Genomic DNA, 72,089 nt, shown 5'->3' on the forward strand with positions numbered 1-72,089 from the left:
TCTAGAATTTAAGCTATGAGTCTTCCTTCTTCTCTGTCTTGTCATGGCACATCTGTTCCATAACATAACTGCTAGCCTATGGACTCCTCATGGACAGGGATTTGGGTTCACTGTGTTTCACTAGTTTCACCATTCAGTTGGGCCTGGCACATGGGGTGAAACCTACTTACCATCCTCATGCCTGAACATTTCCCAAGGGCATCTTCTGGGCATCCTCAGGGCTTTGTCCAAAAAGCAGATGGTAAGTAAGGCACAGGGTTTAACAGATACCAGCATCCCAGAGAGTCACATAGTAATGCTCTCAGGGGTCCTTGGCAGGTTGCCCCAAGGAAAGGGTTAAAAATCAAAAATGATCCCTCTGGATGCCACTGAAAGTCACATGGCAGCTGCGCTCAAGAAAATACTTAACCAGGTGTTTGAGGTCCTATATTCAATTTTTCTGAAGTCTTAGGGAGGAAAGCAGCAAATCAGCTAGGGAGGGATTTTTTTTTTTTTTTTTTTTAACCAAAGCTGATTAACATTTTTTCAACCCACCAACCAATTGCCTGGTCCTTATACATTAGCCTTCTGTGAGTGTAAGCATGCGAGTGAGTGTGTGTGTTGGGGGTGGGGGGCAGTACGTGCCCACATTGTCTCAACAGTTGTATTTCCCTAGCATACTGATGAACATGCTCATCCACTTTACTGTCGCTCCCCTCAAAGATCCTGGGACCACTCAGTTCATCTCAGGTTAACAAACATCATTTGTTTGTCTTCCTTTGGCCAAGAACCCTCTTGGGAACTGAGAAATCCAAGAAAATAATATGTGCTGTCTGCTGTATAGGATGTTTCCACCTAGAGGATGAGCAGCTCATTTTAATAATGGTGTGCAAACTGGTGCGAGACAAACGCACACAGAGCCTGGGAGAAAGCGGCCTATAGGACATGAGGTCTCTTCTGAAGAACAGGTGAGAGTGAGTCATTCAAAGAAGAGGGACAGAGAATTCCAGAAAGAGGGAACAGCCAAGCACAGTCATTAAAGATCAAAAATGGTGCAGACAAACAAGAGTTTCATATCAACAAGATGCAAGCGAGGCAATGGTGAGACATGAGCCTGGAGAAGTAGGCGGGAGCAGGGAGAGATGGGCTTTGTCAGCCTGAGGAGATGAGCATCTATTTCATCTCGGAGATGAAGGCCAGCCATTGGAACACATTTAAACAAGAGAGGGCAAGGTCATATTTGCATTTTCAATAGACCACTCAGACAGCCAGGAGACCATTAGGAGGCTATTATAGCAATCCCAGAGACAGATAATAAGCAGAAATTGAAGTTGGACAAACAATAGAATCAAGAAATATTTAGGAGGACCTCAGAGGATCTAGCAACTGATTGGAGGAGCAAGATGAAATAAACAGACCACTTGAAAGAGGGGTGACAATTTGGAGAGTAGAGTAGGCTTGGCTGAGAGCAGGGGAGCCCATGAACATATTAATTTATGGGATATGCCAGCAAAAAATCCAGTCAGCAGATTTCTATATATGGCTGCAGCTCAGGACAGGAGAAATAATTTTAAAATAACTGGCACAGGGGATCCGTGGGCAGCTCAGCGGTTTAGCAGCTGCCTTCGACCCAGGGCACGATCCTGGAGTCCCGGGATTGAGTCCCACATTGGGCTCCCTGCATGGAGCCTGCTTCTCCCTCTACCTGTGTCTCTTCCTCTCTCTCTCTCTCTCTCTCTGTGTCTCTCATGAATAAATAAATAAATTCTTTAAAAATAAATAAATTATAAAATAAAATAATAAAATAAAATAAAATAATCGGCACATAGACCAGAGGTTGCAAACTGGCAGACATGGGCCAAGTCCGACCTCAAGACATGTTTTGTTTGTCCTCTTGAGCATTGTCATGAGATGTTCAAAACTTTTTATTCTATTTTAATACTGCCATTATGTAAAGTATATGTAAAATATCACAAATCCAAATTTAGGACACCTCTTGAAAAATTGGGACATTTGGCCACACTAAGCCCACATTCCCTTGTGGCACCAATTACAGACCTGAGTAGCCCCCTTCCACCTCAGCTGGGTCCTGACTGCTGTCTGCCCTCAGCTAAGATCAGAATCCCCGGTTACTTATGTGCTTGTACTATTGTTTAACTTAGAGCTGAACTAAGAGAAAAGTAAAATATTCATTGCATTGCCATTACTATAAAACATTAGAATATATTCACATTATATTCATGGCTTCTGGAGTATATGTATTTGCAATTCCTGTTTTAGACTTTTTTCTTAAGAAAATAGATTTTCAGAGACACCTGGATGGCTCAGTCAGTTAAGCATCCAACTCTTGGTTCCAGCTTCGGTCATGATCTCAGGGTGGTGAGATCGAGCCCTGCATCTGCTTGGGTCTCGGCACAAAGTCTGCTTGGGATTCTCTTTCTCTCTCTCTCCCTCTACCCCTCCATCTGCTCTCTCTCTCTCTAAAATAAATGAATGAATCTTAAAAAAAAAAAAAACACAGATGTTTAGAAATGTATTCCATTTTTTAAATGAACTAACACTTCCGGTCTGTTACCTCTGAATGTCAATATCTATAAATTACTAGATGCTGTTCTCACAGTTAGTGAATGCTTAGGGATGGACAGGCAAAAGAAATTTCTTGGAAGTACACATAGGCAGAATTTAATAAAACCTATCACAAACATATATATTCATATATATTTACTACCTGCTTCAAACTACCTGGGGGCTAATATAAATATACAGATCAGATATTTTGGTCAAATAATACAAATTCAAATAATAAAACTTCATCTTATAGAATATTATAATAGGTGAAGAAAAAGACAACATGAGCTAGTGATCGATAACAATTGCAAAATATTTAGATTTTGGAATATCTGATGTATCCAGTGCTTCCTTTCTGTTTCACTTTGGAAAAATGGAAGCATGAATGTAACTTGATGAGATTCAATTTTATATTTAGCTGAGGGAATAATCTTATAGCTTGAGCCCAACCAACTGTGCACTACTAGAACTTCATTACTAATTGAGGCAAAAAAAAAAAAAAATCTGGATACAGTAAAATCTATGTTGTTTAAAACTGTTTTTCATTCAAACAGACTGACTGGGTGACGGGCACTGAGGGGGGCACTTGACAGGATGAGCACTGGGTGTTATGCTATATGTTGGCAAATCGAACTCCAATAAAAAAATATACAAAAAAAAAAACAGACCTATATACACTTTCACTTTCATTACTTTTCTCTTTACTTCATTACCAGAGAAAAGTAAGTAATATGTGAAGGGATCCAGAAACAATCCATAAGGAATGGAAGAGAAGAGGCCTCAGCTGGGGGTGAGTTGGTGAGGGGCAGTTAGACGTTCTGCTATTCCATGCCCTGGCTGTCTAAAATTCCAGTTTCCAAATATGATAGTGGAGAAATGGTTCAAATAGCTCTTAAGGAACAAGCAGGTGGTTCCTAGTCTATCCAAATTTTAATCAAACTCTTTTCTTCAATGGAGTCATCCTGGCATGTTTTGACCTCACTTTATCTCTTCATATTAATACAGTGTAGCAGTTTATAAACTGTCCCATAGTTATCAGCACAGAAAAGAATATATTTGCAAAGCCATTCTAAGGTAAGTCCCTGGTATTTAAGTTACACATTTAATTTTTTCCCAAAAAGAAAGAAAATCAAATGATAACCTTGTTACTTGCTATGTTTGGGACAGAAGTTGCTGAAAGAAAATAGATTTTAATTTAGAAATAAAGTAAACATGTACACACATAATCCATATAAGAAGTTTCATTTCCTGAATCTCCTCCAAGAAACTCCTAGAATATTGCCAGGTGATCGTATCTAGCATTCCTAATCATGTTAGAGATGCTGGAAAAGGTCTCTTGTACATTGAGTTGTCCAATCAATAGAAAATATGATACAGCACCTGCACCCTACAGTAAGAGGACAGATCATATAGAGAGGTCCAAAAATATGAAAGAATTTGACCAGAAAATTCATTCAAGTCACTTGCAAATGCTCATACTTTTATTCCTCTTTTCAAGTAAGGCTCACAGGGTACAACTGTCCTTTCCTGCTCTCTGCTTCCCAAAACTTTTTTTTTTTAAAGATTTATTTACTGATTTTAGAAAGACAGCAGAGAGGAGGAGAGGAAGAGAGAGAATCCTAAGCAACTTTCTACCAACCATGGAACCCAATGTGGGGCTTAATCCTGTGACCCTGAGATCATGACCTGAGCAGAAACCAAGAATCGGCCGCTCAACTGACTCAGCCAACCAGGCTCCCCCGCTCCTCAAAACTTCTGATTGCTTTGAGTTGATTCATTTCTGCTTTCTCAGAAAACACTGCCCCATCCCCATAGCTGTTAATATTGACACGTGAGTCTCCTCTCCTCCTGAGACAAATGACTCACCAATGAATAGGCAAGGTCCTGGTTCATATGGTTAAGGGGAAAGGATCCTAACCTCTGTATAGTCAGTAGACTTCTTTGATCTCTGCCTACAGAATTTTTTACAGTCTTGTCCAAAGTCACTTTCTGTCCTCCCTTGAACGGCCTCTGTGATCCTCTGCCTTCAAACTTTTATCTATATAATACATCCCTCTTTCATAATTTATTGCATATAGATATGGTAGGAGATCATTTCAGGTGATGACAGACATCTTTGTTAATAAACCGAGATGCCAAAACATCTTTGACAACCCAGGGACCTCCTTTACTATCAACTTAAACTAAAAAAGTAAATTCAAATCCTCTCAAATAATGCTGAAATCAAAGACAGCTTGAATGCCCCTGCTGAGGTCTCAGAACATTGACTTCAACAGACATTATTAACTTCAGTTAGACAAACCCATGACTTTCTTTAAAAAAAAAAAAAAAAAAAATCACTAATCCCAAATCTCTATTAGCTCCATCAGCTTCATTCCTGCTTCAGTTTCTTGTGGGGAAAAAAAAGCCAAATAACAACAACAAAAAACACTTTTAATGGTACGCATGGCACTGCAGATGGCCTAATGACAACGAGAAGAAGCAGCCATGCATTATGACTCAATCAGCTTGTCCAAGGAATGAAGAGTCCTATCACAATAACAGAAGTGGATGCTGTGATTCATCTGGAATTCTTCTCAAGAAAATAGCTTCCTATTCACATGCGACTCTCTACTTATCTGTGAGAATGAATAATAAAATAGAAATCATATTATACTCATTCTAATAAAGCTAAAAGGCATCGACTACATTTTAGGACACTTTGGAGCACTTATTCTGTTGTGCCTTTTCTTCTAAAATATATTGGCAATTGTGATGCTAGCAATCTTGTCTCTCAAATCCATAATTATAAGGAAGAAAATAACTTAAAACATAAATTGTCACTGCATTAGCTGTCACATTTACATATCTGTTCAATTCAGCAATTTTTGTAAAAACAATCTTATTTTTAAAAGCCAAAATGTAAAATAATTAAATTGTTGTTAACTCTTTTGAATGAGCAGCTTTATTTTATTGCAAATTAAAAAAAAAAAAAAAACAGTCTGCACCATTCAGTTTTGAATGACAGCCTGTTAACAAGGCAGGGAAGAAACAGGTGAGTGTTTAGTTTCAAGACTTCTGTAACTGAAATGAGCATCTTGCCAACCATATTGGCAACCACGAGGAATAGCATCTGAGAAAACAATCCAAAGCTGCCTGGGTATGATACAACTGCCCTGGCTTCTTTTGGTAAGGAAAAACTCCTGCTTTACTTTTTTCCTTGACTGAAAAATAAGTTCCTTCTTTTGAAGAAACTTAATTTATAAATTAGGACAGACTGGTTTAACTGCAATAATAACTACTATAACTCACCACAAATTCAAAGTAAGCCTACTTTGTTCATCTTAAATTCCATGAATTTTATAACTTCCCTCTGGCTGTCTCTGAAATAAGGGAAGAAGAAACATAATAAAATTCATTCTCTTCTAAATTCTAAAATTGACCTCCTGACTTGAGACCAAACCCTAACTTGCAGAATTATGCACTGGCCCAGTCAGCACATGGAGATGCCATGTGGACAGACAAGCCCCTCTCTTCCTCACACTTACCTGGCTCTTCCCTAAGGAGTTACACAGAAAGGACAAGCCTATGTTCTCCCGAAATCCCTTCACCAGCATTTCCTTCCACCACTGAGTCCATATTCAATACATATTAGAGGACCGCATAAGCAAGTTGAGACTTATATTGATGCCAAAAAGAACAAAGTACCAAAGGACTATCACACCAAGAGAATAAGACAAGCCATAGACTGAGAGAAAACATGCAAATGACACATCTGATAAAGGACTGCCATTCAAAATACACAAAGAATTCTTAAAAAACCAACAATAAGGAAACAACCCAATTTAAAAATGGACTGAAGAACCTTAATAGACATCAGAGAAGATATTCAGATGGCAAATAATCATATGAAAATATCTCCACATCAAATGTCGAAAGGAAAAAAATTTTTAAAAATTAATAATACCATACACACCTATTGGAGTGGCCAAAATCCAGAACACTAACAACACCAAATGCTAATGAGGCTGTGTGTCGCAACAGGAACCCCAATTCATTGCTGGTGGGAATGCAAAATGGTACAGGCACCTTGGAAGACAGTTTGGCAGATTTTTACAATACTAAACATACTCTTGCCATATGATCCAGCGATCACACTCCGTGGTATTTATCCAAATGAGATGAAAACGTACATTCACACAAAAACCTGCACATGGGTGTTTATAGCAGATTTATTCATAATTGCCAAAACTTGGAAGGAACTCAAAATATCCTTCAGTAGGTGAGTGGATAAATAAACTATGGTACATCTAAACAATGAAATAGTATTCTGTGCTAAAAAGAAAGAAGTCATCAAGCCATGAAAAGACATGGAGGAAACTTAAATTCATATCACTAAGCAAAAGAAGCCAATCGGAAAAGGCCATATCTGTATCATTCAAACTACATGACATTCTGGAGAAGGCAAAACTATGACAGTCAAAATATCGCTGGTTGCCAGGGGTTTCAAGGGGTGAGAAAGGGATGAAAAGGAGGAACACAGGGATCCCTGGGTGGCGCAGCGGTTTGGCGCCTGCCTTTGGCCCAGGGCGCGATCCTGGAGACCCGGGATCGAATCCCACGTCAGGCTCCCGGTGCATGGAGCCTGCTTCTCCCTCTGCCTGTGTCTCTGCCTCTCTCTCTCTCTCTCTCTCTCTCTCTCTGTGACTATCCTAAATAAATAAATAAAATATTTAAAAAAAAAAAAGAAAAGAAAAGAAAAGGAGGAACACAGATGATTTTCAGGGCAGTGAAAATACTCTGTATGATACTGTAAGAATGGATACACGTCATTATACATTTGTCCAAATCCATAGAATGTACAACACCAAAGTGAATCCTAATGTAAAACTATGAACTTTGATTATGATGTATCAATGTTGGTTTATCCATTATATAAATGTACCACCCCACTGAGGGATGCTGATAGTAGGGGAGGCGATACATAGGTGGGGGTAGGGATATATGGAAAATCTCTGTACCTTCCTCTCAATTTTTTCTATGCATCTAAAACTGCTCCAAAAATAAAAAATAAAATAAAGTCTTTTTTAAAAGCACACAAAAGTAAAGAAAATCTGCTACTCTATTTTTGAGGCTATTATTGCTATGAATAATTATAGCATTGGAAATATCTATCTAGCACTCTGTCTTGATCATTTTCCTCCCTGCATTAAATTATTTAAATGAACACTGTCTCTGGCATAATTTTTTAAACTTTGACTCAAAGCGCAATGCATTTGACAGCTCTTAACCTTCATATGCCATCAATGCACAATCGAGACCTTAGGTGGCCAAGATACCTCCTGTTTACTCATTTTCTTTACTGCGATCATACTGCTGCTCTGTCGGAAAATGTCACCTTCCATTGTATTAGCACAGCAATAACCTTTCCTTGCATTCCATGTGAAGGTAAGTCACGATAAATAATGTCAACCTTAATTTTCTGGTATTTTACACTAAATCACAGAGAAACCAAGTGTGAAATGCTTTGCCTAACTTCCTTCCACTCTCGTTAATAGGCACAGAAATTCTGAAAGCTAGTGCAAGTTTTACATCTAGAGTAGGTCCTTCCATTTTACAAAAATAGAAACTGAGGCACAAAGGGAATAAATGATTTGTCATAGGTTGCTCATATCTTTAGTGACAAAAGCAAGCACAGATTCTAATTCCAAGCTGCTAAGGTAGTGCCTTCTACTTCCCACCACCCTTATTTACTTGGCTTATGATTTAATGGGATAAAAGTGATGGTGGAAGAAAGCCCAGAGTATAACTAGAACTTTAGATTCTTGGAACCTGCAGTGTTGAAAAAGATACTGCAAAAAATTCCATGTGAGAGGAAGATGAGGTGTAGTTCAGCTTAAGGACTGATCCCAAACAGACCTGTATTCCAGAGCAAGAAGGCTCCAGTTATGTGCCAACTCTTTGCTCCAGGACATTTCGCTTACTCTAAGGAACCTTGGTGGCAAGTGTCAGAAAATCCATTCCAGCTGGTTTAACAAACAAAAGAGGAATTTATTAACTTTTGTAACTGAAAAGCCCAATGTTATCTTCAGGCATAGCTAAATCCAGGAACTAAAACAATGTCATCTGGCACTTCTCTTTATTCCTCCCACTGTAGTACAGCTAAAACCTCTGGTCATTGTATATGAAACAGAAATAAGAAGATTCTGAAAGGAGAAAACAGATTGCTAGGGACCTTAGGACCCAAGGAATGACACCATGGTGAGTTCCGTGATGTTCTGGTTTGGTTTGGCTTGGTTTGGTCTGGGTTTTTTTTTTGCCTCGTATATCCCAGACATAGAGCTGGAGAAGCTAGAAGCTCATAAACACTGATGGTGCAGACAAAAAATGCCCCCCCCCCACACACAAAAAAAAAAAAAAAGACAAAAAACAAACCTTAGCCAAAGATCAGGAAAGGGAAGACTACCAAGACAATTTAGACAACAGCCTACTCTACTAACAGACAACTCCTACTCTAGCCAAAGAGCATGGAAAAAACAGCAACCCCACCCATACCCCTGTCAGTAAGACTAAATAAGGAGCCTTGCCTTTCACCCTCACCAAACCAAACATCTCCAGCTGGGTGATGTCCAAGAAAGCTGAGTAGGGGGCAGCCCATGTGGCTCAGTGGTTTAGTGCCGCCTTCAGCCCGGGGCCTGATCCTGGAGACCTGGGATAGAGTCCCACGTCGGGCTCCCTGCATGGAGCCTGCTTCTCCCTCTGCCTGGGTCTCTGCCTCTCTCTTTCTCTCTCTCTCTCTCTGTCTCTCCTGAATAAATAAATACAATCTTAAAAAAAAAAAAAGAAAGAAAGAAAGAAGAAAGAAAGGTCTCTCTCTCTGTCTCTCCTGAATAAATAAATACAATCTTAAAAAAAAAAAAAGAAAGAAGAAAGAAAGGAAGAAAGAAAAAGAAAGAAAGAAAGAAGGAAAGAAAGAAAGAAAGAAAGAAAGAAAGAAAGAAAGAAAGAAAGAAAGAAAGAAAGAAAGAAAGAAAGAAAGCTGAGTAGGGATCTAGGACTTTCACTCCCATTGGGCAGGAACAGAGTCTCTCCTCCATGGTGTCACAGGAGGCCACATGAGTACTTGGACTTTATTCTCACCTGATGGTAAGGAGGTGACTTTCCAGCAGTATTGAGGCCCCACCTCATAATGTCAAGTGTAGAAAGGTAATGAGACCCCTCTCCTTCTCCCAGCCAGGGTGATGTGAGTGTTGGCCTATGTGGAACCTGAACTCCCACAGCCACAAAACAGTAAAGAGGAATGCCTAATTCCTACCCTCCCACTCCCCAGGGTATCAAGGAAAACCAAAGGGGGAAGCTACACTTCCACCTCATCTGGAAGTAATAAGGCAGTGACCCAGCCCCTTGCTTGCATGATAACAGAAGAAGGCCTCCTAAAATACAAGATTTAAATAAGATCCAGAGTTTCACAACATAATATTCAAAATGTCCAGAGTATGATAAAAAATCACTCATCATATCAAGAACCAGAAAAACCTCAACTGGAAAAAGAAAAAGCGGTCAACAGACGTCAATAATTAAATGGTACAGGTGTTGGAATTCTTTCACAAGGATTTTAAAGTAGCCATCATAAAAAAAAAAAAAAAGGAGGTTTTCAGTAAAGAAATAAAATTTTTCAACAAAGAAATGTAATATACAAAGATAATCCAATAGAAGTTTTAGAACTGAAAAATATAGCAACTAAAATGTCAAAACTCAGTGGATGGGCTCAACAACAATAAGGAGATGACAGAGAAAATATCAGCAAACTTGAAGATGGAACAATAGAAATTACCCATTCTCAAAAACACGGAGAAAAGAGACTGGGGGAAAATAATGAGCAGAGCCTCAGAAACTGTGGGGCTATAACAAAAAGTCTAGCATTCATGTCCTTGGAATTAACCCAGAAGGAGAGGAGAAAGAGATCCCTCTGCTCACATTCCTTAGACCTCTCCTCACAGGGTGCTGTGGCTGCCGCTCCATCTGTCTTTCTCTTTTCCTCTAGGAGGGAACAGGCGGTGGTTTCCATGTCTGCATTCTGAGCCCCCAATACAGTGTGGTGCACATGGTGAGCAATCAATAAACGTCAAGTAAATTTATGGAAACCTTTCTGTATTTTACTATGTATTATGCACAACATTTATGAAGCTTAAAGATTCAAGTTTTGGATTTTTTTTTTTTTTTGGCATATAAAGTCAGTGTTAAACTCTTGAAAATCCACTCTCAACCAAATAAACTAAAGAGTGAAAAAACAATTTTGCTCTGATGGAAATCTTTCATTTGAATCAAATTCAATATTGAGAGTGATACTTTGAAATGAATCTTCAGTTGCAGGACACTAAGGGTCTTCTGAACTTTTCAATATACAATGATGTCATTAAAGCAGAGTACAAGGTTATAAAATCATTTTTATGAAGAAATGGGCTCTTTACTCAATTTCTCATTTAGAGCATGGTAATAAAAGTCAATTCATATTCTGAATTTTCAGAAGCACATTGGAAAATCTATGAAGTAATTTCAAGTTTTATGGATTCAGGAAACTATAGTTCAAAGATATATCATTTATTACCTTTTTTTGCACTTGCTTTATTAACCGCCTAGATCTAAGAATACTAAAAATTCCAAAACAGAACTAGATTCAGCGTGAGATGTTTTAAGTAGAAATACGAAGCAAGTTCTACCAAGTTGATCTGATTATATTTTGGAAGGGATCCACGTTAAAATTTCAATGTCCCCCTAAAAAGACCCAATAACTAATCTTCTGAGAAAACGCAAAAGCCATAGTAAATTCACTGCGATCTAACCTCAGCTTTATCATATCTATAGAACTGACAAGATTTATCCAGATGACTCACTGCTTCTCAAACCCATAAGTAAAATATACCACCTTCTTACAAATATTCAAAGAAGACATTTCTTTCCATTGACCAGAATGCAAATGTCCTTCACCCATAACATTATGTTCCTGGTATCAGCAAAACTGAGGCAAAACAGTTGGCAAAATTTTGTGTGTGCATAGAACCACAATACTGTGATTCTACTAAATATCTTTCCCTTTACTCTTCTAACATAAGCTGATCTCTGTGGATTACATCAATAGATCCTGGACTTTCATTCTTCAGGTTAGGGAGCATAATGGGAAATCAGAGCGAGAAAGGAGAATGAGATGAAGGTACTTGTTCCCTTTTCTGAGGTTTCCTCTATCTGGCTGGGACCCTTGACCAGAAGGTCACTGCATTTCTCAAGCCAACCTGATCCACATAACTCTCTCCTTCCAGGTTCTGATAACCCCTTCCTCCTCTCCACACTTCAAGCCAACGGATGGTGAAAATTTCACTCTAACTCTGGGCACTTGCACAATCTCTTGTAATTCCCTGACATTCTACTTACAACTTTATAATATTCTCTTAGGAAATACAGCCTCCTTGAATCACCTAGATTTGAGTGTGCTATCTCATTTCTGTTGGGACTCTGACAAACATAGCAAAAGATGGCTAACCTCAAGAGCCATCAGAAATGATCCCAACACGAGAAGAGAGCACCTCTCTCATTTGTGTGCCCAGCCCATATCTCTGTCCCTCTATCTCTGCCGCTCTTGAAGATACTGATGAATGGACACTGTCAACATCTGGTTCTTGGGACTTCCCTTTCCTATGAGCTTTGCTGACCTTCCTCTTCCATCCTAGATTTTCTCACAAAGCTATGTTCTTCCTCTAGAATAGATACAGTACAGATGATTTACTTTTCTGAAACTGAATTATAATCATTTTCCCCCCAGGCTTGCCTCTCTGGCATTACCCACATATTATATGGAATGTGAGGTGCTTCTAAAGTCTTCAGTTAAATAATTAAACTTCTGGGTTTATTATCATAGGCAACTAATTATTTTCATATTTTTTTTGTGGATTTTACTAGTTTGGCATTAAAATATTAATGTTATTTTCCTTATTTTAAAAATTAAAGCAAGGATACTATTACCCTATACACTATAAATAAGAATTTAAAACCTAAGAAAAATCATATTCTAATTAAAATCCAATGAAATAAACCTTCTCCTAATGAGAAAAAGATGAAAACCAAAAAGAATGTGACAATTAAGATAGCAAGAATAGAAATGTCTTTCCTTTACAATTATGGCTTTTCACAAGAGTGAAAGGTCTAAGGTCTTTTACCTAATTGGAAGAAGAATTCCACCTAAGCCTGCATTTTCAGTAGTTGTCACTCCGTGAATCATGTCTATTCACAAAGGCTTAGACCCAATGCATAGAATTTCTTCAGATATGCACACAGAAGACCTAGGGATAAAATTTAGAATTCATTTAGTTGAGTTTTTCCCACAAAGACATAATGCCTTGTAAGAAAGTAACACATATTTCTAATTGTAAATCATGTAATTTTGATCAAGGGCCAAATGAAATATTGAATTCTAACTGTAAATCAACAACTCACCTCTTTAATAAATTCTACTGGTTTAAGATTTGCTTGTCTTTATACACTGAGAACTATTTCTTTATTTTCATCTCTAAGACTTTCTGGGTCATAACTGTTTGAAATCTTTTCTTACAGAGCTTCAGAGGAACCAGTGCCTTAGAATTGCCCAGTAAACTGTGACTTCTAGACGCTCTGCATTTTCCTTCACTTTTGACTTTCTTTCAAGAACACTGAGTCTTTTTTTTTTTTTTTTTTGGTCTGTTTCTTGTATTTGCTTGGTCCCAAACTTCCCTTTAAAGTGTAGAAATGCGGACAAGGTGGCTCAGTGGTTTAGTGCCATCTTCAGCCCAGGTCATGATCCTGGAGACCCAGGATCGAGTCCCAGAGTCCCACGTTAGGCTCCCTGCGTGGAGCCTGCTTCTCCCTCTGCCTGTGTCTCTGCCTCTCTCTCGCTGTGTCTCTCATAAATAAATAAATAAAATCTTTTTAAAAATTTAAAAAAATATAATGTAGAAATGCAACACCCTAACATCAATTAATTATCTAGCAATTAAGTGACCTAAATATGCAGAATTGGTCTCTTACATTTAGCCTGACTTATCAATACATCATAATTGTGTAAAACTGTAGTGCAAAAACCAAAATAGAAGAGCTTCTCTCCATAAGTCACTCTTTGATAGCAGAAATATTTGCCACTTCAACAAAGTAGAGTGGGTATTTCTTTTCCTTTCCCTTTTTTTTTTTTTTAAGACACAGCAAGATATTAGTGACATTTAGGGGAAAAATGATCCCTACTGAACAAGGCAGTTATGTTACCATATAGTTTACAACATTAAGATTTATTTTTGCTTGAGGCAAAGTTAAGATTAAAGAGATGATGTCGCTAACACCACACAGGCTCATAAAACACTAAGCCATTACTATGACCTTAATATAGAACTTAGGATTCAAGATATCAATATTGCTTTATAATAGTTTCATACTCATTTAAAATTCAGTCGTAGTTTGTCATGGTTCTATTTCCCATTTTCATCTAAACTACATTGAACTTTGGTTGCACAAAATAATTTTTTATCTCTTTACTAACTGTGTACTTTAAAAATTCACAGGATCCAAAGGTGAAAGACAACAGAATATTTAAAATAACAAGAATCTTCCACCTCATATTCTACTTTGTTAATTTGTCCAGTACTTTTGCAATGAGGAAAGGGATTGTGGTGTGTACTTACCAGACAATATGATATCAAGAGGATATCAGGAAAAATTACTGGGTAGTTGTTAGAAATTATATTTTTCCCCAAATTTTCCTAAATTTGTATATCCAACCATTTATCCCAAAATCACAGCCTTGCCATATATTGTATAACCGGAGGATAATTTCTTAACCATTCTAAGTTTCAGTTTCTCATCTGTAAAATGGGTCTAATGACACTTCACAAGGTTTTTGTGAAGCCTAGATAAATGAAATAATATATTTAAGATGCTTATCACATAATTTAGTTCACTTTTGCTTCCCTCATTCCATTCTACATTCAGATCTCTATACCCTGAGCTAATATTAAGAAATAAAACTTACAACACGATAATGGGATAAAGAAGACTGCCACATCTACTACTCTGTACCAACATAAATATTACAAAAGAATTACAGTTTTATCATTCACATGTGAAGACATTTTGCATATTCTTATGTATTAACTTACATCGACAGAATTGCTTTCAAATTAACTATGGTTTATTTTAATCCAAAAAAAATTTCAACTTTGCTATCTCTTGGACTCAATAGCTCATCTATAAAATTAGCAGGTTGCACTAGATTATCTCTAAGATGTATTTCAATTCAAAGTTATACTAAGTTTTTGAATAAGCTAGAGGGAGTTAGCCATGTGGTCCTGAATATAAACCATTTAGAGTTTTTGAACTAGTTAAGGGGAGGGCTGAGCCACTATAACAAAGAGACCCCAAAATAAAATGGCTTAAATAAGACTGAAGTCCTTTCCCTCTCAAGTTACTGTCCAGCCACTTGAGGTTGCAAGGCAGCTCCGCTCCCCAAGATCATTTGGGAGCTCTGGTTATTTGTTCTTCTACCAGCCTCTAGGTTGGTTTTTCCAAGGGGAATTCCTTCCTTGTATATCCTGGGGAATATGTTTGTTTTCCAAATCCTGCATTCTGAGAAAAATAAGTGGAAAATCAGGAAAACAGGAAAAAGTATCATAATTTTTCCAAGACAATTAAAAGTTTGCAATATATAGACTCATTGATTCAGAGGACACAAAGGAAAAGTGGCTGCTATGGTCAGTCTTGTTGGTAGTGGTTGTCCTGTTTTAAGTATATGTTCCTGGCTCTGCCTACTGCTAATGGTGAGTCATCCTAGCAAATAAAATAAATGTTAATCAGTTTGTATGCATGGCATACTTTATACAAATCTTATATATGGTGTTACAAGATATAACAAGTTTTAGAAGTAAAGCAAGTCCTCAAATTGGCAATTTCAACTCATGATTTAATGTGGAGCTGTCAACCTTGCTGGGGGATCTGAATGTTATATTACTCGAACACCACTCAAATAATGTTCACTGGCATTGAACAGTGTTTGAATATTCCCTATAGGCCAAGTTCTTCAAAAACATTTTAACAGAAGAAATCCAAAAAGAAGAAGATATGAATGTTATAGAATATTCCAACATTAAGTCAGAAACTGATCTAAAATCTAAATTAGAAAAAGCAATTTGATTTCAAAACAAAACCAAAATCAGGCCAAGAAGATCAAAATTTCATGACTGAAAAAAAGGTAAATGAGCTTATATGAAGAAACGTGTACCCTGACAGACAACCAACTCAAAGATGCTTTTGGACATACTTTTAACAATCCGAGCAATGTTGACACAAAATGAAAGAAAATCTTTTACAACTGTATTATTTGTTACAAAACAAAGAGCAAGACTATCAGGTTAATCAATGCTTTGTGTGTTTTAAAATATGACTTTAAGAAAAATGAAAATATCAATTTTTTTTTAAATTTTTATTTATTTATGATAGTCACAGAGAGAGAGAATGAGAGACAGAGACACAGGCAGAGGGAGAAGCAGGCTCCATGCACCGGGAGCCTGACGTGGGATTCGATCCCGGGTCTCCAGGATCGCGCCCTGGGCCAAGGGCAGGCGCCAAACCGCTGCGCCACCCAGGGATCCCCCTGAAAATATCAATTTAAGATAATTTAAATATTAAGTAGTTGTGATACTATATATTTTTAAATGATTATCAATTAGTTTGTATTGTGTTCACATTCATTTCTTTTAATGTTTTCTGTGATCCAATGTTAAAATCAGGTGAAGTTATTTCTATATATGACTGAAATATATGATCGTGCCACACATATACACAGTAATAATAAACCATGCATTTATCATTATATCTTTTTTCACAGAAAATCTTGGAAACTTTCAGTATAATATCATTTATAGAAAAGATACTCCTTATTTATTATTATGGTCACTCAATTGTATTTGAAAACACATAAAGGGTAATAAGAAATACAGAATAACTTGTGATTTGTGGAATTCCTCAGAATTCCTAGAAAACTGGTTTCTTATGCTGAATCCCAAAGGTTAATATCCATGGGAAATTTGAAAACATTATCCATTGTCCTCATTTGCAAGTTGAAGTTGAGGAACAGCTACATCAAGATTTCAGCTTGCATAAATGGGAAAGAGAGGGAACCAAAGACAAGCAACTTCTTTTTAAACAAGTGGGACAAAAGCCACACACATACCTTTTTTTTATTAAAAATTTTTATTTTTAAGTAATCTCTGGACCCAATGTGGGACTCAAACTTACAATCCCCAGATCAAGAGTTACATACTCTACCGACTGAGCCAGCCAGACAATCCCACATACATCTCCTTTAATCCCCTTAAAGTGAGAACTTAATCGAATAGCTACTCCCAGTCTCAAGAAAAGCAGGGAAATGTCTCTTACTCGGCTGCTGTGAGCCCAGGAAGAGCAGGCGGCAGATATAGCAGTCTGCTATACTTCCAAATGTTTTCTATTTAGATCCTCTATCATTTTTGAAAAGTAAATGTAGGTACTAGAATATATTTGTATATATACAGGAGATCAGACATGGTTTTCTTTTTCTTTGATTACAGTGAAACTTAGGGGAGAAGAGGTGTTTGAAGAGTGACATAATACATACTTTAAAATATATATAATATTTGAAGACAATCCAGAGTCAAGACCGTAAGTTTAACAGCCATTACAAGAAATAGTGAAAATACTAATGTGAAGATGAAAATAAGAAAGACTGAGGGAATATGAGGCAATATTAGGAGATTAAAGATATCCTGCCAGTGTAATGAAAAGAATAAAGAGGCCGTTGTATCTTTTCCATTGTCCAGAAATTTGTAACTACTTGCATATAAAATGTTTGTGTTTATAATGTGTAGCACATCCAGACAGATATAAGTTGTGTTTGGGCCATTGTCAACAGCTCAGGTTGCCACCTTAGACATTGAATCATTACCTGAATAATCAAGTAAGGATCAGAACAGGTGTCTACCTTTTACCTTTTCCTGCAAGTGCTCCTTCACCATGTCAACAGACAGCCAAAGTCTTGTTGAAGAGGATTGAACGCAGAATAGGAAACAAGAATTATATTTACTTACATTTAAGTTTACCTAACCAAGAAAAGAGAAGAGAAAGGAAAAGAAAGAAAAGAAAAGAAAGAAAGAAAAGAAAAGAAAGAAAAGAAAAGAAAAGAAAAGAAAAGAAAGAAAAGAAAAGAGAAAGAAAGAAAGAAAAGAAAAGAAAAGAAAAGAAAAGAAAAGAAAAGAAAAGAAAAGAAAAGAAAAGAAAAGAAAAGAAAAGTTTTGCAGAGAGTGTCTGATATCCATTTCCCAGTCATCCTAGCCAAAGAAGTGATGAAAACTATACTTTCAGCATGGCTACAAGAAAAATCTCTTTTCAAATTGGGCATGAATTAATTTCTTTTGCCTCTGGCTTTGCTAACCCTCTTCTGTGTGTCACACAGTGTTTGTCCCTTGCTGATCCAGGCTGACAATCACTTCCAATTTACTCTGAATGCCAGGCACTGCCAAGCATTGCTAAAGGTCAGAGAGCTCACTCAGATGCGCCACCTGCTTCACTTTTTTACCCAGGGATGGCCTGGGGTGACAACAATAATATGTTATCTAACTCTGTTCCATGTTTTCTATATTCTTGGCTACTGGAAGACTGTTTCCTTAATTAGAGTTAAAACAAAATAAAAAATATGCCTCGGTGGAATGGAAATATAATGATAGTGATACTTCCTAGGAGTTACTGATAAATATCCTCCTTAGTTATCCTTCTTAAAGTTCCTGCATTAACTCTGTCTTGAAAGCAATAGCATTTTACCAACAGCCCTATCAGACATAATAGGACATTAAGCCAGCATTTACACAAAATATTACTTGAAACATTTGTTCAATATTTTGTTTTGGTTTTGTATCTCTGTACATGTACAGCATGCAGATGTAAAAGCGGCCTAAGGTGAGGTGCCTGGCTGGCTCAGTCAACAGAGCACGTGACTCATGATCTGTCAGGGTTGTGAGTTCAAGCCCCATGTTAGACATAGAGCTCACTTTAAAAATATAAAAATAAGTTTTAAAAAAAAAGAAAGCCTAGGGAAACAACAGTGAATGCCTGCAACTGTATGGCATTTTCTGTATCTAAACGGCCATAATTCCCTTTACAAAGCCCTGCTTCAGTGAGTTGGCCATTCTTTTCAACAAAGGTCATTCAGGAGTTGCTTAATTCAGAAACAAATGCTAAAGCCTTAATGGGAAGCAGTCCAGGAATGTGAAACACTACAGAACTAATCCCTTACCATATCTTCGAAATTTACTGAAAATATTGTTCGTATTTTCTGATGTTAATGATTTTCTTGCACTTTCTGCCCTTTAGAGGCCATTGCAGAGACCCTGCCCTAAGGTTGACTGCCTAGCTTCAGGCTACAGATTGAATCTATGCCACTGTGTTTGGAATGCAGAATTGGGGCATGTTGACCACATTTAACAGTTTTCAAATAATGCTGGTAGCTAGTAAGTTTTACTCATGATTAGTCATTTCAAGAAAAAATGATAAACCTAACCATTTCATTGTCCACAACTAATTTAAAAGCATCAGGAAAACAATGGAGAGACGGAAGAAACCAGGACACGAAGTGAGGAAACCTCCATTTCATTCTGAGAGCTGTCTCCAGGTGACATTTGGCCAGTCGTTTAACCTCTCCAGACTGCTATTTCTTCATCCATTACATGAAGGGCTCACAGGAGATGATGACTCAGCTGCCATTATAAGATTCCAGACAGAAAGAACCTTTAGGAAACAAATCAAGTGGAACAACAGCTCTGATAGAAGGCAATCTATCCTAGTACTCAGAGTGTGAATCTGAAGTTGAAGAGGTTTCTGGACCCAGCTGGATATGAACTTGAGAGAGTCACTTGTCTTTATCACACAAGTTGGTAAGGAGGATTCTATAGATAATTCATGTCAAGCACTTAGCATGATGCATAATACACATAACTAAATCAATGATAACAGTTATTAATATTTTACATTTACAGTGTACAATCTGAAGAGTGCACCAGATTCTTATATTCTAACGTTATAATAATTTAAGAGGTGTTGGCATGACCCATAGTTTATCCCAGCACTAAGGGAGAAGAGAGGACAGGTCCAAAATTAAGGCCCAGATACTACTTTAAACAGCTGTTATGAGGATTGGAAATGACCTATGCAAACCCCTCATATATACTTATTAAATGATAACTCTTAGTCCATTGATGAATATACGAAAATGTTAAATAACCAAAAGCCCATTGGCTTGGTTAACTGTTAATAATTATATTTATAATGCATACACCCTACTGCTCTAAGATTTTATTTCTTGGTTTAGATTTTATACCCACTCAACTGGGCTAAAAAGAAATTCAGTATAAAAAGGGAATAATACAAAACTATCAGAGGGCAAAATAGTACACTGCCAAAAAACAGTTATATTTGATTCCTTTTTTTAAATCATCCCACAGAGAAATCTATTTCAAATACTTTTGGACTTATGCATGAACTGAGAACTTGCAAAGGAAAGTCAATGTGAAAAAAATATTTTAAAGAGAAGTTAAAGATTTATTAAGATTGGAAAAAAGGTAAAAAAAAAAAAAGTTATATTTTTCATTATAAATATCAGAAGATAGCCAATTTCTGTTTCCTGGATTTAATACTTGTGGTTTCCCCAACACAGCTATTTCACATTTGTTGTAGAAGCAATTTTTTCAGTTTCTTGTAGTAAACCAGGATTGAAATAATAACCTAACTTTGCAATACAAGTTAATGTTTTCCTTAAATATAAAAAAAATATTCTCTGATGGCAAGTGCAATTTCATATCCCACATTTAAATTACCTACAAAGTAATCCTCTGCTGTAATGATTTTACATATGTAAAGTTCCCCTTTGACTTTGTGTTGCCTTCAAAATAAATATTATAGTCCTTGCCTTGATCGTCAACATGGTCTACCACGGTGCTTCTAGAAATCACTTTTCTATTGTTTCCCGCATGCCAAGTCTCATGAAAATTCAATCCTTCTTTCCTTTTTCCCTCCTCCTCCTCCTTACACTCTCACCTTCTCCCTGAGAATATCTGAATGTGGGTATCTATTCATCTCAAATATTTCTTCCTTCCAAATCTTTGTTCTTCTCACCTTTCATCTAATACAAAAATTTCCAAGCTCTGTATTTGCCTTTCATAAACATATATCATGAAAAAGAATCTTTTCTCAAAACTTTCTTGAGTGCACTGCCATAGCTCACCATGAATTTTGCTTTTAAAGTAGGGCACAGTGGGTGGCTTTTAAGTTAACCTTAAGCTTCTATCTGTATTATGGATGATGCCTATCCCACTCTAATATTCACTAAATATATGTATTTACTCCAATAGCAGTCAGTTGATAAACATTTATTGAACCAGGTTCTGTCTTTGGCACTGGCAATCCAGCAGCAAATGAAAGTCTCTGTGGTCTTGGAATTTATATTGTAGTAGAGAGAGAGAGAGAGAGAGAGAGAGAGAGAGACATAAGCAACAACACCAAAAGCAACAACTAAAAGGATATTTTAGATAGTGACGGGTACTATATGTGATTTAAAACACTCACAAAAATGGTCTTGGCCATCACCATTTTGCTAAGGCCCTTAGAATATTTTGTAGGAAAAATATCCCTAAATGTGTTGATCCTAGATACTTCATTGACACAGAGTACATCTGGACGCCTTACAAAAGATCTCAACCAGCTACAACAGCATAATTATAGAATCTTGTAGCAACAAAACTTCTGCAAAGGGTATGACGTGTGATACTATTTTAGTGCCACCTGGCAACATTCATCTTTTTTTTTTTTTTTCTTTGCTCTGCACTCAACCCAAGACCTTTTCCTCTTGCCTAAAACCTGACAGGTACTGGTGAGGCCCGAGTCGCTGTTATTAGCCTTGAGTGACAGCCACAGCAAGTGTAGCTTCACACTCAGTCAGAGATGACATTATAGAAGAGCCTGTCGAGACAAACAGCAGAACTTCCACAATTACCCTGTTTCCTTGGCTTCCACCTCTAGCAACAGGAAACTAAAGCCTGAGAGAAGGGCACCACCTATATGTCTGCATTTTCCTTCTTAGAATGTTGCACTTTGGCATGAAAATATGAGAACTAGTGCAGGAATATCAACAATACTACAAATAAAGGAAGTTTTTTTGAAAAAATTTAAATGTAAACTTAAGACTTACAGATCTTACTTAAGGAATTTTGTGTGAAGAGGTTTTTGCCATATATATAAGAAAAAGCTCAGTATTTAAAAGTAAATAGAGTTTCAGGGACACCTGGGTGCTCAGTCGGCTGAGCATATGACTCTTGGTTTCTGCTCAGGTCATGATCTCATGATCTTGAGATCCAGCCCCACATCGGGGCTCTGCGCTCAGCCTGGAGTCTGCTCTGGACTCTCTCTCCTCTCCTGCCCCTCCCCTTGCTCATGCTTTCTTTAAAGACATACATATATACATACATACATAAAATATTCTTTAAAAGTAGTGCAATTTTATATTTTCTCCATACAATATGAAATAAAGGATATGGTACAGATATTATTTAAAAAAGATAATTCAGCAGTTAAAATTTGCCAATTATGTTATCATTGGATAACATGCCTTCAATTAATATGCAGATAAACTAAATTCAACAAAAATAATCGCTGTCATCAAATTTATATAACATGAATGGAAACAAAAAGCAATAAACATTTTCAATTAAATATTTATAGCTTCTAGCTCCTCTCTTACCTATCCTTATTAATTTCCTACAATTTCAGGAAGAAATTCATTTCTAAAAGACCAACATTCTACCAGGGTCCTCTAGCAAAATTCAATTTTAATTATGATTCATAACTATTAACAACATTATTTATCTTTGTTAAGAGTGCAGGTAGTCTTCTAATCTGGGCAAAACCATGTGTGCCTTAGGGATCTATAATTTATTTCCTCTCAGCAAGATAATTAACCTATAAGGGTACCCTTATTTTCCTTAAAATTACAGGGAATTATCATAGTTTTTTTTTCTCAATAGTAAATCCATGTCCCATGTGAGGATTTTATAAAATATGTTTTGGTATGAGAATCTACCCCACCCACTTTTGGCCTTTGTATCAGTTATGCCATTATGCCCTATAGCAACCATGTCAAATAGTTATCATTACACACAATTTTAAGATGAAAAAACTGAAGACAGAGGTCAGGTGATATACTCAAGTTTCTAAAATGTTTTAATAGGGTTGGGACCTCAATTTCTTGTCTCAGCCTCGGGTCCTTACCCCTCTGTCCCTGAGAAAGTCTTAGGTGGTATCATGGGCCAAGCTGGAGACAAAGCCATAGAAATGACACAAAACAGGAAAATTACACCAGGACACAAGAAGTAATTCCTCAGTGGTCACAATTAATAGCCAGAGTCACAAATAATAGCTAAAATCCACATACCAGCCTGTGGTCACAAGCCAAGGAATTGATCAGAGGCCAAGAGCTTCACCATCTGTGACTCTTGCTGCAATCAGCAGGCTCCCTGGTCGACAGCAGAGGCCCTGGGCATGGTCTGTTTATGAAGGAGGAGAGAGGTAGAGAAGGAGCACTTGACCAAAGGGGTTTTACATCTGCCTCCTATGGGTAGGCCATGGGAAACCTAAGGGAAGCAATGTCTCCCCAACAGAAAATTAACACTCAAATGCCTCCACAAAGTACAATTTCTCAAGTTTATTTCCTTTACTTATGTAATAGTGAATATGAATTTAAAAGTCCCGATAGTTTTTTTTTTTAAGTTTTCTCTTTTGATGTACTTTTAGACATCAGTGTAAGAAATGTACAATTTTATCAGCTAGTTAAATTTGGGGGGAAAAATATGTATAAGAATGATGGAGGGACACCTGGGTGGCTCAGCGGTTGAGCATCTGCCTTCAGCCTAGGGCCTGATCCTGGAGACCCAGGATCGAGTCCCACGTCAGGCTCCATGCATGGAGCCTGCTTCTCCCTCTGCCTGTGTCTCTGCCTCTCCCTCTCCCTCTCTCTCAATGAATAAATGAAAAAATCTTAAAAAAAAAAAAAAGAATGATGGCAAACAGAGTTTTATTTTTATTAAAATTTCAAAATATTTTAAAATAATATGTTAAGTGATGCTCAATATTACTAATCATTAGGGAAATGAAATTAAAAACACAATGAAGCATACTTAACACCTGTCAGAATGGCTAAAATCAAGACAAGAAATAATAATGTTGGCGAGAATATGAAGAATATGGAATATCAAGGAACCCTGATGCATTGTTGGTGGGAATGCAAATTAATGCAGTCATTATGGAATATGGTATGGAGTTCCTCAAAAAATTAAAAATAAAATCACCATATAATCCAGTAATACTACTACCAGGTATTTACTCAAAGAAAATGAAAACACTAATTCAAAAAAGATACATGCCCCTGTATATTTACTGCAGCATTATTTACAATAGCCAAGATATAGAAGCACCCAAGTGTCCATCCATTGAGAAATTGATAAAGAAGATGTGAAATATATATGAATGGAATATTACTCAGCTATAAAAAATAATGAAATCTTGTCACTTGTAACAACACAGATGGACCTACGGATATAATGCCAAATAAAATAAGTAAGTCAGAGAAAGACAAATACTGTATGATTTCATTCATATCTGGAATTTAAGAACCAAAACAAAGAAAAAAGAGACAAAAAAAAAAAAACAGACTTGAATACAAACTGGTGATTGCCAGAGGGGAAGTTAGGGAAGTTAGTTGCCAATGGGTAAAATAGATAAAGGGGATTAAGAGTACACTTATTTTGAACAGCACTGGGAAATATATAGAATTTTTGAATCATTATATTGTACACCTGAAACTAATACAACACCATTTGCTAATTATACTTTAATAAAAAAATTTAAAGACAAAACAAAAAACTTCCTTTTAGAAATACAAGACAAAATAAGTTAATTTTCTAGCAGTGGTTGAGTTGCCTTAACCAGTGCTTTGTCTTTATGAACCCTCATCTCACCCATACAAGAGAAATGTAATTCAATTCTTATCCTCCTTCAACAGGTGAGGAAACTGAGGTTTCAAGAGGCTCCATGATTTGCCCAGTTACATCCCAAGTCACTGGTGAGACAAGCACTTGAATCTGGACTGTCTGGCTTCGGTACCCATATGTCTACCCACTGGTAATACTGCCCCGTCCTTCCCCTCCCTTGCTAACTCTCTGCCCCAGAGTCTTAGTGATAGAAAAACCGAGCAATTCTCTGGCTAACAAGTCCATTTCTTCTCATGCAGTCATTTGAAACAATTTACTGTGATGAGCAGTGAACAATGTATTTATGCATATACCTGGAATCAAGCTGTGCCCATGTCATGAGGAATAAGGAGCACAGGCTTTGTAAATCGGAGCAAGCTGGTTGGAACCTTGTAATTCAATAATGTGATACATTTCACTATAAGATTTTTGACTCCTGGTATTCCTTACCTTCCTCTTCCTCTCCAGAAAAAAGGCAAAGTTTTTGATTTGCAAAAGCCAAATTTCTAGAATTCAAAAGCTGAGGCCAAAAGAACAAATACTAGATTCTATCAAGAATATTGAGGAGAGGCAGGTGATTCTGCCCTAAAGGGCAAGTCTGTGTCTACAGTGTGTAGGGCCCCAGGCAAATAATTTTTGTGGTGCTTCTGTCATCTAAAAGTCTTATTTAAAAATATATTATGAGGAAAAAAAAAAAAAAAAAAAAAAAAAATAAAAATATATTATGAGGGATCCTGGGTGACTCAGTCGGGTGAGCATCTGACTCTTCAATTTCTGATTTTTGGCTCAGGTCATGATCTCAGGGTTGTGGGATGGAGGCCCATGGTGGGCTCTGTGTTGGGCATGGAACCTGCTTAAGATTCGTTCTCTCCCTCTTCCTCTATCCTTTCCCTACTCTCCCTCCCACTTAAAAAATACACACACACACACACACACACACACACACACACATACACACTGAAATTCCTAGATCCATGTGAGGTACAGTGATTTATCAATGAAGACTTATTATAAAATAATAGGCAGAAAAGGAGGTACTTTTGTGTTATTTATTGTCTAGGGAATGAATGTAAAGAATGTCCATCCTGTGTTTCACATGAAAGCCACCCAAAATCAGCCTGTGAGCACCATCTTGGCAATTCCATGAAAAAATACCATGCTCGCTAGTCAGAGCCATCTGTCCCTCAGGCCACCTCTCTGGGACCAACCCCCCAGTCATGGGGCCAACCCAGACATGGAGCCCTAGGAGAACGTCATAGACTGGAGTCCTACAGCTCCTTGATTGAACCCACATTGACAGAGAAGGTCAAAAAGTGCCCTAGGAAGGGTGAATGGGGCCCGGGCCCATGTAGATTCCAGTAAAGCCCCCAGGGTGCTCCATTTAGATGGCACTGAGGACCATGGCAGAGCCCTGGCCCCAGAAGGGAACCTAGAAACTTTAGCAAAAAGCACCCTTCAGTTGGTGTGCCAACTGAGGCCCAGGTCTTGGAACAGAAGTCCTACTTGCCCCAGTCTAAGGGCAGTACTGGCAAGTGTCATCCAGTCTGGAGGAAGGGTAAAAACAACTGAGGCTTGTCCAGGAAATAAGGTCACTTAGGACCCAACACTCTGCAGACTACTGTCCCAACTACCCCTTTTTCACATGGAAGAGTGTGGAGGAGAAATTGCCTATAACCAAAGAGAACTGGAGAAAACCAAATTAGAATCTTCTCCCCAAGTTGGAGGAATGGTAACGCATATCCAATTGCATCAGTTACAATATCTTAAGCAATTACTTCACTATCCTTACTTTCAATGTCTTCACCTATAAAATGGGTATTATAATATCTGCTTCTAAGAACTGCTGTAAGGATTTAATGAGCTAATACAGGTTACATGTCTTGCTTACACAAGGCACTAAATGCTAAAATATAAATATATATATAAATATCTTCATGTAATTATTTAATAACCACAAATTAGGCATTAAGTATAGGAATCAGCAAGAGGAAGAAGCAATTTCTCCATCACCAAGGAATTTATCATCTAACTGTACCAACAGCAACTTAGAGATACAGGAAACCATGGAGAACTACTTAAGTATGAATCAGTTGACAAGGGTGATGGGGAAACAATAAAGAGACAGAGAAAAGGCATGAATGGAGATCATTGCATTTAATTGGGAAGGCTTCTGAGAGCAGGAGAGCTTTTGAGTCCGATATGTTAGCAAGGTGAGGAACAAGAGTGGAGAGAAAGAAAGACAGCTGGCAGCGGAGAAGACCTGCCAACTGAGACTGATGGGCAACGCTTTCCTAATAAGAAATTAGATCCCTAACGCCACCAACACAGGCCTGGTAATTCCTATTCTAATGATTGTCAGAAGTGAACCCAGAAAACAGGCTGGCATGCTGAAAGCTATTTCATATGCTGCAAATAAACACAGCAAGAACCTTGCTAACTCTGACCAGTCAAAAGCAAACCCCTGCTGGCTTTTATACCTGACAAAGGAAAGTGCATGAGTTTCCTGACTCGATCAGGACACAAATATATCCATACTGAGTTTACAAAATGTTAGATCCCCGGGTGAAAATGATGCCACAACAACCAACAGAGGTGTGACTATGAGCTAAATCACCTACTTGGCACCATGAGGACTGTTTAGCTCTTTCATGCTGTAAAACCCAAGAGCTATTGGGCTACCTTAAATGGAGAATTAGGATATAGAAGTAAGGAAGATAATGTCCCACTCGGGGAGCAGTTCACTTTCCATGCAGCTTGCAGAGATTAGTAAGCCTCGAAGCATACAGTATTAGCTCTGGCAACCCGACAGGAACTCCAGTGGTCGCTCCCTCCGAGGGGGCATCCATCACTGGCTACTCAAGTCTCGCACAGCGCCGTAGATGTTGAACTGTAGGTTCTATATGAGGAGGCTTGATTGGAAGCTTTTGCCAATTTCTTTTGGGTTTAAAAAAAAAAAAAAATCCCTTCAAGGCCACTTTTGAGCTCTGAATGTGCTGTCCCTGAACACAGATGGGGAAAGAGGACAAGAGGACTGGATATGTGGGTTTGGGGGGAACCACTGCCAGGGTCTCAAAAATTGACTAAGCTTCTCACCAACTCTCCTCACACACTAATGGATCAACTTCTTCTTCGTCTTTTTTTTTTTTTAAGATTTTATTTATTTATTCATGAGAGACACAGAGAGTCCGAGACACAGGCAGAGGGAGAAGCAGGCTCCATGCAGGGAGCCTGATGTGGGACTTGATCCCAGAACTCCAGGATCACACCCTGGGCCAAAGGCAGGCGCTAAACCGCTGAGCCACCCAGGGATCCCCTGGACCAACTTCTTGCTGCTGCACCCTTCTCTCCTCAACTCCGAGCTCTCCTCTTACTATTTTATCTTTGTGAACCTTCCTGCCACCAGCTATGTCTCATTGTTCAAACTCTCGAAGAGAGGGCATCTGATTGGATTAGCCGTTCCCCAACTAGAAGGATTGGGATTCTCTGGCCAGGGTAACTGCATCTCTAATGCAATCAGCTGTGATTGTGGCAGAGGCTGATGCCTGCCACCAACACAAAGAGTTTCGTTCCAGAAGGCACATGAACATTGTAGAAGGGGATGGTCTAATATGGCAGGCACCTTGAATGGGCTATCCAGAGCTTTCTAACATAAGCAATTAAGCACCTGATTTGTGTTTGTGTTGGACCAATTGCTGCAGCATCATTTGGGAACATCTGAACTCCATTCCCAATGGTGTGTGCCCAGTTTCACACTGATCAGTGTCAGTCCAGAGGCGGAAGCATTGCAGTGAACCACCAAAAGCTCTGAATGGGAGATCCAAGACCTGGACCTAGGTCCAGCCAACAGTTACTTTGTGTTTTTCTGTGACCTTAGACAACCTCACTTGAACTTTTCAAATCTAAGTTTCCTCATTTATAAGTGAGAAAATTGCTTCTGCCCTACCAAATTACAGAGGATGTTTTACTGAAGTGAAAAGGAAAAGGAGGAAGAAGAGGAAGGGGAGAAGAACTGTCCTTATAGAAGTAATTTTTAAATTTTAAAGCAAAGTTAACTTTGTTTTTTGTTTTGTTTTTTCTTTTTTCAAACGTATAGGTATTAAGTGTGAGGTTGGAAGTACTCTAGTTGAAACAGGTGGCAGCAAGGAGAAGAGGCTAGGACCCAACCTGTATGGCCTCCCTCCTGCATGCACCACCCTCCCCTAATTTATGGAACCCCAGAAGGCCTCAGAACACCACAGAAAAATGACTAGTCCTACAAATGAAAAATATTTTGATACCTAGAAATTTTCCTCCTGTGTCAACTTGGAAAGAAAAAAAAATATTTCCTCACAAAAATATTCAGTAATCCTAAAAACAAACAAACAAACAAAGTATCTCTGGAAAATTTTATTGTGAACCAAATTGAGAAGAATTTTAACAAGTGTTGAGACTACTGGAATCACAATTTCTAATCTCCTACTGGGAGCTAAGTCATGACTGGCCCTTACTTTTATCAAAGATACAATAAAATACGTGGTGTTGTTGTTGCAGAAGGGAGGAAAAGAGAAATAGGTTAATTTTATCCTAACCCTCTATCTTAGTTTGCTTCCTAATATTTCTATTTACCGCAATGCACGCTGATCTGATCTGAATTTGAATGAGCAGGGAAAAAGCCACATATGCAAAAGTGCTTTTATTATGGTTGTTAACAGTAATATTCTTTTTAATATTTTTATATTAGCCTCCAAAACCATTTTCTTGACCTAAGCAGCGCTTTGGATATTATTGGATAGATACCAAAAGAGGCTTTAAGTGTTTAAAAAATATGTGAGTTGGTTTTCTATACAGCAAAGTGTCAGTTTCAAATCTTTACTCCTATTGAGGGTACAAGTCTAAGCCAAAGTGAAGGTTGTGGAAAGAAACCAATATAATAATGTTAACAACAATAGCAAAAGTGCTTTTATGCTGTAACCTTTACAGTCATCTTGAAATCAGATGAGAGTAGATCAACAATGTTCTGTCATCCATAATTTCTAGTCAAAGGTAGAAGTCATAGGTAACTGGATCATCTATCATCCTATGTCATATAGTCATGGTATCAGTCAAAGTCCCAATAAGAAACAGAATTACAGATCTTCTGGGTGCCTGGGTGGCTCAGTCAGTTGAACGTCCCACTCTTGGTTTCAGCTCAGGTCATGATCTCAGGGTTGTGAGATGGAGCCCTGCAGTGGGGAGTTGGGTTGACATTCTCTCTTTCCCTCTCCTCTCTGCCTCTCCTGCTCATACACTCATGCTTTCTCTCAAATAAATAAATGAATCTTAAAAAAAAAATTAGATCTTCCTCAACTATAAAATGGGGATTATAATATCCACTTCTCAGAACTGCTGTAAGGATTTAATGAGTTAATAATGTAGGATACAGGTCTTGCTTATATAAGACACTAAAGAAATGCTAAAATCTACTATAAATATTTTCATACAATTATTTAATAACCACAAATGGGGCTTCCTCAGGGTTACATCCCAGTTAACCCATCCTATATTGAAATTTTTTAAGTTGAAAGTGTAATTAATATGCCTAACCTACTGAATATCATAGCTTATCAGCTTACCTTAAACATGCTCAGAACACTTACATTAGCCTACATTTGGGCAAAATCATCTAACACAAAACCTATTTTATAATGAAGTATTGGATGTCTCAGATAATTTATTGAATACTATGCTGAAAGTGAAAAACAGATGGGTTGCATGGGTACAGAATGTTTGTAAGCATATGTGTTGTTAACCCTCAGGTTCGTGTGGTTGACTGGGAGCTGCAGCCAACTGCTGCTGCCCAGCATCACAAGAGTATCTACCACCTATTGCTATCCTGGGAAAAGATCCAAATTCAAAATTCAAATTAAGGTTCCTACTGAATGCATATTGCATTTGCAACATCATAAAATCAAAAAAATCATAAGTCAAACAATCATAAATCAGAGACAATCGGCATTAGGAAAAATTCCAGGAAGGATTACTTACAAAAATTCTAATTACAAAATTAGTAGAGTGGATAGAGTTATGAGGGAACTACCAGGGATAATGCAGAAACTCAGAATTAGCATCTTAAAAGCTATAACCACACCCATGCCCAAACGGATAAGGGGAAAATGAGATTATAAATGCCCAGGAGGAGAAAGAATTCCACAGACCAGTGCTGTGCAATAGAAATAGAATGAAAAAGAAATAGAATGAAACCCATACAAAAAATTTATTTTTTTCTAGTGGTCACATTTTTAAAAATTAGACCAGTGAAATTAATAATATATTTAATCCAATGTGTCATTTCAACATTTAACCAATAGAAAAATTATTAATGAGCTGTTACATTAGTTTTTTCATAAGTCTTGGAAATCCAGTGTGTATTTTACAATTACAGCATATCTCAAGTGCTCAGTAGCCACATGTGGTTATGGCTACTATGAGGGACACTACAGGTGTAGAGCATAGACCACCTTGATTTTCTGCTGCAGTAGGGATGGTAGGAGGAGAGACATTGGCCCAACCTAATCAGAAGCCAATTGCAGAAGAGCCCACTGATATATTCCATACAGGTTAAGAAATCTGAATGGAATAACCTTCATTACCTTTAGCTATCACACTGAGTGATAGATATTCTCGAGATCTGGAATGCAGGAGTATGGAGGGAGAGGTTTGTTAATTGACTATATCAAGGATTGTATTAAGGATACCAACCCTATATGATAAGCATTCCTGAAGTGCTAGGAATGAGAGATAGGGGTGTGAAAATGCAAAGCAGGCAAAGTTCCATGAAAAGAATCCCTTGAGATGATTTGGGCAAGAACACACTGATATCAGAATTCACTCAACATATAAAGTATCCTCCATGAATGGACCAGGCACTAGGACTCATGACTCAATGACACTCTTCCACATTGTACCAAAAGGAAAATATTTTTGGCCCATTAAAATAGGCTGTCTAAAAAAGAGCCATAAAAGAAAGGAAAAAGCCCCCAAAACTATGTTTCCTAAGCAAAGATCTTATTTTGTTAGATTAGGTCATATGATCACATGAAATATTTATTAGCCTCTTTAATTTGCAAAAAAACAAAAAACAAAAAAAACTATCACTTTAGCATCAAAAGTAGTACAAATATCTATGAAAGGGATGGGCTTGGATTCAAAATATCTAAGTCTTCTCTACTAATAATAGACTATGTACAGTCAGAGAAAGACAATACCATATGATTTCACTCATATGCAGAATTTAAGAAACAAATGAGCAAAGTGGGGATGGGGGGGTGGGAAGAGGCAAACCAAGAAACAGATTCTTAACTATAAAGAACAAACTGATGGTTACCAGAAGGGAGGTGGGTGAGGGGATGGGTTAAATAGGTGACGGGCATTAGGAGGTTGTGATGAGCACCAGGTGTCGTATGGAAGTGCTGAATCACTATACTGTACACCTGAAGCTAATACATGGTATGTTTACTAACTGTAGCTTAAATAAAAACTTAAAAACAGTAAAAGACTGTAAAGTTGAACATAACAGTCTCAGTCTCATCTATAAATAGAAAGTATAAGAATATACTTTACATACATTATATACCCAATATTTTCATCTCTTCAACAATTTAATGAGCATCTACTATGTGCCAGACACTATGCTAGGTACTAGGCATACCCAGATGAGCAAGACATGATCTTTGTCTGGAGTTTAGCAGGAAATACAGACATATTAACGCTAAGTCCGCTCATGAACACCTGAGTCACTTGAACATTACTCACTTTTTTAGCCTGTGGGTAGATTCTCTTGAGTTTTTCCTCCTTAATCTTCTTTTCTTTTTAATCCTTATACCTCTACTTCCTTTATCTTGTCTTGATTCATTGTCTAAGAGCTCCAGTACAAGCTGAATAGAAGTAATGATAGAATTTCGCATTTTTGATCCCAACCTAAATGGAAATCATTCTAAAATTTCACCATTAAGTATGCTTACTATAGGTATTTGATATATATGCCTTAGAATGAAAGTCATTCCCTTTGATTCCTAGTTTGCTAAAGATTTTTGTCATGAATGAATTTTGGATTTTGCCAAATGCTATTTCTGCATTTGGTATAGTCAAGAACTAAAGGGTGTGAGCTTTTACCTTACTTGCAGGTTAGCCTGTCATCATTCCATGGTTGCTGGCAGAGGACATGAGATTTCAGTGTCAGAATCAATGGACATTTTTACCCATGGCAAGCAGCACACACATCAGCATATTTGTGTCGTGTCCCCTCACCCCAAAGTCCCATGGGAAAAAACAGATGGACCCAGATGGAGCCTGCACAAGCAGTAGGTTGCATTGCACAACATGAAATCTGAGTTTAGGGAACCCAAGTCTTAAAATGTTTGCACCCTGCCCTAGAGGAAGACATCTTTATTATACTTGACAGTAAGCATACCTGGCTTTTGCTTCAGGGGGAAACACTTATCTCTATTTTCCAAGGCTGTTCACTTAACAGGCATGCTTAAAAGACAATCCTGAACAAAAAAGAATCAAAGTCTCAACTGGCAAGATGTGTAGAAACATGAGAATTGCTGTTCCAACATTTTTTCCAATATGGTGCAGAGTAACACCAATACATCTTCTAGAGTTGAAAAACTTGTGTTCCTTGGGACAAATTTGACTTCATCATGGTACCATTTTTATACAGATCTGAACTGTGATTTTCTTTTCTGTGTGTGTTTTGCATTGATGGTTAAAAAAATAATTGTATCTATAAATTACATTGCTTTTATTGTTCTTGACCAGTTTTGATGTCAAAGATATACTAGCCTTATAAAAATGAGGAAGGTAAGTTTTTCTCTTTCTCTAGTCACTGAGTATCTATAAAATAAAAATTTCTGTTACTTGAATATAAAGTAAAATTAGCCTAAAGAATCATCTATATTTTGCCTCTCTAAAGGAAAGAAAACTGGAGTATTAATTCCATTTCTCTGGTAGTTATCCATTTAATTCTTGTATTGATTTTTATATTATATTTTTTTCTCAGAAATCACCCATTTCCCTGCATAAAGTTGTTCATAGTATTCATTTATGATTTTTCAAATCTTCACTTTTGTACTCACATCCTTTTTCAAGTATATCCATTTATAATCTACCTATCTCTTCTGCACTCTCTCAAAAAAAAGTCCAAAACGTTTTTTATGTCTTTTTTCTTAATCAGTCTTGCCAAGAGTTTGTTATAGAATTAATTCTTGGGGCACCTGGGTGACTGAGTCCTTTAAGCAACCAACTCTTGATTTTGATTCAGGTCATGAATTCAGGGTTGTGAGATCAAGCCCCACATTGGGTTCCATGCTGAAATGGAGACTGCTTAAGACTTTCCCTCTCCCTCTACCCCTCCCCTGCTTGCTTGCTCTGTCTCTCTCTAAAAAAAAAAAAAAAAAAAAAGAATTAATTCTTTCAAATTACTTACTAGTGTGGGATTATGTTGATCTTCTTGTTTACTTGGTTTTTAAATTCAGTAATATTTCTCTCATCTTTATTATCTCTTGTTATAGTTTTATGTTCATTTATTCTTATTTTCATTCTTATGGTTTCTAGGATGGAACATGAATCATCTATTTCCAGACTTTCTTCTTTTTAAAAAAGTTACCTCTAAATCCTGCTTTAGCTCCATCTCATAAGTTTTGATATATAGTTTATTTTTATACAGCTTTCAAATTGTGTTTTCTTCCGTAACCCATATTACTTAGAAAGACAATTTAATATCACCAAATACCTGGCAATTTTTCAACCAGCATTTTTACTGACTTGTGGTCAGAGAACTAAAAACAAAAAGCAAAACAAAACAAAACAAAGCCAACAAAAAAAACATGTTATCCATTATTGGAGATGATATAAAGTACATACGGTAAAGAGGTACATACGGTATATACACGGAGTTAAAGATATACAAAGGAATTATTAATTTTACTTTTTTTGAGAGAGAGTGAGCTCATGTGTGCAACCTAGGGTGGGGAGGTGTGGGGCAGGGGGGCGAAGGGAGAGGGATAGAGAGAACCCGAAGGAGGCCCCACACCTGGTGTGTGGAGCTCAACGTGAAACTCCATCTCAGGATTGTGAGATCACAACTGAGCTAACACCAGGAGTCGGAGGGCTAACCGACTGAGCCACTCAGGCACACCTTAATTTTAATTTATGCTTATGTAACCTTACTTTAATATTCTTGATCTATCAGTTTCATTAATATTTCACATCTATATACACGCATATATATATTTCTTTTAGCTTAAATCCTATTTCAGTTGAGGAACTCAGCTCTCTTTAATTTCTATTTACACATTAGACCTTTGGCATCCCTGAAATTTCAACTTTTCAGTGTCATTTTGGTTTTGTTAATTTCACTCAGATGCAGAGTATAGCTGATAATCCGACTTCTAACAGATGAGTTCAATCAATGTACGTTCATTGCGATTGTGGTGTTACTGGTAAATTTGGATTTCCATTATCTGATTTTTTTTTTTTTTTTTTTTTTTTTTTTTGCTTTTTGCTTTCTTTTCATCATACTGTTTCTTGGTCCTTCCTTCACTGACTTGCTTCCTGTTGGGCTGATTATTTTTATACCTGTATTTTTTTTTCCTGTTCTTTTAAAAACTGGATTGCATTGCCATTATTTTATTGATTCATTTTAGTATTTTGAGATTCATTTTTTGAAAAGATTATTTATTTATTTATTTATTTATTTATTTATTTATTTATTTATTGAAAGAGCACAAGCTAGGGGAGGGACAGAGGAGGAGGGAGAGGGACAAGCAGATTCCACGCTGAGCAGGGAGGGGACGTGGGGCTGGATCTCACAACCTGGAATCATGACCTGGGCCTAAATCAAGTGGTAGGGTTCAAACTTAAAAATTTTCTAACAAGATCTTGAATTATGTGGTACTTCTATTTGTAATCAAAACAATGACTACAGTAGACTGAAAGCTCCTGAAAGCTCCACATCTTATTATTTTTATATAGCTTCCCTTTTCACTCTTTTAAACAAATAAAGCAGTTTTGTAATCAATAGTTAATTAAATTTGCCAACATATTTCATTAAATGCTGTGCTCATTCTTGTTTCATGCTCCACGTCTTCCCACTGTGGTCACTTGTTTTTCTTACCAAAGAAAAATTATTTTAGTGGATGGGAATAGGAAATTCTCTTATTTGTGTCTCAAATTCTCTTTATTTTGCCCTCACTCTTGCATGATGTTTGTGTATACAATGTGAAGTTAACTTAGATCATTTTTCAGCACTTCTAAAATACCACTCTAGCCTCTCTGGCATCAAATGCCAAGAGTAAAAAGTTGCTGTTTGTCTAAATGCTGTTGATCTGCAGGTAGTTTTCATACTTCCTCTGACAACTTTTAAGATTTTCCTTTATTCCTAATGACCTAGTCTCATTATAACATTTCTAAAAGTAATTCATTATGATTTACATGATTTTATACTCAGATTATGTGAGGGATAATCTTAAATTCTAGAAATTTTATTTATTTAATTTTATTTATTTATTTATTTGAGAGAGAGAGCATGAGCAGGGGAGAAGGGGCAAGGGGAGAAGGACAAGCCCCCGTGGAAAAGGGAGCCCAACACGGGGCTTGATCCCAGGACCCTGAGATCATGACTTGAGCAGAAGTCAGACACTTAACCAACTGAGCCACCCAGGCACCCCCGGAAATTTAATTAACAATTATCTTTCATTTATTGATTCTTTAATATTTCTTCCATTCTCACTTTTTTGTAACTCATATTAACTAAATATTGGAGCTTCTCAATTAATCTGCCGTGTTTCTTACCTGCTCCTCCATATTTTGTCTACGCTGCATGACAAATGAGCACTTGAGTTCTCCAAGTTTATTTTTCTGCTTTTGACTGTCCCTTCAAGAGCCTATACAATATACTGTATTTTTATTTCACTGACTACATTTTTATTTCCAGGACACTTGATTCAATCTACCAGTACATTATTTTATTCCTCTCCATCTTTGTCTCACACTTTTCTATTCTTTTAACAACCATTTCAAAGGTTTTCTCAGGCTTTAACCAGAAAATTAATCAGAAGTTTATGTTCTGATCATTTGTCTCCTACTCATTTGGTTGTGTTTCTTAGCATCACTTTTTTTTTTCATAAGTTTTGAAATTTTGGTTCATAGGCTAATTTCTAGTAAAGGTGTTTTTTCCCCCCTTTATTCTTTCCATTCTCATTTCTGCTTGTCTAATGGATTGAACTGCAATAGCCTCCAGCCAGCCTATACCGAACTAGTTCTTCTGATGATAGTGACTGCCCTGTGTGATACTAATACTACTTCTTCAGAACACTTTTTTGTGAGATCCAAATCTAGATTAGGTGCCACTTCAATGCTCTTCTGCTTGGATACTGTAATTACTATTTATTCTTGATTTCTGCACTCTTGATTTCTGCCCCCAGCAAGACTGTATGCTCTATAAGGGCAAGGCCCTGGCCATCTGTTGGCTGTTACATAATCCAGCACCACAAAGATGCCTGAGACAAAGTAACACTCATTAAATAGTTGCTGAACGAAAGAAACAAATATTTGCACCGCTGAGTAATGTGTCTGATGGTATTGCCCTTTTACCAGTTTCTCAGGACCCATGTGGTTAATTTTGGAGCTCTATGGGTCATGACTTCTCTAGGTGGCAGATGCTTACTTCTGAATAGTGATTTAGTAAGCACTTGGCTTCTAATTCAATCAGTACTTCTTTTTCTCTGAGTTATTTTCACACTAGGTGGATCTGATAGGCCAGCAGCTAAGAAACCTGGCAGGAGAAGGGGATAATACACCTGCTCTGCATTTTGTTCAATTGGCATAATTACTATGAAGATTATAGATCAATTAAACATGCTCCTGGTTATCATAATGCCCTCTTTGAAATCCAAAGATAAGGGGTTTCATTCTACACAATCTTTGCATTTATTTATTTCATTCTACACCATCTTTGCAATAGAAACCAACTAAAATTAGCTCCAAGTCATTACTGGGCTGTCAAAATGGAAGTGTCTTCAGCATACTCACTTCCTGTCAATACTACTTGACAATCCTAGAATCATTTAAACTTTCTCACAAGTGGCTGTGGGGAGCACATCATTTCATTTTAACTCTAGAGCTTACTGAATGTCACATTGAGACAGTCCGTAAAAGCATAAGACAATGTCTCTTGATGTTTACAAAGTATTCTAAGTTTACTTATGTACACTGTTTTGTTTCCAAGACCTCTGATAATTACTATAATGACAAATAAGCATATACCTCTTTCCCTTTTATCCATAGGAAAATTGTTTTTGTTTTCTTCTCTTTCAGGTTTAGTAGTAATTTTATCCCAATATTTACGCTAAGATCTTTTTCTTTAAAAAAAGCTAATTTTTATCAAATATGCTTTTTTTAATGAAGACAAATCATCATTTAAAATTGTTTAATCCAGGAAGCCCGGGTGGCTCAGCGGTTTAGCGCCTGCCTTCAGCCCAGGGTGTGATCCCAGAGTCGCAGGATCGAGTCCCACATCGGGCTCTCTGCGTGGGACTGCTTCTCCCTCTGTCTGTCTCTGCCCCTCTCTCTCTGCATTTCTCATGAGGAAATAAATAAAATCTTTTTTTAAAAAATTGTTTAATCCTTGAGAATAGACATAGAAGCACTATCTACTAATAGGCCCTAAAATGTATATGCCCCTAAGATAACACTGGAAAAAAAATTCACCCTATTTCTGTTTTCCTTTATACAGTAGGGAAAATATATTTTTTTTTTGTCTCTAAGATATTTGAATATTTTTCTAAATTTATCATATTTCTGATAAATTTCCAAGTTTATCATAATTAGGCATTGAAGGTCACAGTCATGGTTTCTTCCAACTATTATAGCCATCTTGATATTATATCTTTCATTGCAAGTAGAGACCAGGTTATTCTATAATTTATGTTCTCAAATCTTAATTTACTTGAAGCCTTTATAAGTTGTGTGTGTGTGTATGTCTGTGTGTGTGTGTATTCATTCATTCCATGGTTCCAATTGCTAAGATTTTTTTCTAGTTGTAAATAATTTCATAATAAAAGCTAGTCATAGACCTTACTGGATTACAGATTAGATTTTTTAAGTTTTTATTTTAATTCCGGTATCATTAGCATACAGTGTTATATTAGTTTCAAGTGTACAATATGGTGATTCAACAATCCACACATCATCAAGGACTCATCACAAAGGCGCTCCTTGATTTCCATCCTCTATTTAACCCATCCCCCCACCCACTTCCCCTCTGGTAACCATCAGTTTGTGCTCTATAGTTAAGAGTCTCTTTCTTGGTTTGTTTCTCTCTTTTTACACTTTGCCCATTTGTTTTGTTTCTTAAATTCCACATACAAGTGAAATCACATGGTATTTGTCTTCCTCTGATTGACTTATTTCACTTAGTATTACAGTCTCTAGCTCCAACCATGTCATTGCAAATGGCAAGATTTCATTCTTTTTATGGCTGAATAATATTCCATTGTATAATATACACATTTTTTTAATCTTTTCTTTAATCAATTGACACTTGGACTACTTCCATATCTTGGCTATTGTAAATAATGCTGCTATAAACATAGGGGTGCATATATCCCTTTGAATTAGTGTTTTCGCATTCTTTGGGTAAATACTTAGTAGTGCAATTACTAGATAATAGGGTAATTCTATCTTTAACTTTGTAAGGAACCTCCATACAGCTTTCCACAGTGGCTGCACCAGTTTGCATTTCTGTCAACAGTGCCCAAGGGTTCCTTTTTCTCCACATCCTCACCAACACCTACTGTTTCTTGGGTTTTTTATTTTAGCCATTCTGACAGATGTAAAGTGATATCTCATTGTAGTTTATTTTTAAGTTTTTATTTAAATTCCAGTTAGTTAATATACAGTGTAGTATTCACTTTGGCTGCACAATACAGTGATTCAACACTTCCATACAACATGAGGTGCTCATCACAACTAATGCACTCCTTAATTCCCTCTCTGTAGTTTTAATTTGCATTTTCCTGATGGTAAATGATGATGACCATCTTTTCATGTGTCTGTTGACCAGGTTACAGATTAGACTGATGGAAGAAAACTATAATTAGGGAAAGAAGATAGATACGCCTATTAATTTCCCTGAGCAGCTGCTCCTTTAAGAAGCTGTACACGGAGAGTCACTGAAGTTCACATATTCCGTACAATCACTTTTAAAAATTACAGAGGCACCTGGGTGTCTCAGTCAGTTCAGCATCCAACTCTTGATTTCAGCTCAGGTCATCATCTCAGGGTTGTGAGATGGAGCGCTACATCTGGCTCAGCACTGGACATGGACCTGCTTAAGATTCCCTGTCTCCCTCTCCCTCAGCCCCTCTCCACCTCCAAAAAAATTATAATGCCAACATGAATAATGTGTATTACAACCATGGGTTATGAAACACTCAAAATTCCCAAAAGTTATAAGTTTACATCTGAACTATATTTCAGTAAAGTATATTATTGATTAAAGATATTAAGTGTTTAAATGTTGAAAGAAGGGTGCCTGGGTGGCTCAGTCAGCTATGCATCTGTCTTTGACTCAGGTCATGATCCCAGGGGCCTTGGATTGAGCCTTGCTTCAGACTCTCTACTTCAGGCTCCTTGTTCAGTGGGAAACCTACTTCTCCTTCTCCTGCTAATCCCCCTGCTTGTGCTTTCTGGCTCTCTCTACCACTCTGTCAAATATATAAATAAAATCTTTAAAAATATATAAATAAATGTTGAAAGAAATTTTTAAAAAAGGAAAAGTCAGATATAAAAAAAAACATAAATTTATATCTCATAACATTACCCAACCACCTAGGGAACAACATCTTGGCTACAAACTATGTGAAGAATTTAAATGTCAGTTCTTAGACTCCTATGTGTGATTTTTTTTAAGATTTTTTTTTTTGAGAGAGAGAGCAGGAGCAGGGAGAGAGGCAGAGGAAGAGGGAGAAGCAGACTCCCCACTGAGCAGGGAGCCTGACATGCAGCTCCATCCCAGGACTTTGGTTGGGATCATGACCTGAGCCAAAGGCAGACGCTTAACCTACTGAGCCAACAGGCACCCCACCTATGTGTGATTCTATGATGATAAACACATCATTGGGGGATCCCTGGGTGGCTCAGCGGTTTAGCGCCTGCCTTTGGCCCAGGGCGCGATTCCGGAGTCCCGGGATCGAGTCCCACGTCGGGCTCCTGGCATGGAGCCCGCTTCTCCCTCTGCCTGTGTCTCTGCCTCTCTCTCCTCTCTCTATGACTATCGTGAATAAATAATAAAAAAAAAAAAAAAATTAAAATTATAAAAAAAAAAAAAAACACATCATTGTTACATAAAATAATTCATTTCTACACAAATTGATGAATGCCTACTATGTGCATAGCGAAAAAGAGATTATACTTTGCCTCAAGGAATTCACAGATTAATGAAAATAAAAATTATGACATTAGATACATTTTTCTGAATAAATTCCCAATTCTTCCCATTAATAAAAGACACATGTGCTTCTGTAACTTATAATTACAAACAAGCAACCTCTTTTTATTAATAAATAAAAACCTCTATTCCAGTCAGCCACTAATGTAAAACAGTCACTGACTTCCCACCTGCCATCTCACTTGCTAATGCACACATGAAAATGACACTTAACTGCTGAATGTCACAAACTGGATATTCAGTTTTGAAAACTAAGTATTATGAAATGTTTATAAAATATTTTGGTTAGAAATAACCAGCTGATGAGCCTTCATTTATTCCACATTAACACAACAAAAATTAACTAGCTTCATAAACTAACAAATTACAGAGAATCCTCTGTGTCTGCTATTTTCTTATCCCTAGGAGGTCTCCTAAATTATGTCTCCCATGTTTCAAAACTTTAAATAATGAATCATCAAAAATAAAGAAAGAAAGAAAGAAAGAAAGAAAGAAGAAAGAAAGAAAGAAAGAAAGAAAGAAAGAAAGAAAGAAAGAAAGAATGAATGAATCATCATCACCCACTCTAAAAAAAGTTAGTGACATCAATGACGACCAGTATCTTTTTCTGCAGGAACATTAGCTAACACTCTCAGAAGAATGGATGTGTACCATGGTATTCCCTCAAAAGGAATCTATACGAAATAACTGGACATAAGAATGGAATATGCAGCATCCTTGTTTGTCCAGATGCCACGGCCAAGCAAGGTAAAGGCTGAGCAGAACTTCTTTGCAGCATGGCTACCTCTGCCATTTTAGTAATTCATAGCAACCTAATGTCAAGTTTACCAACTATATTCATGATAAACTTTCCAGGTCACTTCAGAAGCTGGCTGCCAGTGTTAGAATCCTCAGTCTCTAGGTGATATCTTTTTCTCTTCTAGGCCTCTGGTGAAACTATCCACACCTATTTTTTGTCATTCTGTAACCTACAGACTAAATGGTCATCTAACCACTATCACTGTGCTGGATATACAACTGTGAAAGAATATCAATGACCTGGCCGCTGTGAGTTCTACTGGAAACAGGAAACAGAAGAGGAAGGAAAGGGCTGGAATAAGCAGGAAATGGGGAGTTGGTAGTTTTTAAATTTCCAAATATCCATGCAATGAAAAAGAAAAAGAAACCGAAGGGTTGAGGAAGCCACCTCTTTCATCCCTGCAACTTAAACACAAGGCTGGGGCTCAAACATAGGTCTTTCCTCTTCTGTAACCTGTTCTGTGTTCCTCCTGCCTTTGGCTAGCATTTCACAGGACCATCATCTCCTGGGATAAACAAACCTTCCTTCTGAATGAAACTGAGACCTCAGTGGTTGTTTAAGTTTGCGGCTCTTTTTCGTTCACTTTTTTGCAAAAAGCATGAGGCACTAATTCTCCTTGGCATAATTAAACTGTCCAACAACACAGTCCTTATCTCTATGTAGTTCCCTAATGGCACAAGGAGCTCCTGAATCTCCAGGTAGCTGTCTCAGGTTCAAGTTAAGGGGGATTGTTATAAAGTTCTAATGGGGTATGTACCCATCCTCTGGTCTAGACTCATACAACTATTAGATATAGAGTTACCTGTCCACTTGTAAACCAGTCCTGACAATAATACCTCTTCATTCTCTCTCTCAAATCCATCCACTCATCCCACCTCCACTGCCACAGCTTTAGTTCAGCCCTTCATCAATTCTCATTGGGATTATATATTTATCACACAGCCCCATGGGTGAGGATATGCCTGTATTTCTCTGAGACAGTATTTTATAAGCTCCCTGTGAGCAAGCATCATGTCCTACATGACTTTTTCTGCCAGCACATTATAAACTGCTGGGCATATATTAGATAGTCAAAAAAAAAAAAAAGTTTGTAGAATGAACACACCTCTTGGTTTTTCCTCCTCTCACCAGTCTCTTCCCCCTAATCTAGCTTACACAATGCTACCAAAATAATCTTCCTAAAATATAAATCTGATCATGGCATGCACCTGGCTAAAATCCCCTTATAATACCTAAAAGCCTTCAGGGTAACAAGCCAAATACTAGGCTTGTATTCATGTCAACCACTTGTCTTAAACTCCATCCCTATCGAAGCAGTTCCCTACCTACCATGCTCTCTTACACACACCTCCAAGACTTCACTCAAGCAGTTCCCTCTGTCTAGGAAGCCCTTGCTACCTTGATTCCCCAAACTAATGTCTTCATCCTTCAGAATTCAGATCAAGTGTCAATCTCTCCAGGAGCATGCCCTAACTCTTCTGTCTGTATTAGATGCCTCTTTGGGCTTTCAAAACACTCCACACATAGTTTTAGTACATCATTTATCACCCTGAATGGTAATTTTCTGTTGACTCATTCATCTCCCCACTTAGACTGAAAACTCCTTGAAGGCTTGGATGTATCTCATTCACGTTTGAATTTCTGCTGCCTGGCACACTGTTTGGATATATATCTGTTGTTAAATAAATCAACAAATGAACATAGGAATAAATAAATCATGATTTGTTGTTTCCATATCCACTGTTTTGATTCTCACTTTAGTCCCATGAAATTAAATGTACAGATACCAGAGTCTCTATATGCTGATAGGAAGACAAAAAGGGTATCTGCCACAAGATTATGTCACCAGTATATCAAGGACCCAAGTTTCTTTTTTTTAAAGATTTTTTTAAAGTAATCTCTATACCCAGCTTGGGGCTAAAATTCATAACCCTGAGATCAAGAATTGCATGGTCTACCAACTGAGCCAGCCAGGTGCTTCCAAGGATCTAAGTGTCAGATTAGGTCCCTCTGGCTTCAAATGCATATTTATAATGGTAATATTCAAGGATGCCTTAGCAGCTCCTTGGCACAGAAATTTAGTCACCTCATGGATCAAATTGCCTAAAACTTGTTCTGTGCCCTATGAAGTACTTGGTTATTAACGTCAATCTACCTGAATTATTCTGAATCTTTTCTTAACTCATCCCTAGTCGGTATCCCTATGTCAGTTCTATCTGCAAGTGGCTAGCTCAGGTGATCACAGCACAGTGCCAAGGAGAGAAGAACTCTTAAGTTTAGGACATGTCTATGAAGCTAGGTTGGATTAATTCATTCAAAACCACATACATCTTCCTAACTCATACTAACTTCCTAGCAAACAAAGAATCCTATGCTGACAGAGACTAGTTGAGATAATGTGAATTGATCCTGGCAGATCCAGAAATTAGCTCATTGAACCCTACATTTTAAAGCAAGTAAGAAAATGAAGCAATTCTAGTAGCCAATTACTCAGCATATCCAGGAAGATAGTGTTAGTAAAGCAAAAAGAGAGCTTCAGCTTTTGAAAATATTTTAACTTCTAACATCTGTTCATGACTGTTGCAAAGGAAATTAATGTTATCTTCATGCTTTTAAGTCCTCAGTATCACCCACTAACACCATTTTTCCCCTCTCTCTTTGCTTAACTTTTTTGTAAACTGGTAGGAATCTACACACTGCATTTACTGACTGATTGAAAGGAAATTCTAGAACATTTCCAAAATAAAAGCTATAGTTATAACAACTCCTATTTATAGAGAATCTACTCTGTACCAGGCACTGTGGTAGAGGCTAAATGTTGACTCATTTATGAACCCAAAAACCACAGAAGGAAGCATCATTTATCCCCCTTTAAATATGGGTGACAAATGTGCTGAGAGGTTATATGGCTTTCTCAATACCCCAAGTCTGCTAAGTAAAAGAATCTGACTTTGACCTAGTGTATCTAATTCTAAAAACCATGCTTTATGCTACTGCATCACTATGGCACATAGCAAGTACTCAATATTTCCGTGTAAATAAGCCAACTGTAGGTAAACCTGTTTTTACCCTAAGATGTTGAGGTTATTCATAAAAATGAAGCTTACTTGACACTGGATTTGGATTGAAATAACTTTGTTAAGGAATGTACTTTAGGGGTTTGGGTTTTTTATTTTTGGAATGTACTTTAAGGTTTAATCACATTACTTGCACCTCAGTGGCCAGTGCACCCCTGAATGTTTAATTATGCTACTAGTTTTATACCTAATCAATCTTTTTCATTAAAATCCAGTGAAGCAGACAACTGAGATAATTACTGCAGAATCATCTTAATTAAAAATTTTAGCTTCTAATTAAGAGTCATTGTTTATCTCATCAGGAAACAGGATTCATGACAGGGTTGCCCAATTCATTAAAATTTTTAGCCCTATTTGAGGTTGGACATAGCATATGATACTCCTACCTATGTGAGCATTTGTGTTTACACATGCACATATGTTCAAGTATACTTAGGAGTGTTCTAACTGTATCAGAGGAAAATAGTTAATAAAAAGCATGAACTCCAATGGAAATTCTGTCAGTGAAACCCTTAATCCAGTATTTATGTCTCAGCTAATTACAAAATGTTCAAAAGTGAATTATTTATACCTCCATTGCTAGTTGAATACATAATTATATTTACAACCGAACAAAAGCTGCCCTAAAACTTCTTCTCACAAGTTATGAATTTAAACAAGGACTGTTGAACATCCACTCAAGTCTCAGCAGCATAAAGAAATAATTATTATTTCCCTAGACTCCCATTTCTGGAAAATTTCTTTTCACCATGAGAATAGTGCAGACAGGACTTCAGAAGTAAGTCACAGTCTCCTTGGAGTGTAGGAAACTCCATCCAATCAGATGGTAAATATAGCCATGATACCTTATCCCTCGAGAAACCCAGCTTCATTACTCACTGCAGCTGCACTGAAGCCTCCATGTGAACATGCATTGTTGTGTAATTCATAATCAAACACTGGAAAATGCTTTAAGTCACTATCCTTTGCTTTGACAGTACAAGATCATTCTTAAAATTTCACAAAGGTGATTCATGAATCCATTGCTCTATTAAACTTGGGTCAAACTCATCACTGGAATTGGCTTAAGCATAATTTAAATTTATGAATATAAACCACACTAAAAGTTCCTATGTGGAACTGTTTGGAAGCCAAATGGCTTCCGTCAGCCATGACAATGGCAAGCATGGCCTCACACAAAATCAAAGTTGACAACAGGCAGTCAAATATTTTAAGCTTACCTGGGAAAATCCCACTCAATTTTTCAAGCTAGCAGTTAGCTGACATTAAAGGTATTGGGGGGGGGGGGGTCGTAGAAGCAAAAAATAAACTTCAATTCATCGTCTATAACAGAAGTTTGAAAATGATCCTCTGAGGAGGGAAAATGTAGGAATTTGGGGACGAGACAACCTTTCCCCTCTCCTCCCAACAACCAAGTGCTTTCTTTCTCTCCCTACAATATCCATTGCCTTCCCACCCCAAGAATAGCAGACACTACAGCTTTCTAACGAAGTAAGCAAGTACCTGCTTCACACTTACTCTTGGACAATGGACATAGGATGATCCATAAGTGCTCAGCATCTTCCTGAGTGACTTTTAAAATCATTTCAAATTGGAAAGAAAACTAGGATCGAAGGATAAAAATTCAAAAATTTCCTTGAAGAAATCTTGGAAGTAATTACTGCTCTCAGCATGAGAAAAAAAAAAAAAAAGGATGGAGGTAGAAGAGAATTATAGTCTAGGTGGGGGACTTTTCCCCCAAAGTCACTAAACACATCTGACTATATTATACCAGGCTCCTTTGGTATGAAGCTTTATTTCTTGGATATAAAACAGACAGAAAGTATAAGATTAAATATGCACACAAGCCAGAATTCCAAATGAACAACAGCACTCAGATTTTTACACACATTCAAAGGTGCATTTTCTTCTGGGAACAATTTGTACATAGTTCCAGATGTTTTGCCTTCCAGAAAACAACAAACATTACTTAGTATCCATTTTGCCAGTATAAGCAATGGGCACTTTAAAACCTGTCTGCTGCACCATGGCCCACTATTATTACAGCCAATGCCTCACCTGGACTTGCACTGTATATTGATGCTGAAAGAATCCGTTCAGATAAATTATTGACTGGCAGCAGATGAGCTGATAAGGAGAGAGCATCATTATTTTGCAAAATGGTCAATGCAGGGTGCTGTAAAATAAAAATATAACCAAGGAATGCTTCACGAACGTAGCACATTTTATGGCAAAGGGGCTGATGAATAATGTGCCTCTGGAGACCATGCACTCTTCTTTCCCTGCACTGATTGTGACATGCAGGACAATGTTATGTTGCTGGAAGTGTCCAGCCATCAGGGTTAATTGGCTTATAAATTCTTTAGGCAGCAGAATACTGATGGCCTGATAAATGGATTATTAAAATAAAGGAGCACAAGGGCATCACAAGGAAGATTCTCAGAAAGGTGTTGAGGCTTCTAATTCCTGACTCAGTTGTTATGGAAGGATAAGAATAACTATCATTAGAGCCACCATTTCTTGAGTACTTACTATGTGCCAAGCCCTGGATTTACATACTAAAATGGCTAATTTTATGCCTCAACTTGACTGGATCATAAGATCCCCAGATATTTAGCTAAGCATTATTTCTAGGTGTGTCTGTAAGGTGCTGTATATTACTCAGTGCTCATCATAAATGTATTCCTTAATCCCTATCAGCTATTTCACCCATGCCTCCATCCATCTTCTCTTTGGTAAACCATCAGTTTGTTGCTGGCGAAGCAATTTGCATTTGAATTACTGGACTCAGTAAAGCAAATGCCCTCTCCTGTATGGGTGAGCATCATCCAATCCACTGAGGGCCTCAATAAACCAAGAAGGTGCAACACCCAAAAAATAGATAATTTAAAAATGGGTAGAAGACATGAATGGACATTTCTCCAAAGAAGACATCCAGATGGCTGAAAGGCACATGGAAAGATGCTCAACATCACTCATCATCGGGGAAATGCCAATCAAAACTACAATGAGATATCACCTTACACCTAAATGGCTAAAAAACACAAGAAACAACAGGTGTTAGTGAAGATGTAGAGAAAAAGGAACCTTGTGCACTATTGGTGGACATGCAAACTGGTGCAGCCACTGGAAAACAGTATGGAGATTCCTTACAAGGCTAAAAATAGAACTACCCTATGATCTAATAATCATTCTACTGGGTATTTACCCAAAAAATAAAACACTAATTCAAAGAGATACATGCAGCTCTATGTTTGCAGCAGCATTATTATTATAGCCAAGATATGGAAGCAGCCCAAGTGTCCATGTATTGATTGATGAATGGATAAAAAGGATATGGTATATATATACAATGGAATATTATTCAGTCATAACAAGGAATGAAATCGGGCAGCCCTGGTGGCGCAGCAGTTTAGCGCCGCCTGCAGCCCGGGGTGTGATCCTGGAGACCCGGGATCGAGTCCCACATCAGGCTTGTTGCATGGAGCCTGCTTCTCCCTCTGCCTGTGTCTCTGCCTCTCTCTCTCTCTCTCTCTCTCTGTCTCTATGAATAAATAAATAAAAATTCTAAAAAAAAAAAAAAACAAGGAATGAAATCTTGCCATTTGCAATGGCATGGATGGAGCTAGAGAGTATAATGCTAAGTGAAATAAGTCAGCCAGAGAAAGACAAATTCCATATGATTTCACTCACAAATGAACAAAGGAAAAAGAGAGAGAGAAACCAAGAAAGAGCCTCTTACTATAGAGAACAAACTGATGATTACCAAAGGGGAGGTGGATGGAGGCATGGGTGAAATAGCTGATAGGGATTAAGGAATACACTTATGATGAGCACTGAGCAACATACAGAATTGTTGAATCACTATATTGTACAACTTAAACTAATATAACACTGCATGTGAACTATACTGGAATTAAAATTAAAAACTTGTTTAAAAAATAGATGAAGTTGGAAAAAGAATTTCACCCTTCCTCCCTGGTTGCTTGAGCTGTAACATAAATCTTCTCTTGGCCTCAATGTTCCTGGCTCTTAAGCCTTGGGAATTGTGCTGAATTATATTCCTGGCTTTCCTGGTTCTCTAGTTTGCAGATGGTAGATCATGGGATTTCTCAGCCTCTGTAATTGCTTGAGCTAATTCCTTACAATGTGTTTCTTCCTAGATATATCCTATTGGTTCTATATTTCTAGAAAACCCTAATACACACATATCCTCTTATTTAATCTATGAGGAACTCCTGTAAAAAAGATATAATTATTCCCATTTTATAGGCAAAACCCATATTCTTAACCACTTTGCTCCACTAAGTTTAATTTTCAGAATCTCTTGGAATATAAAATTCCAGGTTTTTTAGAAGGCATGAGTTTACAATTGCCAATACAGATGCTTAAAAAAAACTATTGGGGTGCCTGGGTGGCTTAGCTGGTTAGATATCTGACTCTTGATTTCAACTCAGGTCATGATCTCAGGGTCATGAGATCAAACCTATATCATGCTCTGTGCTTAGCAGGGAGTCTGCTTGAGATTCTCTCTCTCCCCTTCTCTCTTTGCCCCTCTCCCCACTCATGCTCTTTCTCTCTCTCTAAAATAAATAAATAAATCTTAAAAAATATTAAGAAAAAAAAAACAGGAGGCACTTAATTCCATTTTTTACAATAACCCAATAGAAAAAAATCAATTCATAGAATAAATTCCACTAACCTAGGCTGAAATGCAACACAAATTCACAAATTATGAATTTCACATTCTACTTTTAGCACCATTTATGCTGGCAAGCATGAGTTGATCAAATATTTTTCAAAGCATTTCATAGATAACATAAAAACAACACAAAGCACATGTAATGGAAACACAAAATAAGTTATTAATTTTTGTAAATATTATATTTCCCTACCTGCACCCAATAGTGAAACAATTTCACCCAATAGTGAAACAAACCCAATTTATTTAAAAGAAAATAGAGACCTTCGACCAACATGGTGTAAGTCTCATGTTCACAAAAATGGTAAAATAACCCTAGAGAACTAGGCAATTTGTAACAATTTCGTAACTTCTTATTTACTAGAGATAAGATGGATAGATGGATGGATGGATAGATGCATAGGTAGATAGATGAGCAATTTAAACGAAAGAATTTTCGTTTAAAAGCAATCAGAATTTTAGACCCTTAAAATTTACCTATTCCTCAAACACAACTTAGCCCCTACAGGACAAAGCAGACAATATTTAGTTTCATAGTTTCCTATAGCTGCTGTATCAAATTACCACATAAAAACAAACCAAATGCATTATCTTATAATTCTGGAGATCAGAGGTCCCAAATGGGTTCTGTGAACTAAATTCCAAGTGTTGGCAGAGCTGCATTCTTTCTAGAGGCTCTGGAAGAGAGTCCACTTCCTTGCCTTCCTCAACTTACAGAGGCTGCCTTCATTCCTTGCCTCATGGCCCCTTCCACTATCTTTGGAGAACATCACCTCAACTTGTGTTTCCAACATCACATCTCCTTTTCTAACTCTGACACCTTTTTCTTATAAGAATTTATATGATTACATTGGGTCTACCACGGTAATCTGGGCTATTCTTCCCACCCCAAGATCCTTAACCCTATCAAAAAGTTCCTTTGCCATGTAAGGTAACATAGTCACAAAGTCTGAGGATTGAGACTTGGACACCTCTGGGGAGCCATGACTGTCTACCACAAACTCTCTGTTAGACAACTATCACAGCTCACTGGGGTAAGGAGGGGAGCCAGGACCTGGCTTTATCTAAGGAACTAACTGATTACTAATCATAAAGGCGGTCAAAGGAAATTAGACCAAAGGGATCATCCCCAGAACTTCTCTTATATATTTACTGCATTTGATAATCCCATCCAGTTTCTCTTAAATACCATTCACACACCAAGGATTCCAAAATTACCTCTACTGATCAGATTCTATAACCAACTACCTACTCAACACACCCACTTGGATGTCTAGTAGGCACCTCTGACTCAATACATCTAAAAATTGAGCTCCTCACTCCCCCTCTCTCAAACCTGCTTCTCTTACAGACTTCCCTACCTCCATTAAGAGCACATTTCTCCTTTCAATGTTCAGGCCAAAAACTTAAAGTTATCCTTTATTAACTCTTTGTTACTTTCATAGCCTGCATCCAATCCATCAGCAAATCCTTTCAGGATTCCATTCAAAAATGTATCCAGAGTCCTGTATCTTCTCATCTCCACACCCTGATCCAAGCCACCACCATCCCTCTCCTGTGTTCTTTCAACAACCTATTAACTGGTCACCTTCTTTTTACCCTTTCCCCCTATGGTATATTATCAACACAGCAACCAGCATGGTCTTGATAAAACCAAGATGCCCCCTTCAGAACTGAACTACTTGCTATGCCAGCAGCCTGGACCATTGGCTGTCAATGGCTTACACCTGAGTCTCCTCTTGGACTTGCCCTCAGCTAATAGGAAGCTCAAGTTTCAACTTTCCTTTAAGGTAGAAACAAAGACTGAGCAAGGTAGAGATGAATACAAAAGCTCCACACCTTTTCCTCAATGTGAGCCCTGGCAGCTGCAGGGCTCCCTGTGGATCAGGAAAGGCTTCTGTTGCAACTGTTTCAGCTCCTCCCCCAGCCAGTCCTGTTCCCCAACTCCCTCCAAAGTGTTGCTTCTGAGATTTCCAAAATAAATCTACTACATGCAACTAAGCATCTCAGAGCCTGTTTCCAGGAGAACTGGACTTAAGACACTAAATCAAGATCACATCACTTCTCTGGTCAAAAACTTCCAATTACTTTTCATTTCATATAAAACGCAGTGTCGAAAGGGAATAAAGGGGAAAGGAGAAAAAAATGAGTGGGAAATATCAGAGAGGGAGACAGAACATAAGAGACTCCTAACTCTGGGAAACGAACTAAGGGTGGTGGAAAGGGAGGTGGGTGGGGAGTGGGGGCGACTGGGCGATGGGCACTGAGGGGGGCAATTGATGGGATGAGCACTGGGTGTTATTCTATATGTTGGCAAATTGAACACCAATAAAAAATAAATTTATATTAAAAACAACAACAACAACAACAAAAACGCATGTCCTTAAAAGGCCTAAATGTCTTAAATGAAATGGCCCTATCACCTCATCTCCTACTACTCTTGTCCCTACTACACTAGCCAACCACATGCCAAGCACACTCCTTCCATTAGCTGTTCCCTTTTTTGGAACGCTCTTCCTCCTATATCCACATTGTTTACTCGCCTTTTTCAAGTCTTTACTGAAATGACACTTTGCCAGAGAAGCCTTTCTTGATCATCCTATGACACTAGAATTGCCCTGCACTCCCACACTCCATACCCTACGTTGTTTTTCTCCATAGCACTCACTCAACCATATGCTATAATACACAGTTTGTCATGTGTATTAACTTGCTTATCCCACTATGAAGGATTTTGAGCATGTGTCTCTTCTCTGCTACATCCCCTATGCTCCAAACAGTGCCTGATACATAGTAGGTCCTCAGAATACTTGTTGAATGAATGGATGAGGGCCAACTCTATACTAGACATCTCCCTGGGCTTATTTGCATATATTATCTCATTTCATACTTACAACAACCCCAAGAGAGAAATATTATGATACCATTTTTCAAATGAGAAAACAGTCTCTGATAATCACACCAGAATATCACATACAGAAGTGATAAAGCGGAGATGTGAACCCCTGTTAGTCTAAACACCAAGCCACATTCTTTCCAGGATACTAGGTACTCAGGTACGTACTTTGAGCACATAAGGATGTGACTCATTCAGAGAACCTGTCCCACTGCAGTTACGTTACTCTCTTCCCAAACAAATCTCAACCGAAAAGACAATTCTAAAAAACAATTTCATTGTATAAAATGTCCATGTGTTGACTGTTACTGTAGATGTTCTACAAAATATCTAAAATCCCTAGCTTTGTAGTAACTGCTGTCGTATATGCCTACAGAAGATTAGTTAACATGCACCATAACTTCTTGCACACACGGGAAACCTTCCCCAAAGCTCATTATATTGTTAGTGGTGTTTGGAACAGTAGGGGGCGGACAAGAGGTACATGTGTTGATAGAAAACAAAAGTCTGGGTTTTATATCTGAGTTAATGGAAAAAAATAACTCCGTTTCTCCCACTTAGCAAAAGAAAGCTTTATAAAGGAAGTTGGATTACATGAGCTTTCTGAACTCCAGAGAGGAGGAAGTTTGGCAAGTTGACACCATGGTCTTATTCAGTGCTCAACACCCATTAACTTCAGAGAAAGCTTCTAGTCTGGCTCAGCTGGGCAGGATGCAATGCAAATGGGAAATGAGCCTGACCCCATCACAGAAACCTTTAGCTCCATACACATGTGGGTCTGATGGAATCCACTGACATAAAAGGAAGGTGAGAAAGCTCTAAATTGGCTTTTACCATCTAAGGATGTTCACACACAAAGCGTGCATTGTACCCACTAATGAAAGACATGTGCTAGAGTGGTTACACATTGCAACTGAATGAAAACTAATGACATGAAACAGCCACAGTGCCTCTAGACTGACCCCTGTAAAACCTCAGGCCCGACGTGTAACAGGCAGAGCTAAACCAATTTATCACTGAATTATGCATCATTTAATAAAGACTGGTGTGACTCAACCTGCCACAAAAGCTGGAAGCTTGAGGAAATGGCCTCCAAAGTCCCCTTGTCCTTTTCCCAAGCTCATCTTTAACCCTTCAGTGACTGATGGACTGATTGAAGTAAAAGTTCAAACTTTTATAAACTATACTAAACAACCTTCGGCTAGTCTGACCTTGTGGTTCCTAGGGTCACTTACTTGAAAATTACTCCTCTAGCAGAGTTAACTCCTGTTTCTGTAATTCAATGGAGTGTGAATTAAGTGGAAAGGAGGTGTTCTTTTTTTTGAACCACCACTGGCATCTTGAAACCCTAGGTCAAAGTATGTTTCCATATGCCAAAAGCCAGTGTTGATTTTACCAGTGGCACTGACAGAGTCATTATCAAAATATACTTTAATTTAAATAAAAATAAATCCTATCAGTTTTTAGGCTCTGCCCCATAGCTTTACATTTTCAAGAGAAAAAAAAAAAAAAGCCTGCTAACTCTTACATCATTGTCATAGAAACAGAAAAATCAATGCATTACAGGAAGATGTTTCAATAGGAGCAAATCATGCAGGGCTGAGAATAGGGACATCCACATCAATTTTAGACCACTGGAGATAAATGATTTTAGCAAAAATTCAGCTGAAGTCAAGGAAATCATAGCAATTTCTACCATCAGTCCCATACGGAGGCTTTTTAGTAATAGTCAAAGAATATAGTTAGAAAAAAAAAAAGAATATAGTTAGATATGCTTTAGAAAGTTAAGAAACCTCCCAGAATCTTTATTTCTCTTTTCAGTATACAATCATTTTTTATGAGAATAAATTTGTACCACTGTAGGAATATTTAGGTGCCTTGAAGTCTTATAAGGCTTTTTTTCTTGACAATGTACCAAAGATCATGTTTCTCTTTAACTGAACCAAAAAAGAGGATGAAGCCAAAATGCACTTACTATTAAGTTCAGCAGCCATAGATTATGTTGAAGACTGTAGCACTTGTAATGCTCCTTCACCTGGGAAGACACTCTATTAAAAGTCTTCCCATTGTGCTTTTGCATTTCATTCCTTCTTTTTCTTCCACCAAGGTAATGAAAAGCATCAAGAGTCTCTGAAATATTGGATAAAGAAAATCAAAAGGAGCATTCACAGCCCAGAAAACTGTTACTAATCATTAAGAGTTTGTTACTAACTTTTATTTTTCTTGAAGTACTTTATCATTTAAGATGTTTTCAACCAGAAAAAAATATCTGGGATGTGAGACAGAAACTATTATAAGTCCTTTACATGTATTAACTCAATTTGTACTCAGAATAATGTGATAATAAAGACCCTATTATAATCCCCATCTTATAACTGAAGAAATCAAGGCACAGAGAGGTAAAGTAATTTACCCAAGGTCAACAGCTATCAGTGATGGAGACCAGATTCAAGTCAAGGCAGCCATATTCCAGAGCCCATGCACTTATTCGTGTCATATTATCTTCAGAAAGATAGTGAGAACAACGTGAAGCCTCCATTTTAATAATTAACAAAAAATATATTCAGTCTCTGTGTACCCTTAGTAGGGTCCCAAAAGGTGAGATTTCACATCTCAGTGAATTTCTCTCATGTGAAATAATATGGATCGTCAATTCATTTTAAAATTTCATACAAAATATAAGGCATTCTTTTTCTAGGGTAAAGGTGGTTAATTTCTGTTAAGAAGATTAAAACATCATAATGAGAAGAGCCAGGATGAGATGTTCACTCTTTTAGCTTCATTATTTTTAGGGTTTATTTTCATGTTTCAAAATCACATCAGAGAGTCTCAAAGCAGATGGCCCCAAAGCAGGTTTTGACTATCTCCAATCCAACCATATTTGGGAGGTAAGCAACATACAGATTAGAAGTCTTACAAACAGAAAAGGCAGGTTCTTCTGCAAAAATTAAGTAAATCCCAAGCTAATCATTTTAAAATTCAAAGGTCTACATTTAAAAAAAAAAAAAAACAGCAAAAAAGGAAACAAAATAAAATTTGGCAGGAATATGGATCCTCTCTCTCCAGTCTGCTCCACTTCATATGATTCATCACAAGCTTTCCCTTCTCGTTTTTGGAATGCTTGGCCACCCACCAGCTTTGGTTTCCATTTGCCATGATTTGAGAGGACTTTACACATTTTTTAAGTATTCTGATTGTTTAAGTGGAAAATTTGAAATCAGTATCTCCAGAAACTCCTGAGAAATCTGAAGGGGGGAGAAAAAAAGCTTAAAACTGACTTCTAAAAACAAGTATTTATAGGAAATCCAGAGTGGAAAAACTAAGTCAAGTCCATCAAACAAATAGAGAGATGATCCCCCTTTATAGTAAATATTACCTTCTTTGAACATTTTACCCTCTATTACTACTACAATTAATGAAACAAATGCATTTGCATGTGTGTGTGTGTGTGTGTGTGCACTCACACACACATTCTTTCCTTTTCAAAAGATTTGCCTTTAGCAAAGATTTTTAGGTCCATGTCTAGAACAAGGACCTATTGAAGGTCTTAGATCCTGAGGGAGCTAGGTGGGTGGCCACTGGCTTGGCTTCTGTTTGGTGTCTGAGGATGATCCAGAAGTGATACCAAAGGATCCACCTTTCTCCACAGTGCTGGAAGCCTGTGGCGGTCTATTCTTTATTTACCTTCTTCTGATCAAGTGTGGTGCTTTGCACCTTACAGGAGATTGATTACTGTTGACTGGTTTATATTGTCTGGCAGAGTTAGAGGGAAATTTGAAAGTTAATGAACAATTTAATTCTCCAGAGGATGTCTGAATCATCTGGAGGATTTTGGTAGTGTAGACATGACAGCCTTTGAACACAGCTGTGATATAAGTAATTTCAAGTTAACACCGACGATACCGTAGAGCCGTTTCTTATCACCCAAATCACTCTAGAATGAATCCTGACAATGATCAGCAATGATACATCGTGGGTGGCATGCCAATAGAAGCCCAAGAGCTAACAGTTCTCTGATAGGCATGATTTAAAGATAGACCATTATGGCCTTCAACTACCCATAAAGATCCATTTTATAAAATATTATTATTATTTAATTATGAATGTGGCAGTAGGCTCCAGGTTTTTATGTATGCCCTGAAGCTATCACTAAAATATTTCAGATAATATAAAAGCATGTACCTGTGTAAATGCTAATAATAATAATAATACCATGGCAGAGCAGAGCAGAAAGTTAAAAAAAAATAGAGCAGAACTGTGTGTGGGGGCTCTGGTAATTGGAAGAGTCAATGGCCATATGATTCAAGAAAATAGTCTCCCTCGAGAAGGAGACTGATTGTCCTGCATTTATACAGCAGCTAACCAACACTAAGCACACTTTCCTTTGCATATTATTGGTGCCAGCCCGATGAGGCAGAAAATTGCATCGTGTCATTTAATTTCCCAATCTTTGTTTTCATTGTATTAATCTTTTGGCTTTGCTTCACTTTATAATTTGAAGGCTCAGCAAGAAGCAAACCAAATGGAAATTCAGCTTACTTTCATGTCTAGCTGAATGTGTTTGGTGCAGTTTCCAAAAGTTTAATTCTACGTAATACTGTCCATGAATAATAATAGGCTGCTTCTGCATGCAGACTTATTAGTGTTTATTAAGGGCTGCCTTAAAGTTTCTGGGAAATGTGCCCAAAAGTCAGTCACCAAAACATGATTAACAAATTGGTTACAGAAGGAGAACAGATAATTTTTAAAAACAGAAGTATATCGTCCTGTCAAGAAGTAAGAAATAAAACCCTCAAAACTGGATTTAACCTAAGTGAGCTTTATCTTTCTTTCTTTCTTTCTTCCCTCTTTCTTCATCTTCCTTCCTTCTTCCCTTTCTGCTGTTCCAATAAAGAAAATAAAAGGAAATAAATATGAAACAACATAGAAGATTCAGATTCCAGTGAGCTGCCCAAGAAGGTAGTATCTTAGAATATAAATGAAAGGCATCCAGTTTTTAGGAGCAACACTGGAGTGTAGAGCTTTGAATTGCTTGGACTTTGGCCTCAGACCAACTTGGCTTCATCTCCTGCCGTCTCTACTTGCCAGCTATGTGTGTTTGGGTGAGGTATTTAACCCTTCCAAGCTTTACTCCCTTGTCTGTAAAATAGGGAATCTATAAGGAGTGTCTGACAGGGTTGTTATGAAAAGTGAATATGAAATAAGTATAAACACCCAGCGCCGGACCTAGCATCTAGGACATCGTCAACAAGAGGCATGTCATATTGCTGCAGGAACTGCTCACTGTCGCTGCCACTGTCATCAATGTGTACTCAATAAAAGTAAATGAAAGGGGGTAAAAATCAGCCAGGTAAGGTCCCTTACCTCTTCCAAAATAACTCCAGTGCCACAAATACTGCATCTGAGAATGCTGGGCTTTGGAAATGGGGTTCACCTTTTCTCCTGACTTGTGTTATTTGTAATGACTGCAAGTTTGCAATATATAACCGACCTTAAAACTAGAATATACCTTCTACGTAACTTTTTCAATTTTAACGAATGTTATTATCAACCTACCCACTTCACCAAAGATACTGAACTGCTGATTCTTTTATGTTTGTGGGTCCATCTAAAACGTGGTTTATAATGTGTCATAAATAACAAAGAAATACCAGAGAACCAAGGAGGAATGTATGAAATAACATGTGGGTTAAACAATGGGCTCAACTCAGCTTCTCAGATCTCACAATCTCTAAGTCTCTCTTCAAGACAATATTCTAAGAAATCCAATGGGTCTCACAAACAGGGATAAGAAGAAAAGGAATGGAGAGAGGAATTCACTACACTTCCTCAAATAAAAATAAGGTTCAGCTGAAACTCTCTTTCTAGTTAAACTTGTCTAGTTCTTTACTGATCACCAATTCCTTTGATAGATCTTGACTCATGTGACACACCAGCCAAGGCAGGTACTATTGAGTCTATTTTAAAGACAAGAAAATCTGAGCACAGGGAAGGTTATATGACATGTCCAAAGCTATATACCTACTAAGTGGCAGATCTGACTGCAAATTCAGTATTCACACTTCACAACTTAAAACCCCTGCCATCCCTCTTCAGAGGAAAATGCAATGATTCAGACTGAATATCCGTGGAAATGGGCTAGTGAAGGTTACTTTTTTAAAAAAAGAACATAAACTTTGACTTAATTGTGTGCTTTTAAAGAATATATCACTCTCAGAAAAGATATGGGTGGAATTTTGCTGTTTACTTTCGTTAACTTTCCTTTTTTAAAAAAAAATTGCAGCATCATCCTTTTTTTTCTTTTTAGCTCAAAAGATAGGAAACACTATTTTCTCATTTTCCTCAGATTCCTATCATGCTATTTGTGCCAACACATTACAAATTGTAGAAATGACATCCCTCCCTCATCTGAACTCCCCAGGCATCCACAAGTAGCAGCAACACAAAGTCCCTAGGCTTCCTGTGACCTAGACTTCATTTTTTCAAGAGTCCCTGGAAATAATGTCAAATTACAAGAATTTGCACTCCTAGTCAACTGAAAATACCTGCTAAGTTTGTTACTATACATTCTTCTCAAAGTGAGTCATCATTGTTATAAAATGAATTGGTCTTATATAAATGTCAATTCTGGGTTATATTTGTCAAGAAACTCAACCTGTTTCTAATACCTTGTTTGAAATCAGACGATGGATGAGCTTCTGTCATACAGTAAGACATGGTATAAATTTATCGAACCTATTTTTGCCCAACAGTGGAGGTGCCTTAGGAAGTTAATTACCAGCACTTTGTGCTAACTGACAAGCAACTTCTTAGTTCCATGAATGCTATCCCAAATAGTTAATCATGAAGCTAATACAGATAAGGTGGAAGTACACATGCATCATTAGGACAAGCAAATTATTAAAAAAAAAAAGATCATTATGAGTTCTGTAGCTAATGTTTAAGGTTGTTCTTTAATGCTATTACCAATTGGCTTTTCAATTTTTTCCTCAAGATTTTTTAACTGTTAAGGTATCTTTTATTAGCTCAATTCATTTCCTATTAGTCTTGGAATTTAACAAGGCTTCATGGCAAAGCGGGTCTGGAAGAAATCTTATTAACTTTCCCTCAGGATAATAAGTCCCATATGGAATAAAGAAAGAAATCCAACTCCCAAAAGACAGCAGTCATTAGAGTCAATGGAGGGTTAATGTGATTTTTAATAGGAGACCCATTACAATTCTCAGGACCCATAAAGTTGGTACCACACCGGGCATCTATTTAAATATAATCAGTGATTCCATTATTATCCGCCTCTCAAGAAAAACTAACATCTTTCTCCCTATAGTCTCAGATTTTTCTCAGGGAATTATAAAACTCCTGTCATCTCTTTTCTTATAATATACAAGACACTCATTCATGCTTGTCTTTCCTGAAAACTTTTCACTAATTAAAAAAAAAAAAAAAAAAAAACCTTCATTCCATTGCTCATTAAAAAATTAATTTGAATTGGGAATTAAAATAAGTAGTCCTAATGTGAAAATCAGTAACATAAAAAAGACATTTTATATAATTTTATACCAGGTATACATGCATGTAATACATAAAAATGTTTTCTACTATATGGATTGCTGAATATCCATACTTCCTCCAGAAAGCACCAAGCTAGGAAGAAAAAAATGACAACACAATTCAAATAACTAATTCAGAAAACTAAGAATACTTTCCATCATTGAAAATGCATGAGAAAATAAAGATCAGCATTTGGAAGAGCCTCTGGAAAGTAAAAGTATAGGCAAAGAAAAGTTATATTGGGGATGATAGGACAAATGTTAGTTTCGGATTCAGAAGACATGGGAAGAGTGACTTTGGCCAAATCATTTCACTTCTAAAAAAGCTTTTATTTCTTTGCCTGTAAAATGAATTGCTAGATATGATCAGGGACAGCAAATAGATATCATCTGAAGTCCCATAAGTAGTAAACTAGCAGGAGCAGCCTGGAGGACAGATTGAATCCAGGCTCAGCAGGAGGAGTATTGTGTTCAATTAGTAATGCCTGCCATGGAAGGAGAAAGTAGGGATATATGAGCACAAATTTTCCATCACCAGATTAAAGGATTCCTAAAATTCTTTCAAATTCTTTTTTTTTCTCTTTCAAATTCTAACATTCTTTGATTCTATTAAACTATAACCTAGAGGAATTTTTTTCTTGTCCAGTATTTTTACTTGCTACCAATAAATGTCCATCTCAACTCATAGCAGAAAGATCTGAGCCACCAACTTTTGAAATATTGAATAGTATGATGGCCAGCTTAACAAAAGAGAGACTCAAAATAAAGAAAATATGGAAGGAAAGTTGGGCACAATGGGTCTGAAGCTTCCCTGTGAGTCCGAGAAGTTTCTGGATGGAAAAGAGCACTGTTACTCCAACTTGCCCTCCCTTACAGACTAACAGGCAAACACCTAATTGACTCCATAAAACAAGAAAATTGTTTAAGTTGGTAAAGATTTCCCTGGAAATGATCCATTTTCCCCCAATTCAATGACATAGCAATATTCATTGCTTATAATGAAGTATAAAGACTGGATAATGCAGATTAAAGTATTGCCAACTTCAAGATTTACCAATAAGCTGATTTGCAAGACAACAATATTTCATATCATGTGCTATAATATTATATATCAATGTTTAATAAGCACTTCATAAGTTTTGGCAAGCAAATGAGAAATGGATACCATAGAGAGGTGATGAAATATTTATAATGTACAATAGCTACTATTACATTGTAGCTGTTCAAGAAATCTTAATAGTAAATTGAATGGAAATATAATACGGTAAGGGATGTGGCAGTGTTCAATCGGCCATTTATAATGAAATATGAAAGTGTTTAAAGAGAGTAAATACATTTGTAATGGTTTTTGATTAGCTATAACTATATATGACCCAACCATCCCTTATGAATAGTGTGCAGATATCATGATGGCTTATAATATTTAGAATAAAGTGGCAGTCTTGGAGAAATTTTTTGGAATCCTTAGTAACTTTCAATAATTAAATCTGTATCATTACTTTGGAAAAAAAATCTTTCACTTACCATATTTTTCTGAGAATTTTAAATTGTATTTCTTTAACAAATGGTCCTTATTTATGGTTAGTAGTACTGTTTTCCATTTTTTATAAATCATAAGTCTGACCTGGGACACCTGGGTAGCTCAGCAGTTGAGCGTGTGCCTTTGGCTCAGGGCGTAATCGTGGGGTCCTGGGATCAAGTCCCACATTGGGCTCCCTGCGGGGAGCCTGCTTCTCCCTCTGCCTGTGTCTCTGCCTCTCTCTGTGTGTCTCTCATGAATAAATAAATAAAAATCTTTTAAAAAAATTATAAGTCTGACCTGTTTTTGTTCATATAAGACTTGATACTTATAACAAATAGGCCAAAAACAACAAAAATTATACCATACACACGTGTACACACAATCTACCAGGAAAGAAAATATTCTCTAAAATTAAGACAATTGTGTAGAAACGTCAAAAATTCCAGTCTCTCTGTATCGTATGGTACAATTATCATATCTGTAACTCATAGGCCCTTCATTCCTTCAATGAATACTTCACACTTCTGCCTAACATCCTCAGTAGCCTTCCTGTGGCCACAGGAAACAGACAACAGTCCCTACCGGGCCTACAGAGTGTGACCGAGCTCCTGCCCACCCTCGCAACTGCATAACTCCATTCTGGCTCACTAAGCTCCAGCTATACCTCTTTTGAGGTCTCAAAATAAGCCCATCTAGTTCTTGTCTCTGGTGCTACCTGAAACACCTCTCCAGCCCCACCAGCCCCATTCTTGCTTCAGAGCTCTGCTCCTTCATCACTTCCCACAAGCTGGGTGAGGGTCTCCTATGAGAAGCTCATGGCACTCTCTACTTTAATTAGTCCCTTGTCACAGTTGTCACTAAATAATTAACAGCGTCTGTGAGTTGTTTCACATCTAACTCTCCTACTAGAATGAAAACTCCATGAGGGAAGAGACTGTGAATCTTTTATGTCTTAATTTTCTCCAGTCTTGGGACACTGTCATGCACATAACAATGCTCAGTGAATATTAATTTATTAAAAACTAATGGATATGTAAACAAAAAGCCCACATTGTGTCAGTTACCAAGAAGAGAAGAACAAGGTACAACCCAAAATCTAAGTTTGGGTTTATAGAAGCCAACTGTTATAATCAGAATATTATTCACAAATTCAGACATTTGTGTTTTGTAGGCTTATAATGTGTTCCAGCAGATACAACTCAGAACCTGTAATATTTTCACCCAACTCACTCATTTGCTAATTGAGATGGATCATGGCTCAGGATTCTATTAATAACTAAAATTGCACTCTCTAAAGGTAAGTCCTAATTGCACAAAAGAAATATTCTTGGGTACTTTACCTCTCCTATATCCTGGACAAAGTAACAAACAAGAAAACAGCATAAGAAGAACAATAGGACGGTACCAACCAGAGGTCTCCAGAGAAACAGAACAAAAGATCTATCTATGTTTCTATCTATATTTGTCTATCAAGAGAGAGGAGAGAAATTTGAAGGAATCAGCTCATTTATTTTTAAGAGGTCACTTGGCCTCTCAATTGTGGGGGCTGGAAAGTTCAAAATTCAAACATAGACCAGCAAGCAGGAAAACCAAACAAGATTTCTATGTTATGACCTTGAGATAAAATTCCCTCTCCTCCAAAAGAACTCATTTTTTTATTCTTAAAGTTTTTGATTGATTGAATGCATCCCACTCATATTATGGAGGGTACTTTCTTTCACTTAAAATCAACTGATTATAAAAGTAAGTCACATCTACAAAATACCTTTATAGTAATATCTAGATTAGTGATTAACCAATTGGGTAGCATAGCCTAGCCAAGTTGACACATCAAACTAACCATCACTATGACTCTGATAGATTTGTATTCTTAACAACAAACATTCATTCCTTCCTATCCCCAGTGAGAGGAATATAAATTTCCTGATCTATGAATTGGTATTACTTACTTTGGCAAATGGAATATATATGCTCGTCCTGTGACAGATTTTTCAATGTGATTTTTACAGTTTGAATAGCTCATTTTGACTATTCCCTATTGTCAAGAGAATGGGTTTTTTCCACAAAAGAACTTTCTTTTATTTTAGACACTAGAATTAAAACAGTGTGTAGAGCAGACCAAAATCTAACCAATCTGGATCAGAGCTAAAGCATAAGAAGAGCCATTGTCATTGACCCATCACCACTGACATATAACATGCAGAAAAATAAACCCTTATTTATTTCATAAACTACTGAGATTTGAGGACTGTTACATAGAAAAATCACTAGCAAAAGCTAACTAATACAAATGCTTTTGTGAAGCCTGCCACATTTGATAGCACAGCTGACCCTGGAATAATGTAGGGTTAGGGGTAACTGATCCCTGCACAGTCAAAGATCCATATATAACTTTTGACTCCCCCAAAAGTTAACTATTAATAGCCTACTGTTGACCAGAAGCCTTACTGATAATATAAACAGTCAATCAACACATATTTTGTATGTTATGTGTAACGTATACTGTAATCTTACGATGAAGTAAGCTAGAGAAAAGAAAATGTTAAGAAAATCTTGAGAAAATACATTTACGGTATTATATTTATTGAAAAAAATCTACATGTAAGTGGACCCATGCAGTTCAAACCTGTGTTCTTCAAGGGCCAATTGTTTAAGGCGTTGCACCCAATCCATTTACACTACCAATAATAAAAATGCATTAGCTATATGAAGTTCATTCTTACCTGGATAGATGCACAGCATGGCCTCTATGGTAGAGATTTTATGTTTTACAAAGTATAAGGTAAATAGAGCTATTTAAAATTTATTTAAGACTCACTGTGTTTCAGAACCATCTGAGCCCAGCATGTACAAAGATGAATGTGACAGTTTCTCCCTTTAGAAGTCAATAGACTAGTGAGGAAAACTGTATGTGTCAATGTATAGAATGATAGGAGTTTGACATTAAAGTATACCTCATGAGTTATGGCCTGGCTTCTCCGCTAAAGCCTTCCTCCCATGTCTTAAGACTTGACTTGCTACTACTTTCTTCTATTGGCTCCTGAGAAAGAACCACTGCCTGAAAACCAACATCCATATAACCTACCCTTTCACCTAAACAGAAAAATGGTTTTGTTAAGAGAACACAACTGAATGACAGACACGGTCATGACTCAGAATCTCACCTTTCCGCCCAGTCTATAAGTCCATTATGAAATTCAATTCTAAACAGCTCTTCCCAACATTCAACATTGTCTGTCACCTGTCCATCTCCTGAGTGCAGGCGTATAATAGAGTTAGTGGCCGTTGCGGTCATAGCTGAGTGATAGCAAGTTCCCCCCAAAAAATAAAAGATACCAAATGCATGACACCACAGTTATGTGTGATCATGGGCTAATTAGTCATTAGTCCATCGAGATGTCCTATTTGAGAGGATTAGTAGGATTGGAGTTAGAAAAGTATGGTCCTGAAGTAAGAACCAGATGCCAGATATAGTTTCAGAATAGAAACCCCCACATGAATATGGGCCCAGAGCAAGTGGGATACTTCATGCAAGGGATGATGGTTTCTTGAAGCATGGTGATTAAGCCCTTATTGGACTAAGTGACGTGCAATCAAATATTTCCTGATAGGAAATAAGGGTCAGGTAGGATAAATGATTTATGTTTATATGCAAAGATATAATACTATGTACATGCTTATATGCATGGGGCAAACCAGTAATGCACGACGTACATAGGGGCATACGTAGGTTGTCCCAGCCAACCTCTACAGACTTACCTCCTACCATACCCAACAAGAGCATCCCACTCCAGTCAACTTCCTCACCACTGCCCAATGTGCCCACTGTAGCTCTTGTCTCTCAGCTTCACACTCACACTCCTCAGCCTGGCTTGTGGCACTGGCATCGGGCTCTACAAATCATATCTGTTTTTTGCCAGATGGGCTGTGCCAACAAGGGGAATTCAGGGAAAGGACTGAGAAAGGAAAGGGATCTTGCTCTTCCCTATTTGCTCCCTGCTTGGGTCAGCATAAGTAAGAGTTATTTGCCCTGAAGGGGGCAGTTAGTTTGGTTCTAGTTGCAGTGGCAGTTCTTGATTTTTTGGGGTTTTTTTCCCCCAGACTTTCAGAACCAACTTTAACATGCCCATTCACAGATACCAGCACCAGCCCCTCTTCTGTGGTTTCAGTCCTATCTTCTTGGGCTCACTCCTCCAAAATCTAAATTCTAATAATTCTAAATCAAAATCTAAATAATTCTAAATCAAAATCTAAATTCTAATAATCCCAACTTTTTCTCTTTGTTTCACCAACCCCAGAGATGATTGCTATTGCCTGCAGTCCCTGCCTCTTGTGACACCTCCTTATCCCCTTTTGCCTTTTCAGTTCTCCAACACTTGGTCAGGAACTCTTTACAGAAAATTCTCCCTGTTAAATAAGTGGGGTGGTTTCTGCTATCTGACTGGATCCCAACTGATACAACCTAATATAGCATACTTACCCTTAACTCTTGATTTGGTTTTGGTTTGCTTTTATTCCATGTTTTCCCCTCAACTCAAATGAATGGTTGCCTCTCTTTCAAACTCCAGTACTTGAGTCTAGTCATGTTTCCTTGATGAAAGCTTCTAACCCAACTGTTCTCTCCCTCTGAACTCCAACAGTATGGTTATCACAGGAATATACACTCTCTGTGGAATGCAACATGGAGGACTGGAAAGGAACTTTGACCAGGACTCAGAAAGCCCGGTCTGAGAACCAGCTCTGCTAGTCACTAGTTCTATGAATCTGAGTCTTTCTGAAAGGATTCAGATTTTTCCCCTATAAGAGAGGGAAAGTTGGATTAACTAATCTCTCAACCCCCTTATATCTGCACTCTTTCAGAACTCTGTATTCTGTTTCTTACTGGTAAATACTGTCTTTCCAAAAAGACTATAACCCCCTTAAGGCCAAAAGCTTTTGCCTGAAACTATCTTTAGTATGCCTCCCACCCCACTCCCATCCTTAGTATGCCTGGCACAGTTTTGTGGGCTAAGGACACAGTGAGAGCTCTCTAAACCTCTTCTAACTAAAATCTCAGAATTATATTGAAAATCTGTGTGAACCAGAAGTTGCAAATTAGTGGGCTGGAAACCAAATTCTGCCCATAAACATCATTTGTTTGGCCCACAGTGAATTTTTGTTAACTAGCTGCTATGATTTTAAAAGTAGGAGATTTTAAATGCAAATCCAAAATGCAACCTTCAGATTTCACTGGTCACTGACCTATGAATACCTCTTTTGATTTTGGGGTTCCTAACCCTCCTTGCTTCTGTAAAATGATACCATAAGTGGAGACCGGGGGAAAGAGTGCTATAACAAAGGAAAATTTAAATCTTGAACTGCATTTGTCTTTGTCGTTTGCCAAATCCTCTCATTTATCATGGATGTACAGCATGTTTTAATACTCTACATAAGACTACCTTAAAACATTTTCAGTGCAATTTTATTTTCCAGTAATTATAAATGATCAACATTTCATTTCCTTTGTATTGGCATTCATAATTCACAGAATTCACTGTGATTGATTTTGAAGAAAACTGATACCAAAGTACTTATTCTCTGTAATGTAAAATTAATAGCAGATGCACGACTGAGGAAAATTTTTTCCTGCTGTTTTTGTAGTTTTCAAAACTCTTGGAGTCTATTCTGTTTATAACCCAGATGCTATACTGTCCCCCTTACTAATTTAATTCACTGTAGCATTTAAAAGTGGTGGCCACTCTCACTCAAAACTCTTTTGTGCCTTTTCTGCTTTGAAGTAATGACAGCAGCCACCATTTTTCTGAGTGCTTGCTATATGCCACACACGCAATACTATCTTGATGAATACACAAGAGAAGCTTTGAAAGTAATTTTATCTCCATTTTACAGAGAAAAACAGATGAAGCTCAGAGATGATAAGTAGATTGCCGTCGATGATCCTGCTAGCATGTGGTGGCACCAGTTTTCCTGACATGATACCATCTCTCCCAGTGGTCTTCCTTCTTCATTTCCTCTACTTCTTAGCCCCTTCCATGGGCCCCTCTTCTTCTGCTGGACCCCACTATCTTACTGTTTCCCAGGCTTGTCACTGATAAATATAATACGCCACCTGTACCTGACCATTCCAGAACTCTCTCCTAAGCTCAAGGCAGTACATAGTTGTGGTTTAAAGTGGGACTTGAAGCCTGATGATGCTCACTCCATCCCTTCCCAGCTGTATGATCTTAGACAACTTACTTAATCCTTCCAGGCTTCATTTTCTCATCTAGAAATAGGATAATAGTACTATCCCAAGGATTAAATGAGATAATACACTTACAGCAACTGGCACTTAATACATAGCCAATAAATATTAGTTCTTATTACTATTATTATTTCAAAATTCCTGGGTCATGCCAACATAAGTATCCCAATTGCCCTTCAAACTCAACCTGTCTACACAAAGGCTCCATTTCCTCTTGTAAGTCTGTCTCCTCTGCATTTTCTTTTATGGTGAATGGCACTGCCACCCTTCACCAATTCATTCAAAGAATCTTAGTAATTCCTGCTCCTAATCCGTGCAATCTCCTAGAGGCTGGAGGAAAACTACTCCAATCTTTAGCTAACTTGAGAATCTACCCACCATACTTGTTTAAAAGGGGTCCTCTTTCAAAATTTCAAATCTGTTCACATCTGCCCACCTCATTTAAACTCCCTCAGCAGATTACCATATTTTAGAATGTGATCCAAGCGTTTGACCAGAGCACATACAGCCCTTCAACATCTAGTCTCTGCTGATTCTCAAGTCTAATCTTCCACCCCTCCATTGCCCAAAGGCACAAAATTAGTATGGCTGCCCTGAACAGAAACTGGTCATTTGTGTCTTATTATGCTGGCAAATGCAGTTTCAGGAGTCAAAGGTGCCCTCTTAGCTAACCCTTCCTGCACTTTTAAATACTCCTCATGCCCTCCTCTTTGACAGTTCTGAAAGTCTGTTAGGGACCCCTGGGCGGCGCTCACAGGTTGCCCTTCCCTGTCCCTTACCTCATTCATGCAGAACCTTTGCTGCTGGTTGCTGTTCAGTCTTACTTTCTTGACAATGAGATTCCCAGGTTGAGTTTATCAATTCTATGACCGAGATCTAGACAGTATCCAACAGGCACTTGACAAGGAAAACTATGCTAGAAAGCCAACGAAGTTCTAACATAAAAAGCAGGCATGTTGATGGTACAATTGCAAATTTGTTTGGGCAAATATAAAATTTTAGTGCAAGTCTAACCAAATCCTTTTAAATTACATATGAGAACCAGAGAACTTAGTTAAGTGACTTACTCAAGGCCAGGCTCATCCTAGAACACCAGTTTAGAGAAGGTTAAGTGATCTGAACCAATGGCTCAAACTAGAACACAAATTCCCCTTCAAGCTCACATAAATAATGCATTTTCTTATAATCTGTCATGTTACAGAAAAGATCTTGGACAGGAGAAATACTTAAAAGAAAATAAGACTTCAGTTTTCTTACAGCTAACAAAAAAATCCTACGGTGGTGGCAGATGGAGATTGTGAAGTGGACAGGACTATGAAAGCCAGAGCCAGGATCAAATCCCTTGTGAGGTTAAAACTGAAAGTCCCTGGCGCACTTTCTGGAAGTGGACAAATTTGCCTGCAAGTTAGTTGGCAGCCAACACAGAGACGTAGGTAGAGTCGATTCTTGAATCTGAGTATAAGATAAAACAAACCAGTGGTTCAGGGGAAACATTCCTGATGCTGAAATCTGAAAGGAATTTCTCCCATGGATTAGAAAAGCAAATATGAAAGAGAGTAAACAATGCCCTTTAAAATAATTCTGAGTTTCATATCATCTGTTTAGTATTATTCAACAAAGGCCCAAAGCCTTAAAAAGTGCAGTTTAGGAGGGATTGATTGGGTAGAGGGCAAAATGATATGGAATAAATATATTTCTCTACACAAAACAGGTTGTGCACTCCATGAGGACAAGCAGCCCTTGTTTTGCTCATTCCTGTTCCCTTAGTGCACCATCTACCACAGTAGAGAGTCTCAGTGGTTCAAAGTGTTCAACAACAACAACAACAACAACAAAAACAAATGAATCTACATAAACAGTCAATACCTCAGTCAATCAAGTAAGAAAAGTAAAATGTGAGAAGTACAGCTTTTCAAGGCAAAACCACACTATTGACTAGGATCCCAGCAGACATCAGTTCCAGGCCCTACATTGGTATGCAAAGAATTTGAACAACAGTTTGAGAAGAAACATTTCAAGTTTGCAGTTAATATTAAATTGGAAGAGACAGCAAATAATGAGAAACAAAGGAGGCAGATAAAAGGGTTTTAGATATTTCAAGTACCCACCCAGCTAATAAATGCAAATGAAGTTCACTGCAGATAAGCACAGAATTATGAGTCTGGAAGCAAAGAAGAAAAAGGAGGACTATCTGCTTAATGGAAATGAGCTGCACGGTGCTGACCAGGAATGAGATCTGGGGAATTATTGCAGAAGAAATCCCTCAAGCTTTCAACCCAGTTTGCTGCAATGGAAAAGAAACATGATGATGAGCTGTATTAAACCACAATACACAACTATCAAGTCATGCTCCACACTGGGTGCAAATGAAACCACACCAAGGAAAGAATAAGATTTTTTTTTTTTAATTTAAACTGTCATTCTATTCAGGGCAAACCATCCTCAAAGATTTTTTTTAATCTCAACCTTAAGTAATTGTCTTCTCCAGATGTATTGCAATGTGGTTTCTCATGACTTGCTCATATTCTCTGTCATTTCCTATGCCATCCCACAGTTACTCAAGGGTCCCCAGAATACAGCCATCATCCCCGAGAGCAGGAACCATCACAGTAAAAATTAGAAGACACTTGGATTATAAAGGTTGAGTGTTTCTTCTGCCAAAGCCTTACATTTTCTTCATTGACCAAAAAAAGAAACATTGATTCATAGCTTCTAAAGCTGGAAGACATTCTAAGTCCCTAGAAGCTATTACTAGTTCCATGTTACAGCTGAATTTCTCAGACTCAGAGGTCCAGTGATGTCAGCTGACCACAGTCTACTCTAGAACTGAATCAAAGAGCACAGACTCTGTTGTGTTTGCTTGTTTCAGCTGAAGGAGACAGGCATGGTGGAAGGAATATCTAAAGGCTTCCCTGGCCAAAAACTCTTCTCCCTTTTCCGGTTTTGGTTCCTGAAATCTATATTCATTCATGCAACAAATATTTGTGTCCCTACTAGGTACTGTTCTAACTACTGATGATATAACAGTAGACAAGTACCTACTAGGTACTGTTCTAACTACTGATGATATAACAGTAGACAAGAGAGATAATACTACTATCTTCATTGAGCTGAAGTTCTAGGAAGGGGAGAAAGACAAAAAACACAAAAATGAGGCAGACTCTCTCCAGTAATGGGAAGTGCCAGAAAGATAATTAACTGGATGATATGGAGAAAAACCAGAGAGGGGTACAAGGACTACTTAAGGAAAATGATAAAGAAAGACAATTCTGAAAGGTGACACTTAAGGACTTAAAGGATGAGGAGTCCATAGGGGAATTACAATTACCTAATTATAATTACAATTATTACCAGGATAGTAAATGATTAAAAGAATAATCATTTTAGTAAATGATTATCATTCTGAATTGATTTCTCAGATTTTTAATCCAATTGCTTTGTAGAACTATGTAAAAAGAGAGAGAGAGAATAGATTCTATTTTATAAGAAGGAAGGATACAATGTGTTAGGAACACAGGATTTGGACTAACAAGGCAGGTCCTCGACCTTGGTGAAGAAGGATGCATTTCAGGAAAATGCTTCCTGAAAGTGACTGAAAACTAAAGGGATGGAAGGATTTGAAACACAATCATAGGGGCAGCCCAGGTGGCTAAGTGATTTAGCGCCACCTTCAGCCCAGGGCCTGATCCTGGAGACCTAGGATCGAGTCCCGTGTCGGGCTCCCTGCATGGAGCCTGCTTCTCCTTCTGCCTGCCTCTCTCTCTCTCTCTCTCTCTCTCTCTCTCTCTCATAAAAAATAAATAAATAAAACATATTTGAAACACAGTCATAAGAGCATGTTCCACCAGATTTAGCCACATTTTCCCCCAATAATATCCTTACTATAGAGATGGCAGTTTTTCCACCTAACCAGTGACTTCTACATACATAACATATAAACTAATTGTGGTTCAATTTTGAAGTAGGAAAAGCTGTGGGAGGCTGTGGGGGCAGCCTCTAAATGATCCTCAATGGCCTCTACCTCCTGGTATTCATGCCCTATGTAGTCCTCCCTCCTGAGAGTGCGCTGGACCTTGACATTCACTTCTGTAAACAGAATTCAAGAAAAATGATGAGATGTCATTTCTGAGATTAAGCTGCAAAGAGACCATGGCTTGCCTCTCACTCACTCACTCTGAGACAAGTCAAAT

The sequence above is a fragment of the Canis lupus genome, chromosome 12, assembly GCF_003254725.2.
Source record: "Canis lupus dingo isolate Sandy chromosome 12, ASM325472v2, whole genome shotgun sequence".
In the NCBI taxonomy this organism is placed as follows: domain Eukaryota; kingdom Metazoa; phylum Chordata; class Mammalia; order Carnivora; family Canidae; genus Canis; species Canis lupus.